Source organism: Brassica napus, chromosome A1 (genome assembly GCF_020379485.1).
Source record: "Brassica napus cultivar Da-Ae chromosome A1, Da-Ae, whole genome shotgun sequence".
NCBI lineage: Eukaryota > Viridiplantae > Streptophyta > Magnoliopsida > Brassicales > Brassicaceae > Brassica > Brassica napus.
The window spans coordinates 24,337,483-24,406,657 of NC_063434.1; the positions used below are offsets into that span (position 1 = coordinate 24,337,483).

Genomic DNA, 69,175 nt, shown 5'->3' on the forward strand with positions numbered 1-69,175 from the left:
CGTAGTTCTTGTCAAGAGCTGAGCTAGTTTTGACTGTCTCAAGCTCCTGCTCGTAGTCAAGAGCAATGCAAAAAAGCTTCACCTTTATGTCTCTGCCATTTTCACGCTTTGTTGCTGTGGTTAAAGAGTAACCATGCTCAGTTAAGATTTTCATCAATGCATCGGTAGATGGTTATGTCGTGGAACTCCAAAGGTCGACGGAAAAATAATCCAACAAACAACACGTTCTCCAGAGAGGCGCATCTCTGTCCGTAAAAAACAGAGCACGTGATCTGTCAACTCTTAAACTATCTCGTGCTCCACTTCTTCGATGCTGGATGGGTGTAGCTTCCAACCCGTCGTCTTTTTTCTAGACCATTACATCCACTACTCTCTACTAATGGTTTTATTGATGAAACACCATGTCTGATGGATGCATATTTATAGTCGAAGATTTACTCAATCGAAGTAATGGGAGATGCACTGAATGAGAGATCGTGAGAAGAGTGGACAGATGTTTTTTATGAGGGCGTTAAGGAGGAAACGGTTCGATACAGATTGATTATGTAACGTTTCCAAGTTTTGGTCGCCAGTGAGATGAAGAGATGAGGAACTTCGACGGCGATTAGGGTTGTTTGTCTTGGCGGAGTTTACAAAAGTATAAACACTTGACTTTACATATGGGTTTCAAAGATCTGAAGACAGGCCCAGTCGAAATAATACTTAGCACAAATGTCAAGCCCAGTTAAAAAATTAAGTGTGTTAAAGTTATAAAAAATTGACACGTGTCACGCCCCGGACGATCTACTTAATGACGTGTCCTCTTGAGAGGAGAGAAACATATCTTTATATATATAGAAAACTAGGATCGGCCCGCCCTACGGGCGGGATGTAAATTTTAAATAATTAAAACAGTTATATATGAAACTTTACATATTAGTTTGATGCTGTATATGTTATTGTACGTGGAGACTAAATAAACCAAGTTATTTGTATATATTATTATTGTTTGCGTAGAATTATGTATTATTTTGAATCAATGAGTAGATCGCAGGAAAAAATCTTAGGGGTTTCTTACTTTTTTATATTTTTTCTGTATATATTGTGTATTAAATCTTAGTAATGAATATAAATTAATATACATTTCGTTACATTAGAATATGGGAAGAATATATTTTAACCTAACAGTATTTTGGATGTACAAATTTGTTATTTGTTTTTTTTTAACTATCACTATTATATTTATGTGTATCTAGTTATGTTAGGATAATTAATACTATATGGAATATATTTTATGGGGCTATATATTTTGTATGAATAAGCTAGTACGAATAAAACTAATTGTGTTGATTTATTTGACATATATTTGTATTTTGTTGTATGAATAATGTAGTAGATATATTCCATGGATATACTAAATCATTCGAAACACAGTAAACATGTATTATGGACCCTGTATTTGGTAACCAATAATTTGACGTATGTGTAAGTGTTAACATGCTGTTTTTTATTAAACCGAGAAATGTAAAACTCTTAAATATGACGGAGTCGTCTATACCGAAATCTAGGTGGTATAGACTGATGATACAAATTATGACTCAAATCTATACCGAAGAACTCTCTTTTTCCTCTGCTCTTGTCACTCATGTTGGTTCAGATGGTGTTTGTCTCTCCTTTTACCTCCAGACTTCATATATATAACAAACACACAAATGCATGCAACTTTAAATCCAAAAGAAACGGGTCCGTGATTGACACCAAAAAAATTTGAAGCGGACTATATGTTAAACCATACTAAACCAAAGAAGGCTGTATCTCCCTCCAGAACATAACCCTAAATGTATGACAGGAAACTTATATTTACAGGTTAGTGATTAACTCTGTGAGAATCTCCTAGTCATGTCACGGTTTTCATGCATGTGGCAACTGGTAAACGTAAATCAAAACTTGTAAATGGTCAGCGCCTTTCCTATCGAAACTGGTGTACCACTTAAAGAAGGGCAATAGAGATGGTTAGTTGTGTACTTAAGAAAAAAAAAAAGAATATTATTGCTTAAAGATAATTTTAGACAATAGTTCAGAAAAAAATAGAAGAAGATAACTGTAAAACTTCAGTAAAAAAAAAGATAATTGTAAACCTCGATTGTGAAAGCAAAGCTCTAAGTTTTTAACGTGACGATATAAACAAACTCCTTGGTTCTTACGAAAAGATGAGAAAGGGAATTCAAGTATCAAGACGTTCCATCAACCTGAAGAATCTCAGTGTCAAGATCTTAGCCAATGACTCTCAGTAATTGAATAGCATGAAAAGTAACAGACTAAAAATGATAATGGAACTCATTACAGCAGCTATATGAAGATACAAAAACAATAAGTATGATTCCCATATAATAAAAGCTTGAGGAAACTACGAAAGGAATTCGGCTAATTATCTACTATAAGTTAACAAAAGTATAATAATACCAGTTGAAGTGAATCCTGGTTTTGGTGGTTTGCATAGGATCTAACTCTTTCTTCAAGCATAGTTGCACATCTAGTCACACCCAGCAGACTACGCTCAGCACAGATCCCACCTAATACTGAGAAGATCAACTTATTATCTCTGAAAATATCACTGCGTTAATGCGTATAAGTTGATTGTTTTTACTTTTACCTGAGATTTCAGGGATGGTAAGACATTCCAGAACCTTAAGGTCGCATCTCCTCCTTCAGTTACAATTGTCTTTCCAACAGGTGAGGCCGCAAGGTAAAACAGGTTCTAACAGTTTCAAAATTTAAAGGATCCATTTCCTTGAGCTTTTGCATGCAGCCTTTACTGTGAGCATCGAAGATACTCCAAACGAAGTTATAAACTTCAGAAAAATCAGTTATAAACTCCAATCACTAAAATAACGTCTACCATAAAATAAAAACTTAGAATCATGTCTGCAATTGTTTGAATAATTACCGTACATTTAGCAAGCTTGATTCACCGTTCTTTAACATTGGGAATCTGATGGTCTTCTGCTTGACCTTCCTAAACCAGATGCTGAAGGAAGCAATTGTTGAGAAAGCAACTCGACTGGATGAGAGATGAAGATAGAAGATGTTTCAGTTATTAATCACCTAAATACTGAGTATACTCGATGTCAAATACACCTTGGATAAGAATATTGACTCACCTTAACGTCCACCATGAGCAATCGATATCTAGATGAGTATTTTGGAGATCGCGATTCCCAGAAGAGACATACTAACATATTTATAACCGATACTGCCGACGGAAACTACGGAAATGAAGATCTCGTAGTTGGCGTCTGAATTAATGGGATTAAAGACGTAAAAAAGACGTACAGAAACGGGTAGGACACTCGACCGGCACCGTCTCCGCTAAGAACACACCTGTTCATCACCACAGATTAGGGTTTGCGCAGTAAGGTGGTAGCATGGCCGAAAACAAAGAACGAACTTAAGCCCAATCTTTAGACAAAGCCCATCTGATTTCCAAGTTAATGAATCACTGCGTTTTGATAAAACTGGACACGTGTCAACAGCACAGAACTCGAATTTGTGACATGGAATCCCATGTGGCTTCACCAGGAAAGAATCAACTCTTCTTTATATAATTAGATTAGGGGTTTGCCGGCGCTACGCGCCGGGTTTTGTACAATGATATATGTTTTAGTAGTTTAAAACCATTTTTGGTGTTTGATTAAAAAATACTCCCTCCGTTTTTTAATATAAGTCGTTTTACAGCTATGCACGTAGATTAAGAAAATCATTAATTTCTTATATTTTCTAAACAAAAACATCATTAATTATTTATCTAACCATAATTCAACCAATAGAAAAATAGAAGATATATTACTATTGGTCATACAACATTAATTATTAATAAATTTTACATAGAAAACCGAAAACGACATATAATTTGGAACAAAAAAGTTTCCCTAAAACGACTTATAATAAAAAACGGAGGGAGTATTTATCAAGCGTATAAAATATTTCAATTTTATTTCAATTGAAGAAAACCAATGAAAAGAGCGTGAGTATGAATCTTGTGATTGAAATGCAAATAACTACATAGTTTAGTGAAATCTTCAGTTTTATTTTTATCCTGTCTTTGTCAAGTGTTTCATCAGTTACCTCTGCCATCATCTCTTTCTAGGAACACTAAAAATAAAACAAACATGACACAGTTAATCTTTGTGTTAACGTCATGTCCAGTTGTGCACAAAGTTTTTGGAATTCATTGATCACTTTTGCTTGTTTAATGAATGACATTTGTTGAAAATGTGAAAAACAGAGCAATGTGAAAAACAGAGCAAAACTACCTCAATGATTTAACGGTTGAATCTTCATCGAACTCTTTGAATTCTCTGAAGATAACATTTTTCGGTAAATCTATATATAAGCAACTCTTTAATGTTTCAGAAATATCTATATTAATAAAAGTGTGACTTTTACTCAGCAATAAGAAGATTCAAGTGCCAAGTTCAGACTCTGAAATATGAAGAACATAATTGAATTGTTTCTTCAATCACAATGGACCAAAACCAAGAAGAAACATAAACAAAACTAAGAACAATCCAGAAATCAAATCAAAGAACAATGTCTACTCTTTCAAAGCACTCTATGTGAGCAAGCAAATCCTAGAGATCAATTCTTTCTGTTTGGGAGTTTTTTTCATTCTTCTTAACTGAAACCTCCGAGACATCGTCTGCATGATTTTCAAACAGATAAGAATTCAATCACTATATGCTTGCGCTCTGTCACGAACTTAGTAACTGAAAATTACCGTTAATGCAAACAAAATTTGATGGCTGAAGATGATGTAATAAAAAAGTGGCTTGAACATGATGCAAACAAAATTTGATTACCAAAAAAAAATGGCTTGAACGCCCAGCTTTAAATGAAAGAGGTTATTATGATTGGGTGGAATGAAAATGATGAAGTTTACGGGATCAAGATTCATCTATTTATACCATCAGATTCACAAACCGAAAGCAAAGTGAGATTCATTGAATGAGAAATGGTGGGAGTAGTGGGAAAATAGAATAAGGAAGAACATTAATGGCAGTGATTGAATCGAGTCGAGTTCCGTAACGTTGAGAATAAATCTAGTTGATTCGACACGTTGGCAGCTTCCAGCGGAGTTTGGTCGGAGATAGTCAACCTCCGGTAAGCCACCCAACTCCATTATCGACCCAGAAATATGGATTGTTAGCCAACTAAATAAACAATCTACTGAGCCCACCTATATCAATAACAGATAAATTTATTGGGCTTCCCTGGATAAAAAAAATATACTGGCCCAAATATAAAACACATAATAATTGAAACATCACACCCGTGAACAACATTAACATTCACGAATTTCGTTGCCGACGTGGAGAATTGAGAGAAAAGTAAGATGATGAAAGCATGGCCCATAAGGAAATACAAAGCCCATTCGAAACACAAAAAAAAAGAAGGAGAAGAACCGAGAATTCAAAACAAAAGGGAAAAAACAAAGCTCTTCCCTCTTCGACACGTGTCATTAAAAGGAATAGGGTCTGCTGACGTGGCAGCCTATGGAGTGTTTCTGTTCTACTTTATTAATATATATATATAGATGTACATTTTGTATTTAATGGTTTAGTAAGAAAATGGGAACCAGTCTTTAATACTAGTTTAATTACACGAACGGTACATGTCTGTCTGTCTCTAGAAAAGAAAAAAGCCAAAAACATTTTTTCGAAAACTAAAATAAAGAAGCTAAGAGCACCCGCAACCGTGGATTTTGATCAATCCTTAGACCAAATCCGTAGGATTAGGGTATTAAAAAAATAATATTTATGCTTAATGGAGGAAGGACTGGGCAGTCGCGACGGTTTAGACGGATCGAATCCTTAGGCACGTGTCTTCTTTTGAGTGGGTGCGTGGGCTATGCATTTGGGTGGGGTCAAAAAAAAATCATTTTTCATCGAAACCGAAAAAAAAATAAAAGTTAAGGAGAGAAAGGCGATTTACAGGCGATCTCTCTCGATCTCGCTCCCTCGGCTCCAGTTAAGGTAAATCGAAGCTTTAACTCCTAGATTTCTTGATTAAGATCACTCTTCATGTTCTCTGTTCTCTATTAAGGGTTTGGTTGTGTGGTTTCGACCGAATTTAGTTAAATTGAGAAATTAGGGTTTGAAAAAATTTTGGGGATAAATCGTTATTTCTTGTTTATGGATTGTATCGGTCTCGGATATCCTCTTTGTGTCTATACGGATTGAAACAGATTGTAGTTTCAATCGATTTGCCGTTTCTTAACTGTTTTCAATTGAAACCTTTTAAGTGATATTGTTATCTTATATGTGTTCGAATTCACTTTGTTGATATTGTTTTCGTTCCTTCTCGTTGGTTTGCTTCCTTCTCGTCAATTTGCTTTAACTCTAGTGGTTGTTTAACTCTGTCTGTTTTCAATTTCTTTTCAGGTTTACGATAATGGGACAATACAGTTACAGCCAGCCATCTTCATCATCAAACTCTCAAGACTTAAACTCCCTCCTTCAAGCCGAAGCAGAGATGTACGCGGCTGAAGCTGAGATAAGTCAGTGGAATGCAGAGGCCATTCACAACGAACCATCACCAGAGGGTGATGATGGAATCCCCAGGACATGCTACTGTGGGTCGGAGCCTGTTCACGGTTATTCCCACACTCCTAAAGATCCATACCGACGGTACATTACGTGCCCCAATGCTGATGATGGAGACTGCCACGTCTGGAAATGGTGGGACGTGGCGGTCAAGGAGGAGATGAGGGACATTCAGACGGAGCTTAGTGAGCTTAAGGGTGAAGCCAATGAGCGTGAGCAGAAGCTGCTCATCCTTGAGAAGAGAATAGGCGAGTTTACAAAGAAGAAATCAGGAGCTAAGCTAATGGTCTTTACCATAGTTTTAGTAGGGTTGGTGTTACTTATAAATGTGCTAGGTTAGTTTCTTTAATTGTTTCATCTCTTTTAGTTATCAAATTTGATAGTTTGAGAAAGTTGATTGTTTGTTCTTCTTTTTCAGGAAAAATTGGGAAGGATTCAAAGGAGTGGGGCGTACCATCTTTGTTTCTTTAACGAGGTAATTTTTTAACTTTCTGGTGTTTTAACTATTGAAAACAATTAGTGGTGTTTTAGAAACCGGAAGGAAAAATAGCTACAAAACTTAAATTGCTAGTAGCTACGGTTGCGGGTTTACTTAGTCAAAGAGTTAATGAAACTCAATTGCTTTCCACCCTATGAGCTGGTTTGATTTGATGTGCTTTTATTGGTGTAGAATAGTTAAAAAACTTAAGTTGCTAGTAGCTACCATTGTACTTTACTTAGTAGAATAGTTAATGAAACTCAACTGTTGTGGTGTGATTGCTTTTAATTAGTTAAGTGATAGAAGGCTTATTAATAAGCCCTCTGTGTCGCTAGTAGAGTGTCACAGAGAAGCAATTGAAACCATGGCTAATAACTCACAAAGTTTTACTAGCTTTCTCCTTAGTCAAAATACAGTTGACCTTGATTCACCAGAACCTTTTTGGTTCGGTAGTCAAGGTCCTGATGTGTCTGGTAGCGAGGTTCCTGTTGCGTCTCCTGTGCTGTCTGGTACCGACGTTGGTGCTAAGTCTGGTGTGAATTCTAACCCCTCTGAGAGGAGGAAATGGACTCTAGCAGAGGATAAAATCCTTATTGGTGCTTGGCTAAACACCAGTAAGGACCCTGTGGTGAGCAACGAGCAGAAAGCCGGTGCTTTCTGGTTCCGTATAGTAGAGTACTACAACGCCAGTCCCCTCCTCGCTGGGACAATACGGAGAGAACTAATGTCTTGCAAGCAGAGGTGGGCAAGGATAAACGGCGACGTTGCCAAGTTTGCTGGCTCCTATGATGCGGCTCTGAGGGAGCAGAGAAGTGGGCAAAACGATGATGATGTGATGAAAACGGCGTTAGACATTTTCTTCAAAACGGTCGGCTACAAGTTCACCATGGATCACTGCTGGAGGGAGCTGAGGCACGACCAGAAATGGTGCTCCTTATATCCGGCAAAGGAGAAGCGCAAACAAGCTGTGGAGGTGGATACAGAAGAAGAGCAGTTTGTCGATCCAGAGGTTAGACCACCCGGGGTAAAGGCTGCGAAAGCTGGTAAGAAGAAGAAGAGTGGCAGGGAGGAGGAGTTGTCGCAGCTACAGGGGGTTTTAGAAATTAAACAAAAACTGTCAAAACAGAAGCTTCTTGATCGTTTACTCGCAAAAACAGAACCTCTCTCTGAAATGGAAACCAGTCTTAAGCTCAAACTAATGTCAGAAATGTTATGATCTTTTATTAATCTTGATTTTTAGGTATTATAACTATTTTGTGTACTTGATCACTCTGTTATTTGATCGAAATTGATATTTTTAAAAATGCTTACTAACTCTTGTCACTCTGTTTTGACAGGTTGACGCATGTGGGAAGGAGTCACGGGTGCATTTGGTCTGTAGCTCTTGTGGGAAGGAGTCACGGGTGTTGCAGGAGTCACGGGTGTTGTAGGAGTCACGGATGACTCTGTTTCCTTTAGTATAAGTAGTAGTGTTGTAGTTGTCTCTGAGAGTTTGTATTAATCAACTCTCTTTGTTTTCCTCGGAGCTGTTCTTATCTACCACTGCACTGAAGTTTAGGTAATCTACTCTATTTGTTTTCAAACTTGGAAAAAAACGTGTATCCTCTATATTTGAATGATTGTCTGATCCCTTCTAGTATTTGCTTGTTCGGACCATAGCTAGTTTTCTCCATATATATGCACTGTTTTTATTTATTGATGTCCAAGCCGTGACTTGCTCAAGATAAGAGAAAATTAATGGATGTCAAACATATAATAGTTAGAAATTCAGTTGATTACGATCACGATTACGAGTTTTGGGTTGTAGTCTTACTTGAAATTATTATTTGCGTATAGCATAAATTTGATTACGAGTCAAACTAAACCAATGTTGAACTTTAATGTGGAGTAAACCAATGAAACCAATGTTGAAATTTAATGAAATTTGATTACGAGTCAAACTAAACCAATGTTGAAATTTAATTTAAAATATTTTTACTTCCCTTAAAAGTTTGGTTAAAAATATAAAAAAATATAAATTTATGTAACATTACCCTTTTGTTTAAAAAAATATTTTGGTTAAAACTATAATAAAAATGTCTATCCAATCTTATTTGTTTAAGATAATTATTTTCTAGAAATGTCATCATCTTCATCCGATGAAGTCGATGCAAGATTGGACGAAATTTGTGATGAATATGTGGAAGAAATATACAACGACATAGTGGAGACCCAAACCATACCACAAAGGACACGTCAGTATGTTGAACGACACCGCGAAGGAGGACAAGACCAATTATGGAATGACTATTTCAGCGAAGATCCGACATTCTCGACTGCAATTTTCAGACGCCGTTTCCGCATGAATAAGAATTTATTCTTGCGTCTTGTTCATGGCCTAGAAGAGTACTTTCCATTCTTTCAGCAAAGAAGAGATGCAACCGGGAGATGGAGTCTTACGGCACTACAAAAATGTACTGCTGCTATTCGCCTGCTTGCTTATGGTAATGCGGCTGACACCGTTGATGAATATCTCCGACTTGCTGAGACCACTGCACTTTCGTGTTTACATAATTTCACAGACGAAATTATACAATTATTCGGAAATGAGTATCTACGACGCCCCACACCGGAGGATCTCCAACGGCTATTAGATATTGGAGAGAAACGAGGGTTTCCTGGGATGGTCGGGAGCATTGATTGTATGCATTGGGAGTGGAAAAACTGCCCAACCGCTTGGAAAGGACAATATGCACGTGGATCGGGAAAACCGACAATTGTCTTAGAGGCGGTAGCTTCCCACGATCTTTGGATATGGCACGTCTTTTTTGGTCCTCCAGGTACCTTAAACGATATTAATGTTCTCGATCGATCTCCTGTTTTTGACGACATTTTACAAGGTCGAGCTCCGAGGGTAAAGTACATGGTCAACGGACACACGTATAAGTTGGCGTACTACCTCACAGACGGTATATATCCAAAATGGTCGACATTTATCCAATCTATCACACTCCCACAAACTCCTCAACATGAGTTATTTGCTAAAGTTCAAGAAGCAACCCGAAAAGATGTGGAGCGGACTTTTGGAGTTTTGCAATCTCGATTTGCAATTGTTAGAAATCCGGTTAAAACATTGAACAAAGAAAAGATAGGGAAGATTATGAGAGCCTGTATCATACTCCACAATATGATAGTCGAAGATGAACGGGATGGATACTCTCGTATTGATATATCTGAATTTGAAGAAGGAGACGCCTCCAGATGTTCAGAGGTGGAAACCGAGATGCCAACAACTCTGAACAATATCTTTCCCACTCGGAATGATCTTCGTGATAGGCAAACGCATGAAAGATTGAAGAATGATTTAATCCAAAATATTTGGAATAAATTTGGTGATGAAGATTAACAATTATTCTATATTTATGTAAAATTTTTGTTTTTATGTTTAATTAATGTATTTTATGTTTAATTATTGTTTTAATGTAAATTTATTGTATTTTTATGTTAAGTTATGGATTAATTAATGTATTAATTAATGTATTTTATGTTTAATTAATGTATTTTATGTTTATTTATATTTCACTAAAATAAATATTTTTTTTTTAAGGATTCTAACAAGATCACCATTGTACACACATTTTTAACAAGAGTCTTTAACTATTCAAAAAAAAAAAAAAAAAAAATTTATTACTTTAATAATCCTATGGACTCCACAATGGGTGCCACCATTGTGGATGCTCTAAGGTCCGTCGCGAGATCCATCTGTCCGCTCGCTTTCAGGGACTCCATAGATCACAACGTGCAGCGAATCTCTCTCTTCTTCCCAAACCAAACAAAAAGAAGTAGAAAACTTTCTCATTCTTTACGACATGGAATCGGTAGACGAAGCCGGCGTAAGAAGGAATCTTGAACCGTCGATTGGTGCATGGCATTTCCAGATTGCTATCTATTTCGCCTTAGGATTCTTCTTTCTGAGACTCTTCCTCGACACATTCTTCTTTCAAGTAAGTAAGCATCTCTTTTCATGATCTTTCTATATGTAATGATGATCATGTATGCCTTGATAGTTTAAAATCTTGAATCTTGTCACATTTGCTGTTTTTGAATCTTTTTTTTTTCCTAGAGGATAGCTGTATGGCTTTTGAGCACCACTTCTTCTGCGCCAATTAAGATCAATGATGCTGTTACTCGGGCGAAGATCGTCAAATGCAAGGAGTCTCTGTGGAAGTTCATGTACTACGGTGCCTGTGACGTATTCGTTCTCAAAGTTCTTTATCACGAGCCATGGGCCTACGACGTAAAACTCTTCTTTCACGCTTGGCCTCATCAAGAGTTGAAGTGAGTCAATAAATCCACAAGACAAAGAGTTCCTGCGAATAAACTCATTTTATTCGTCTTTTTTTCTTTGTAGGCTTCCAATAAAGCTTTACTATATGTGCCAGTGCGGTTTCTATGTCTATGGTGTTGCTGCCTTGCTTGCATGGGAGACCAGAAGAAAAGATTTTGCTGTTATGATGTCTCACCATGTCATTACAATCATCCTCATTGCCTACTCCTACTTAACCAGGTCATATATACTAGGATTAGTGAATTACTGAGCAAGCAATCAACCAATACGATTGTTACTAAACAGATTCTTGTTTCTTATGCAGTTTTTTCCGAATCGGAGCAATCATACTCGCACTTCATGATGCAAGTGACGTGTTTATGGAAACTGCTAAAATTTTCAAGTATTCTGACAAGGAGTTTGGAGCAAGTGTGTGTTTTGCACTTTTTGCTGTGTCTTGGCTATTGCTACGGCTGATAATACTTTCCATTTTGGATCATCAGGGCCACCAGGTATCCCGCACGCACTTTATTTTATTTTTACCTCTTTATTAGTAATATATGTAACTTTTATTTTATTGGCAATGCTTTATCTGACATTCAGACCTTTTTTTGTTAAAAGCATTGAACTCCTGGATCATTTGGATATGAGATTAGCTGAAGACACCATCATGTACTATTCCTTCAACACAATGTTACTGATGCTTCTTGTTTTCCATATATATTGGTGGTATCTCATTTGCGCCATGATTGTAAGACTTCTTAAAAACAGAGGAAAAGTTGGAGAAGACATAAGATCCGGTAAGACACTCATATATTTTTTGTTTTAAACTCGGTTTTGAATCAACTGTTCTTTCTCTATCATTAAACTTGCAAAGCCGCAAACTATTCAGATGTTCTTCCTTGTTATATATTATATTGGCAACTTTTCTTTGCATTTGGTCTTGTCACTGGCAGATTCAGAAGATGATGAATAGGGCTTTTTGCAAGCATGATAGATTCGGAACAAGTTTCCACTTCTCCAACCAAACCTTTAAGCTGCTGAAGAATTTGTTCTCAGATTCATCATTAGTCATTGCTTTACTGATTAGCGTTGGAGGCTAAAAAAAAGAAGAAATGTTATAATTTTTTGTTGCCCAGTTTTGTATTGGTCGAGTCCATTTCGACGTTAGCGTATTCTCTTTTGACAAATATAAAGAAAACAGAAACTCAGGTTTCTTGTGTTGTTCTATTCTGTATAAAACAATGTGCAAGTCAATTTGTAAATGCTATTCCTCTTTGTATGGTTTTCAATTTAGAGTTTTATCCCACAACTTGGAGATGATATCTTCTTAAAGCTTATCTATGTTCTTTTATCTCAAAGAGAAAGAAACAATAAACAAAAGTGAGAAAAACAAAGACATACTCTGACCAAAAAACGGACATACAAAACAAACAAAAACAGAAAAAAAACTGTCGTATTACATCACACCCCCATCAGATTATCAACTGCGTACAACCAAGAACCGTCCCACAACACTTAGTCATCGGAGCCACCTTCCTCCACACCGGACGATCACTCCCCACCGTCAAAACATCAACATCCGACAACGGCTTAATATCCCAATGCCTATCAGGTCCAATCACTCCTCCAACGAGCAAAACCTCACCACTCAAACTCGTCATCGCCATCCCAATCCTCAACTTAAACTCCGACGCCGAGGCAACCACCTTCCACGACGTCTCATCCTCTCCTTCCTTATACACCACTCCATGACTCAACACATAAACCACACCCTCAACAACAGCCATCGAACCCTGAGGCCAACCGTACTCCTTCACCTCCCACCCCACCTTAACGCTCTCAAGAACCTGCACCGTCGATAAACCTTTATGCAAAACGTGAACTCTCCCTCTGATCACCAAACCGGAGCAGGGAGAGTTATGAGTCCGGTTAAGATCAGGGATGGTACTCCACACATCGTTCTCAAGATCATACATCTCCGCACCAGAAACTGACTTCCTACAAGTCGTGAATCCTCCAGCGACTACAATCTTCCCGTCGAGAACGCAGCAAGCGAACATAGACCGAGGGACAAGCATCGAAGCTCGCTGACTCCATCTCCTCTCGACGAAGTCGTAGCACCAGACCTCGTCCGTCGCGAAGGTGCCGTCGTGGTCGCCGGTTAAGGGATCCACGGCGTCGCTGCCTCCGCCGAGGACGAAGAGTTTTCCGGAGGTTGTAACGGCTCCGAAGTGAGCGAGGTGGCGGATCGGGGACGGGAGGAGAGGGAGAGTGAGCCAGCGATCGCAATCGGGGCTGTAGACTTGCCACGTGTTCTCGGGGTCGAAGGAGCAAACGCAGAGGAGGGACTCTGATGATTTGAGTTCGTTGCGGACGCGGAAGAGCTCGCGGCTGCGTATCGCCGCGCGCCAGGAGCGGGAGACGAGTTCTAGGTTGGGGTGGTGGTGTAAGGGGACGTGAGCGAGGCATCGGAGAGCGACTGCTTCTGGGATTCCTTCGAGCAGCGAGGAAGACATTTGTTGATTTGATTCTTCTTCAATTCAATCGCAATTTACTAAATTGAAGAAATGGACCTGTCGATCGTGATGGGGGTGAAGCGAAGTGATGGTGATCGATTTCTTTCTCCGGTTACGACGGTCCCAAACGATTCGGCGGTTTTACGGCGGAGAGATTATCGTGTTCGACGGGAAGATTGATTTTCTTCGGCAATGGAATTGGTATCTGCGTTAAAGGAATCTAATACGTTCTGGACCTAAACTAATGGGCCTTTCATGGGCCGGACTGTTACTGTTTATTTACGCCTTTCTATATGGAGCGGAGCGAAGATCAGTATTATTTTGTGGCTAGTTGGAAGCTGCTTGGATGCTATGCTAATCTATGCTATGTTTGTAAAACGTTTCTGTAACTATCTTGTTTTTTTTAGACAAATGTTTACTTATGCTTCTTGGTCTATGGATTAAACGCTGAGTCAAGGACCAAGTGAAATTTGTTTTTTCTCTGTTGTGTTTGGTTGCATTTACAGCCTCTAACGCTCGGCCTTCGTCAACAGATGAATTGCAGGTGGTGCATACTCACCGTAACGAACGAACTGCTCGTTGCAGGCGGTCTATGTTGAAATAAATATTATTTCAAAAAGGGAAAATCACTATTACTTGATGTATTATTAATTCATGAAGAGTTATGAAACCAAGTGTGTATCACAAATTTGATTCAAAAACCACATACAAATTTGCCATACGTAAATTATCATTATTCAAACATTAAATCTGAAACAATATCTTCTCTAGTCCGCATAACTATATGATCAAATGGTAGGCAAAAACTGAAAATGTGTCTCACATGAAACAAAATCACAGTTATATAGAAAATCTGAACTTGTGTGTTTAAATGATATTTTCATAACAGACAATTCGGCTACATTTCATTATTAGTCGGAAAGTTTGCCAAACTCAAGTTAATCATTATGGTAGCCACTTTATTCTGTAGACTGTACATTTTTCCGATGCAGCTCAGATCATATGATGAAAGATATATGAAAAAAGTATCAACAATATAAGAAGTTTTTTCCTACCTTTACAATTCAACACAGACAATAAACAATGAACACTGTAGTGAACATGCTTACACATGGTGATCGGAATCTACCTCATATGTTAACTATTTACCACTGATCTGACTATTTGAATCTGAATCTATTTTAGTTTAGGCTTATTATGGTATGGGATGCTTTTGCACTGTCTTTTTTGTTGTTATTTTTGTAAAAAGAATTAAGGTCCTGATGATTTGTTTTAAAATATATATAGTATAGTCTTAATTGTCAATTTACAATAATACATACACATACAATCTGAGAGATTTTTTTTTATCAGCACAAAGCCTATAAATTGAATGAGCCGGACCTGGTTAAAAGTACTAACTGGTATATTACACAATCAGAAAATGGCATTTTGTGTGGTTGTCCTCATTTCTAATTTTTGAAATTTGTGAAGCTATGCAATTTTAAAAGTCTACTCAACATTCTATTCTGTTTTTTTTTTGTCGTCTTCAAAGAATTGATAAAACTTTGTCAAATCTCTCATTTCTCCTCTCACTTCCTGGGTTCAGTTAAAACGTAGGTTTCGAAAAAGAATATCCTAGACTAAGCGGTATGGTCGTTGTAAACATAAGAAAGATAATTAAAATAACTCATAGACAGTTCATATAAACTAGTTGCCGTAAAAAAACATTTTTGTCTAGTTAAGAAGGATAACTAAGCGGTGTACGTTGTAAACATTTAGTCATATATAATTCATATAAACTAGTTGCCGTAAAAAAACGTTTTACATATAGTTCGAGTTTCACTCTAGTTGGAACCATTAAGAAAGATAATTAAAAGAAGATGCACAGCCAAAAATAGTATTAAAGAGGGTTGGATGCATTTTGATTAAAATCACACTCTTATCCTGAAACAGAAATTGACTGTCTGAGGATATTTCCAAATTTAATATTCTTAACAAAATCCCACAAAAAAACTCATAATCCAATAACAGTGCATTTACACTAAAACTATAGGTTATACATACATTAATATACTAAAACTCATGGAAAGAAAGTAAAGTAACAAACAGAATAACTGTCTCAGGTTGAACGCGTAACAATTATTTATTTCCAATAGACCAAAAAAGTGAGAGCAGCGAGGAGAAAAACGAAGTGTGCAATCGTTTCTGATCCCATCCGCTTGCAGGACGGCAGGAGCTGTCAAATCATCAACAATGCTACAGAAAAGGAGTAAATGTGGAGAAACAGTAACCTAGACAAGCATGGGCTTCATCAAGGACTTCAAGATGGTTATAAACTTCATGCGTACGTAGGTAGGTCCAAGAGGTTCAGCTTTAATATCTTCCCATTGTCTCACAAGCTCTTCTGGCATCTTCTGTAAGCATTGGTCTTTTGGGCACTTCTGAGGTGGGATGAGAATATGAGATGATAGACCAGAGCTGTTTAGATACAAGACATCATGATGTTCTTCAAGTTCATGATGCATCATAAACAAGTCCAAAAGTGTTTTTAATGTTGCCCACGACACCATTCTTTTCACAGAACCAAGTTTATAGGGCAGAGAGAAGCTAAAGGCAGTTTAAGCAAAAAAAAAAAATAGAAGGGAGAAGCTAAATGCAGTATAATATACTTTTATTGAAAATAAATAATTAATCTAATACAATCAAAACTTGCAAGGATATATTTTTATTGTCTAATGAAAACGTACATTTGTTTTTCATATTTTTACAGACTTTTTAAATCTATGTATATAGTTACAGCACTTACAATAATTGTAGTCCACTCAATATTCAATGGGAGTAGAATTCAATATTTATGCAACTTATAAAAGATGGAACGTTAAACAAAGGCCTTAACTCTTTATATGGACAATGGACTAGTTAGTTGTAAACATGAAAATTTCGGAGATATATAGTTCACCAACCTAAACATTATTTTAAAACAAAGTTCACCAAGAAAATAAAAAAATAATTTTCTTGTTAGAATATTTTTGGAGGATAACAAGTCGAAATAATGAAAACTAGAGCTTGACCCGCGCACCCGCGCAGGTGTTAGTTTTTTTATAAATAAATATTTATTTGTATAAGTGATAATATATATTTTAAAAGTTACCCGTTTAATTTATTTTTAATATGACATTTCTAAACACAATAATTCTATAGTTTATATTGAGTAGTTTTATTTTATCATGTAAACCCTTAGTTATATCATCTATTTATTTAGAATATGACCTGTAAAGTCACACAAATGTATTTTTATTTTTTATGGATCAAAATTTTATGATTATATATAATAAAATTGTTGTATAAACTATTTTTATGGATCACAATTTTATGATTATGTATAATAAAATTTTTGTATACTATTTACTATGTATATGTGGAATTAGTAAAATAATTACCGTATAATGTATGTAATTATGAAATGTATATATGGAATTAATTATTTTCAAACACACATATGTATAATAAAAAAAAGAAAAGACAATTAATATTAAAATTTAGGTTTATTAATTATTGTTACCATGATTTTTTAGTTAGAATTTGATTTTGGAAATACATTAATTGAAGAGAAAAGACAAAAATCCTAAAAGATAGATTAATTAATAACTTCAGTGGCATGCTATTGTAAATATAGTGGAAAACTAAGGGATAATCTAATTTTGTACTCCTCTTTTAATAGATTAGATACATTTTTTTGGCTAGACGAGAACCACGTTATGTTTCTTGCAAAATCAGAACTTTCTTTTTGTCCAGACTTCAATCCATTTTTCTTTGTCGACATTTTTCAGTCCATTTATAACTATGTGTAGTAATAAAAAGATTCAGAAAATTGCCATTTATAATAATTATAAAATACAATATTTTATTTCTAAATTATTTATTATTTTGTGTGTTCGACAAGAAATGAAACAATTTTATTTTACTTTCTCCTCATCAGACATAAGATAAAAATAAAACGAGAACTCTTTGCGTTTATCATCCGACACAGTAGCAGTCTTCGCCGGGATTTTTTTTTTCATTTTCCGGTAGCTATGCTCCGAACTGTCTCTTGTTCCGCTTCTCTCAGCTCTGCTTCTCCCTTCTTTCGCTTCTTTCGCCACTTCCCTCGCTCCTCTACAGCCGCTCTCCGTGGCCCCGCTCGCAACCTTCGCCGGATTTCATCTCCTTCCGCCGCCGGAAGACGTGTCTTGCTCCGACGAGGGTTGAGGGTTTCTTCCGCCGCAGCAGGTCGTGGTGTTAATGGGCAGTTCTCTCGCCTCTCTGTTCGCGCCGTCGCCACACAACCCGCACCATCTTATCCTGGTAACAAAAAAGATTCTCACTTTATGCTCTCTTGTGTGCGAAAGTTCGAATCTTTGCATAGACCCTTCTCTTTAGTTTGGGATTCAGATTGTTTCTCATTAGTGGATGAGATTAGTTGATGATGATGATGTTGAACTTCACATTCGGAAAATGTCTTTCGTGCTTTGTCCCACTTGTGAAGTGTTTCTCCTATCTCATGCTTTGTTGTATATGCTTTTTAATCCATTGTTTTTTTTGGGATTCAGATGTAAGTCAAGATGAGGCTGAGAAGCTTGGGTTTGAGAAAGTGTCTGAAGAGTTTATCTCAGAGTGCAAATCAAAGGCGACTCTCTTCAAACACAAGAAGACTGGTTGCGAGGTTATGTCTGTGTCAAATGAGGATGAGAACAAGGTGTTCGGCATCGTTTTAAGAACTCCTCCGTAAGTTTAGTGCTTAAATTGACTTAGCTTGTTAAGTAACCATGTCCAGCTTGGCAATTAAGTACTTGTTGCTTTGTTTATTGTAGGAAGGATTCCACTGGCATTCCACACATACTGGAACATAGCGTTCTTTGTGGGTCGAGAAAGTACCCTGTAAAAGAGCCATTCGTTGAACTGCTTAAGGGAAGCTTGCATACTTTCCTTAACGCATTCACGTATCCTGATAGGACCTGTTACCCAGTTGCTTCCACAAATACAAAGGTACAACGAACTAAATATACACTATTCCTTTTGTTTTCCTCAAGGAGCTCAGCCTCCTTCTGGAATTGTTATTTAGTTTTTTGTCTGATCATGTTACATCACTATCTATGGTAGGATTTTTACAATCTCGTCGATGTGTATTTGGATGCTGTCTTCTTCCCCAAATGTGTGGAGGACGTTCACACTTTTCAGCAAGAGGGCTGGCACTATGAGCTTAATGATCCCTCTGAAGACATATCTTACAAAGGTTTTCTTTACAACTGATGCCACTTTTAGAGTTCTTGCCCTTTACTCTTTAGTGTCTTAGTATTAATGTCATCTCTTTGTTTATCTACTAACTCATATAGGCCCTCACTCTATCTCATTGTTGGATGCTTGATTTCAGGTGTTGTGTTTAATGAGATGAAAGGTGTCTATTCACAGCCTGATAATATTTTAGGGCGAATTGCTCAACAGGCAAGTTTTGAGTTTTGTTTACTATAACTAACAGTTTCTTGAGAACTCTATTTTAAGAGTAAATCTTTGCAGTGGGTTCTAGTGGATCATTACCGTTGTGTGCAGTTGCTGTTGAATTAGCTTACCAGTTGTTGTTCTTCTTGAATGTTTTCTAATCACCTAATCACATACTAATATCTGCATCGTGCATTTGTATTATATTTGATTCGAAAAATTAGTCCTATGTTGGTTTTTGACCTTATCAATCAATTAAATGATGTAGCCATTGTTGATATGAAACCTATCTTTCTTGAAAATGGCGTTTGGACACTTCTTGAAAACCTTCTTAGATAATCTATCTTCAGTATAGCTGTTCTGATGAAATCACTTACTACTCTTGATTAGGCCATATCTCCAGATAATACATATGGTGTTGACAGTGGAGGTGATCCAAAAGATATCCCTAAGCTGACATTCGAGGCATTCCAGGTTTGTGAAATGTCAAATTATTATGCTAGTAGCTAGAGGAGCATGATTATAGGGATGTATAACTTCTGATGCATATTATATACATTTCTTGGTATGGGGAAACTTTAGGAGTTCCACCGTAAGTATTATCACCCAAGCAATGCCAGAATCTGGTTCTACGGAGATGATGATCCAGTTCATCGCCTTCGTGTCTTGAGTGGTAAAGATTGACATCTCTCTCCTTTTGCGTTATTAGAATTATTCCTCTTATGACTTTAGTTGATTTTGAACTACATCTTCTCCCTCTTCCTTATATATGCAGAATACTTGGACATGTTCGAAGCAAGCCCATCTCGAGATAGTTCAAAGATTGAAACTCAAAAGCTTTTCTCCGAGCCTATCAGAATAGTTGAGAAATATCCTGCCGGTCGAGATGGTGATCTCAAAAAGAAGAACATGGTGTGCGTTAACTGGCTATTGTCCGAGAAGCCCCTGGACTTGCAAACTCAGCTCGCACTAGGTTTCTTGGATCATCTTATGCTGGGAACTCCTGCTTCACCGCTAAGGAAAATCTTGCTGGAAAGCGGTCTAGGAGAAGCTCTTGTCAGTAGTGGGATGTCGGACGAACTTTTGCAGCCCCAGTTCAGCGTTGGGATGAAAGGTGTGTCTCAAGATAACGTTCAAAAGGTTGAAGAGTTGATCATGGATACGCTGAAGAAGCTGGCAGAAGAAGGGTTTGACAGTGATGCTGTGGAGGCATCCATGAATACAATTGAGTTTTCTCTGAGGGAAAACAATACAGGATCTTTCCCTCGTGGGTTATCACTTATGCTCCAATCTATTGTAAGTTTATATGCCTTTTATGCTTGTGTGACTGTGTCTATCTATTTAGAGATCACTGCTTGTCTGATGATTGACTCTGTAGGCAAAATGGATCTACGATATGGATCCCTTTGAGCCATTAAAGTACACGGAGCCATTGAAAGCCCTGAAAGCCAGAATAGCTGAGGAGGGTTCCAAGGCTGTCTTTTCTCCACTGATAGAGCAGTTTATTTTGAACAACTCCCATCGCGTTACCATAGAGATGCAGGTATGCTTTTCATTGCTATCTAATGTCTCTTTTAGTTTTGTGCTAACGTCCAGTATTTTGTCAGCCTGATCCCGAAAAAGCTTCTCAAGAGGAAGCGGAAGAGAAGAGTATCCTGGAAAAAGTCAAAGCAGGTATGACAGAAGAGGATCTTGCAGAGCTAGCGCGTGCTACAGAGGAGCTGAGATTGAAGCAAGAGACTCCTGACCCTCCTGAAGCACTGAGATGTGTCCCGAGTTTGAACCTGAGTGACATCCCAAAAGAACCTACTTACGTTCCCACTGAGGTAATTGTTTCGCTGGCCTTTTGCTTTTGTTGTATAATCCTTACACTCCCGAGCATATGCGAATTTTACTGATACGAAATTTTGAACATCAGGTTGGAGATATAAATGGTGTGAAGGTTTTACGGCATGACCTTTTCACAAATGATATTGTCTACGCTGAAGTAGTTTTTGATATGGGTTCGCTGAAGCATGAACTTCTTCCACTAGTACCACTTTTCTGGTATGATTTTAGCTCTTTTGTGATTTTTTTTTTTGAGTTTTTACCAAGTTTACCACTTTTCTGGTGGAAACGCTAAGTGAATAATGTTTGAAGCATTTAAGATGACATATTGCTTAAACTGTTTTTTGGCAAAGAGTCTCTGTATTAGTTCTCTATTACTTACTTTCATAATTTGTGTGAAAGCTCTCTATTTAGTTTCTTTGATCAGTTGGTTTTGCTATTCCATCTGGCAAGTTTCCTTGTTCTTTGCTGTTGGGTCATGTTCCGTTTCCTTTCTTGTAGATACTGTTTATTAGATTATGTATGAGATTTCTCTTGAGAACCACTGCTTACAGAGCCTTCCAGTTTATATGATTGTTTGCATTTCTTAGTGAGCACCATGTTAAAGTCAATATCAGTCGACTTATATTCCTAATAACTTTTTCCAACGCCAATTATAACTGTTTCTGGTGTAATTTTCAAAAGCATAGAAAACTCTCCAAAGTACCTTGGTAGCTGTATTTGCGAATGTTTGGCTTTGTAATATATTGAGATTGTATCTCTGATAGAAGTTGTCTTTTGACAGTCAATCACTAATGGAGATGGGCACAAAAGATTTGAGTTTTGTGCAACTGAATCAGTTGATTGGAAGGAAAACGGGAGGACTATCAGTTTATCCTCTGACGTCATCTGTGAGGGGAAAGGCTGAACCTTGCAGCAAATTTGTTGTACGTGGAAAATCAATGGCTGGGCGTGCTGAAGACCTTTTTAACCTGGTACTTTACCTTTTAACATCCTTTACTTCTGTGTAGATCTTGTCTCTTTATCTCTTCTTCTAAATTGCGTAGACTGCCTCACTCATCTCTTTCCCAGTGTCTTCTCTGGGATGCACCTAATGTGTTTTCCTGTCTTCACTATGAGTACTTGATTATGGTAGACAACCACTTTGACTGGAAAACCTGTTTTGTCTGTTGGGATATCATACAATGTAACCTTGACACTGAAACGGATAGTATCAATAGGGTGATAGGTGAACTTTGTGATTGTATAAATCCCTTTCAGTGCATGTCCCTTATTTAATTATGATTCTGTCGAAGCTACTGGTTGGCTCTTATCTTCACTCCATTTTATCTTGCTGCAGATGAATTGCTTGTTGCAAGAAGTTCAGTTTACTGATCAGCAGCGGTTTAAACAGTTTGTCTCTCAAAGCATAGCACGGATGGAGGTAAGTAGTATAATTTTTCTCTCCATCTTTTTCATTATTTATAGAACTGAAAATTGTAGTGTAAACATCATTTCTCATTTTATACAGAACCGATTGAGGGGAAGTGGTCATGGAATCGCTGCGGCGAGGATGGATGCAATGTTGAACGTTGCTGGTTGGATGTCTGAACAGATGGGTGGTCTCAGGTTAGAACTTGATCATTCTTTATTTGACTTTTCATTTAAACCCTTTTAATCCTCTTCTCTTTTTATTGTTAAACTTGAGCATCTCTCTTTTGTAGTTACCTTGAGTTCTTGCACATTCTTGCAAAGAAGGTGGATGAAGACTGGGAAGGGATATCATCCTCACTCGAAGAGATCAGGAGATCTCTCCTCGCCAGGAACGGTTGCATAGTTAACATGACTGCAGATGGCAAGTCTCTCACCAACATCGAAAAATCCGTTGAGAAGTTTCTAAACTTACTCCCTGAAACTCCATCTGGTGGTCTCGTCACTTTGGATGGTCGACTACCTCTGAGAAACGAAGCCATTGTAATACCAACTCAGGTACCCAAAAAAAGAAGACTATTTATACAGAAAATGTGTTTTGGGTTTAGTGTTTTCTCATACTCTCACTCTTTGCAGGTGAACTATGTTGGAAAAGCTGGTAACATTTACAGCACAGGGTATGAGCTTGATGGCAGTGCATATGTTATTTCAAAGCATATTAGCAACACATGGTTATGGGATCGTGTTCGTGTGAGCGGTGGTGCCTATGGAGGTTTCTGTGATTTCGATTCACATTCAGGTTTAAAAACTTCTTTTACTTTTGCTCCTTGAATGTATTTAAAGAGTTGTCCTAAAAAAAACATATTGGATCTCTCTCTCTCTCTCTCTTTGTTTTCAGGAGTGTTTTCGTTCTTGTCTTACCGTGATCCAAACTTGTTGAAGACACTTGACATATATGATGGAACCGGAGACTTCTTGCGTGGGCTTGATGTGGATCAAGAGACGCTCACTAAAGCTATCATTGGAACCATTGGTGATGTTGATTCGTACCAGTTACCTGATGCCAAAGGTTATAGCAGTTTGATGAGGCATTTACTTGGAGTAACAGACGAAGAACGGCAAAGAAAGCGTGAAGAGATACTAACAACAAGGTTTGTTAACATACATTCTCTTAATGATTGATTGTTCCCTATAGTATATGGTTAGAAGTGTTGATATGGTTTTGATCTTCTCTCTGTTCCACAGCTTAAAGGACTTTAAGGAGTTCGCAGAAGCAATAGATGTGGTTAGAGAGAAAGGTGTTGCAGTGGCAGTGGCATCCGCAGAAGACATTGATGCGGCGAACCAAGCGCGTTCCAACTTTTTCGAGGTTAAGAAAGCTCTCTAAGTTGATAACTTTTACTGTAATAAGAAGATTGAGAATCTCTTTAGATTTGTTTCTTTGCTGCAAGTGAGAGTGTCTTGGTAAAGCCTTGATATATTGTTTACCCAACATTATGGACTTTTCACAATAAATGAAGCATTTCGTTCACTTTCAACTTATTTGCCCTGTGGAAATCTTAATATCAGAAACTTTACCAAAAATGAATATCGATGTATTAAATGTGCGTAAGAGAGCTTTGTAGAATAGACACTCAAAAATTTTGCTCGAAAGCGTACCAAAACAACTATTTGATGCAATAACTCTGCAATACGATCTTTTGGTGATTTAATAAAGAGTTATTCTTGGGTTCACCAACCGATTTCATTATTTCAAATTTAATATCTTTTAAAAAAGAAAACAAAATATTGTCAAGATATATTATGTTTTTAAATTAAAAAGTTAAAAAAAAAAAATCTTAGTTAGAGAAAAACAAATTTAAAAAAAAAATATTTTTATCATCGTCAGCAAAACACTAAATCCTAATCCATAAACCCTAAATCATAAATCCTAAACCCTTGGGCAAACTCTAAACCCTTGGATAAATCATAAACTCTAAATCAAAAACACTAAATCCTAAAACCATAAACCCTAAATCCTAAATCCTAAACCCTTGAGTGTTTAGTGTTTTTGATTTGGAGTTTAGGATTTATCTAAGGATTTAGGGTTTACCCAAGGGTTTAGGATTTAGGATTTAGGGTTTAGAGATTAGAATTTTGGGTTTAGTATTTTGCTGAGGACATTAAAAATATATTTTTTAAACTACTATTTTTTTTTAAATTTATTTCTTTTACCTTTATATTTTAAAAATATAATATAACATATAGCTTGAGAAAATATTTTGTTTTCTTTTTTAAAAGATTTCGAATATGAAATAATACAATCCTATTGGTTGGTGAACCTAGAGGTTCACCCCCTAGGGTTTAGGGTGAACCCAAGAATAAGTCTTTAAAAAACAAGGAAACGTTCTCTTTCTAAAACACGTTCTCTCTCTAAACCCTCTCCAAAAAGAATTCCCGATCTTGCCTCCGGCGGTCTCTTTCCCTTTTCACCGTCGGAGGGCGCCTCCTCCTCCCTTCCTCTCCGTTTTCCTTTGCTTCATCTTCCCCCTTAGCCGCTCTTCGATATGCGGCTTTCCCTGGAGCTCGAACGTTCGCCGGCGGAGGAGCCTAAGCCAACTCTGGCGGTCGCCTCGTTCCTCTGGTGACGCTGCAAGACTGGTGTACGACGGCGGGAAGTTGAAGTCGGTTCTTTGGATAGGGTTTCGGCTGGAGTCGATTTTCTCTTTTTAGATCTACGCGAAACTCTGCGTATGGCGGCGCGTGGCTACGGTGGGGGACTCCTCCGACCCGGATCTGTCCTTTCCTCCGGTTGTTTCTATTTTTTGTTGTCCCGGTGGAGTGGTTGTGTCGGTCTTTGTTTTGACTAGTTCGAGTTGTTGTTTAGATTTTATTTTCTTTTTCCGTTTCTTGTCGTCATTGTTCTTTTGTCAAAAACTTGAAAATTGGTAATAATATCTTTACATTTTTACCAAAAAAAAAAACTCTGCAATACAAAATAAATTTTCAAAATAATTCTGGAGTAAACTTTTCCAAAAAATCTACATTTAAATCTAAATTACTTTACCTAATAATTGTACCAAAAGTTAACAACTTGCATCTATATCAATACGTGTTTTAATTTTGAAACAAATATCCGTAATAGTTACATATTTCCTGGTTAGTATTATTTACAAAATGAAAATCTCTATAACAGAATTGGATTTAAATGGAAATTAAATTTAGGTTTAGAACTTTTTTTTAATTTAGGTTTAGATTTATATTTAGGAAAATAAATCTTAAAGTATTATATAGCCGTTGTCGAATTGCATTTAGGAAAGTGTAGTTTTCAAAAAATAAAATAAAAGATTTAATTTTCAAATTTCAAACTGTTAATGGAGTAAATTTAAAATTATCCCTTTATTTAGTATATATATATATATATATATATATCTACTTATAAATGTATATATACTATACCGGTATTCTCGCATATGTTTATCTCTATTTTCAACCATCAGTAAATTATTTTAAAAGTTGGATATCTTCATATACAAAATAGTAAAATGTACAAAATAATATAATTTAACATATACAAAAAATATGAATTTTTATTATATCTCTAATGTGATTATTCAATTTATGTTAATAATATAAAATTAAACAAAAATAATAGATGATACACAAATTGTTATCAAATCTTTCTTATTTAAATTAATTAATTATCAGATATTTTTTAGTCATATTAGATAATTCCGTAACTTTTATTTAAGAAAAAAATAGATAATTTTTTTTTGTAGATTGCTAATTAATTTTATGGTTAAATTAAGAGGATTAATAATAAATATAGTTTATGTTTATTGACCAACATATCTGTTTAAAAATTCTAAAAATTATTCTAATGATGACAATCGGCATATTTTACATATTGTAATGCTTCTCAGTTATTATATAGATATCTAACCTTATAAACAACTTTTCAAAGATCCTTTTTGTTTTTGTGTTTGTTATCAGTGTATAAAAAGCATACCACTAATAGACTCATGAGCAGATCTAGATAGAGGTTATAGAAGAAAACATAAACAACATTTGTCTCCTTCCGGGTAGACATGCAAGCACTTACCTCTTTCTTCGTCTCTCGTTCCCTCGTCCCGACCACTCCAAGGCGACCTCGAGTGCGACCACTATCAGTACCTCCCATGACCGTTTGCATTGACCAATCACGCAATGAGAAAGTGGTTGTCATCATGGGATCCACCGGGACAGGAAAGTCACGCCTCTCAGTCGATCTTGCAACTCGTTTTTCCGCCGAGATCATCAACTCTGACAAAATGCAATTCTACAAAGGCTTGGAGATCACGACGAATCAAATCACTATCCCTGAGCGATGTGGAGTTCCTCACCATCTACTCGGTGAGCTTCCTGTGGATGGCCCCGAACTAACTGCCTCGGAGTTCCGATCTTTGGCGTCAGGGTTCATCTCTGAGATGACCTCTCGTGGGAAGCTCCCTATAATAGCAGGTGGATCTAACTCCTTCATTCATGCCCTCCTTGTTGAACATTTTGACCCTGAAACAAATCCATTCTCTAAAACCTTGATACCTACCGAGTTGAGGTATGATATTTATATGTCTTGACGTTCACATTTACATATAGTAGTTAATTTGCGCCAAAAAAGTTCAAAATGAATTCAAAATCTTAAAAATGTATTAGACCATTGTGTATACTTGAAAATGAAATGTCAAACGGCAACGTAAGGAGAATCTTCTGTTTGTGTGTAACGTCTTGATAGTGTAGTTGTGGATACAAGAGATTGAATACTGATCTGCTAACAAAGAAACTTGTACTCTAAAGCCCCCAAAAAAAGTTTTAAGAAAACTTCAAAGTATATTTTGCATGTAAGGTTTCCAGAGGTGTACTTACAGTGTATTGAAAAAGACATTCGCTTTAGCCCCCTGATTAATATAAATTTTTTTAGGGCTCCAAAATTAAATAAATTTATAATCTAATAGTTTAGACTAATTTTTTAAAAACATTTTCCACATAGTAGACTAATATAGCATAAACTTATTCCTTTACAGCGTTAGATTTGTGTATTTGGTGAAAGCGATATATCATATTGCAAAATTATTTTCATTATAGTTGTAAATAAGTTTATTTTTAAAATTTGTGTTAGGCCCCTAAAACTCTTCGCACGGCACTCAACGTTTCTAACGTTGGCATTTTATAGTAACTCTTATAGAACATACAAAATGTTATATTTTTCATGTTTTAATTTATTTCACATGTATTTAACTTCATTCGTGCATCATCTATAATCATATATAGAACATTATTGTTTATGTCTTGCTTTGATCAAAAGGTACGATTGCTGCTTCCTCTGGGTGGACGTCTCAGTCTCAGTCCTGTACCACTACCTCTCAAAACGTGTCGACCAAATGATGGAATCAGGGATGTTCGAGGAGCTCGCCGATTTCTACAACTCTAGAGACTCCCGGTCCACAACCCGAACCGGGATTCACAAGTCTATAGGAGTACCGGAGTTCGACCGGTACTTCGGAGTCTACCCGCCGGAGAAAAACGACAAGGTGTGTGGGTGGGACCCAGCAAGAAAGGTTGCGTACGAGGAAGCAGTTCAGGAGATCAAAGAAAACACCTGGAGGCTTTCAAAGAAGCAGATAGATAGGATCATGAAGCTTAGAAGCAGTGGTTGGGAGATTCACAGGTTGGACGCTACGGCATCATTCAGGGCACAGTCAAGAGAGGTTTGGGACAAGAACGTTTTGGAGAAAAGCGTCAAGATAGTGAAACGCTTCGTGCTCGAAGACTAGGTGTTTCAATTTTTCTATCATTCTCCTCATATTATCAATAAATACAATTTTTACTATGTATCACTTCCTCTCTTTCAGTTTTGTTATATTTAAGAAAAATATATCTTTTCTCAAAAATAAGTGATGCTCTGAGCTCTCACAACTATATAAAATTAATGCCATTAATATATCTCTCAACTATCTTATACTACATATTAATTATCATAACAATTTAATTTAAATAAATATAAAAAGATTTAACCAATTAAAGAAACACACGTCCCCTTTTAGATGAGTTTCTCGAGTTTTCTTTCCGGTACATCTCCTATCTTTCCCTTTCTTTAAAGTAAAAAAAAAGACGGTAAATCCGTAGATATGGAGTTTTACCCTCGCGAGTTTAATTAATTCAGTTAATTTATAAACCCTACGGAAAAAATTAAATGCAAGTGGTGAAACTGCGGTGGAATCAGAGCCGTCCAAACTGGGCCCCACGTTTCGGCCACTTCCCAAAGACCCATAGATTCAGCCTTAAACCCCCCTCAAATCCACAATCTCTTTTTTTTTTTTTTTTTTTTTTTTTTTTTTCACAATCTCTCTCTCCCCCGCCTCCCTTTTTAAGACCAAACTCTCTCTCTCCTCGCTCTCTCCGCGATAACCAGAGCTCAACGAGCTCTCTCTCTCTCTATTCAAATACTTAAATCTAACTCGGAGACTCTCTCTCTATTCACGGAGATATCAGATCGGATCTTTAGAAACAATTCTTTTAAGATGCAGACGACTAACTGCTCAGATTCGTCGTTATCAACTCCCGGAGCCACGCCTCCTATCCAACAACCAACTCCTCCGCCGCCTCAGCAGTGGCAGCAGCCGCAACAGCATTGGATGACGACGGCGGCGGCTATGCAGTATCCAGGTGCGGCGGCCATGAACATGATGATGATGCAACAGCAACAGATGATGATGTATCCTCACCAATACGTTCCTTACAATCAAGGTCCTTATCACCATCCTCACTTCCAATACGCACCGTATCACCAGCACCAGCAACATCAGCACAAGCCGCCACACGAGCGTGGATCTGGAGAAGACGTCAAGACTCTATGGGTTGGTGATCTTCTTCATTGGATGGACGAGGCTTATCTCCATACCTGTTTTTCTCACACCGGCGAGGTAAAAGTGTTTTCTGAATCTGTTCAGTGAATGTTTGTTACGTGGAAGTTTTGGTGAAAAATGATTTAGGACATGTTCTTGAGTTTCTTGTGTGTTTGAGTTTGATTTGTCTCTAGGTAAGGACTTCTTTTTTTGGCAAAGTTCTTTTTTTGGATTGGACCCAATGATTATTGAATTTTGCCCTAGAGACAAATAGGGTAATGGAAGACAGCATTGCTCTGAAAAGGACAGAACACAATTTCAGATTTTCGTTAGGGTAGAAAGTACTGTTGTACATTGCCACTTTTAGATAAAAACTTTTCTTGAAAAATAAATGCATGTAAAGAGACTAATTGGGAAAGATTTGTTTAATGCAGAACCAAATGCATGTTAAAGTCTGTTGAGTTTATTTGTTTAATGCTCATTGTGTAGTGTTTATCGTATATCTGGGTCTAGTGATGGTTTGGGGGGGGCTTTCTGGTTATGCCGCCAGTTTATGTATTAAAATGTGTATTTCACTTTAGAATGAATTTTTATCGTATGGAAAACAAAAAAAGACTGATTGGGTAAGATATTCATTTTTAGTTTTTTATTTTATTTTAATGATGTCCAGGTTTCTTCTGTGAAAGTGATTCGTAACAAGCTAACATGTCAATCAGAAGGGTACGGTTTTGTTGAGTTTCTTACACGTGCTGCAGCTGAAGAGGTTCTTCAGACCTTCAGTGGTTCAGTAATGCCTAACTCTGAGCAGCTCTTTCGTCTAAACTGGGCATCTTTCAGTACTGGTGAGAAGAGAGCTGTTGAGAATGGTCCAGAGCTGTCGGTATTCGTTGGAGATTTGTCTCCGGACGTGACTGATGCTATGTTGCAAGAGTTGTTTGCTGAGAGATATCCATCTGTCAAAAGCGCCAAAGTTGTGATCGATTCCAACACCGGCCGGTCCAAAGGCTACGGTTTTGTTAGGTTTGGCGATGAAAGTGAAAGGTCAAGGGCTTTGACTGAGATGAATGGAGCTTTGTGTTCCAACAGGCAAATGAGAGTTGGTATTGCGACTCCTAAAAGAGCTGTTGCTAATCATCAACAACATTCTTCACAAGGTAACATATATATTCTTGACCTATAAGTAAGTCTTGATGCACTTGACAGAGCTTTTAAACTATTAAGTTTTTACGTTTTGATTGGAATAGCTGTGATAGTGGCTGGTGGACATGGAGCAAATGGTTCTATGGCTAATGGTTCACAAGCTGATGGTGAATCAAACAACTCAACAGTGAGTTGCTATATAGAGCCTTTCCCCTGCTTTTACTATGTAAGCTGTGTATTGCCTCTCATTTTCTCTTATTTTCTAATGCAGATATTCGTTGGTGGCCTTGACCCTGACGTTACTGATGAAGACCTCAGACAACCTTTTACAGAGTTTGGTGAGGTTGTTTCAGTGAAGATCCCAGTAGGCAAAGGATGTGGATTTGTCCAATTTGCTAACAGGTACGGTTCTTTACCTAAGACCCGAACCAACCAACCTGTAGGTGCTTAGTATATATATCAGATAATGTGTAATCTCAAAGCAACTTGCTTACTTTTCAGGAAAAGTGCTGATGATGCCATCCAGAGTTTGAACGGGACAGTCATTGGCAAGAACACTGTCAGGCTCTCATGGGGAAGAACCCCAAACAAGGTAAATCTTTTTACTTTGGAGTTGGTATTTTGATCAAGACAAACTTTGGTAATATGTTTTTTTAATATATTTTATGTTGTGATATTAGAAACGTATATGTATATAAGCTAAGTTAGTGGTTGACAATAATAGGCAATAGATCTTGGAATATATAGCACCTTCCCTAGTTTTCTCTTTTTTGACTATAGAAGTGGGAATATCTAACACATGATCTAATAGATCTTGGAATATATAGCACCTTCCCTAGTTTTCTCTTTTTTGACTATAGAAGTGGGAATATCTAACACATGATCTCCAAACCCAACATGTCACTTCCCTTAACATGGTCACACATGTTTTATAAATCCAATAGATCTCTCTCCAATAATCTTAATGTGTTGTTTGGCAGTGGAGAGGAGACTCAGGGCAGCAATGGAATGGAGGATACTCACGAGGGCAAGGTTACAACAACGGAGGATATGCTAACCACCAGGACTCCAACACCTATCCTGCCGAGACTTGAAGAGAAGAGACTCAAGTGATCATGATCACAACACAATCAATCAATGCTAAACTTGTAGTAGGAAAGGAGAATTTTGTTAGATGGATTTGGTTTCGTTAGACTTATGTTGTTGTTTGGAGATTCAAAGATTTTGGTTACTACTGGTTTTGTCCTAGACAAATAGTTATGGTTGTGCTTGTTGGATCATGTTTGCTTTAAAACCGTCACCTTCTTACAACATCTCCCTTTTTTTTTGAACTGCAATTTCATTACTTTTAAAACTAGAGAAAGTCAGAAGCGTACAATGCCTGCTTCGCAATGGAATCAGCTACAGAGTTTTCCCCACGGGGGATAAAGCTACACGAGATGTTGCTCCTGTGGCGAGATAGAAACATCTCCCTAAGCTTCCGTCTCTCTCTTCTTTTTTTCAGTACTTGTAGTTTCTTATTCTCCTAAGAGAGTCAAAGATGGAAGAATGGCGATGCTCTTCACCTACTTCATCTCCAAGACTCTCTAGACCCATTTGAGAAACAGATGTTTCAAGTGTTTAGATATAAAACATTAGGAAAGAAAGTGTTTGGTCTTAAACATTATCTCATTACAACTTTTTAAACCTGTCTGATATATTTAGTACTCTTTCTTTATCAGAACTTTGATTTCCTTAGACACTATAAAATAATTGTTCTTGACATCCATTAGCTGTGGTATGTTCGTCCTCTTTCACCTCTGTTATAACCTCAAGTTACCACCTTCTTCACCTGAGTTTTAGCTAAAGGTTGATGGGTAGATACACCGTGCAACAATTTGACAAAACCTAAGAAGCTCAGCTTCCCATCACTGTGCCTTATCCAATCATGTAGAATGGTGTGGACTGGGATTTGATGATCCAACGCCGAGCTCCTACAAAACATTTGTGATGATCCCTTTAATTAGTACAAGAGAATGTGAAAATAAAAAGTCTAAGCGACAGAAGACAGTGGATTTGTCCAATTAGCTATAATTTTAAATGTGGTTTTATATATAATTTTATTAAATATTTAAAATTATAATTATAAAGCAAATAATACAGTGGATTTGTCCAATTAGCTAACAGGGGCAGTCGTGTCAATCATATAAGACTTAGCCAAAGCAATCTGCAGAAAGTGGGTGATCTCAAAGCTACTTGTTGCCTTTGGTTTGGACAGGAAGAGTGCTGATGATGCCATCCAGAGTTTGAATGGGACAGTCATTGGCAAGAACACTGTCAGACTATCTTGGGGTAGAGCTCCAAACAAGCAGGTAAAAGTATTTACTTTTGGAGTTGGTGGTGCATGCTATCTGCATTCTATATTTAGTAATATGTATGATTAGGTTAAACTTTGGTAATAGCGTTTTTTCAAATCCATGTTGTGATATTAGAAACGTATAAAGTTAGTGGTTGACAATAAATAATAGGCAATAGATGTTGGAATATATAGCACCTTCCCTCGTTTTTTACTTTTTGACTATACAAGTTGGAATATCTAACACATGATCTCCAAGCCCAACTTGTCACTCCCCTTAGTATGGTCACACATGTTTGATAAATGCAATAGATCTCTCTCCAAAATTCTTAATGTGTTGTTGTCTACTTTTTGTGGCAGTGGAGAGGAGACTCAGGGCAGCAGTGGAATGGAGGATACTCACGAGGATATGCTAACCACCATAACTCCAACACTTCTGTCTCTACCTCTTCTTTCTTCAGTACTTGCAAGTTCATTCTTCTCCTGAGAGTCAAAGATGGAAGGATGCTCTTGCACCTGCTTTCATTTCCAAACATCTAGACCTATATGAGACCATACATTGTTGGAGAGTGGTGTTACCATCTTCTCTCTTTCCTCATGACACCCTTTTCCCCCAAATGGATCTGGCTTGCTGCCGGGAATCTATTCAACGGGATGCTGATGAAAGGGAGGTCAGTAGTTTTGGAAGCCATTGGGTTGCTCAAGGCTCGTGGAAGATTCTTCAGAGTTTGAATGTTGGAGTACACCATGCTCCCCACACTATTGGGGAATTTTTTTTGATAGAAAACTATTGGGGATTGTTGTGTGTTGCCATAATCCATGTCTAATTGCTATAGAACCGGACCCAGAGATATGCAAGGATCAGGTGTTTTCAAGTGTTTAGATATAAAACATTAGAGAAGAAAGTGTTTGGTCTTAAACACATTACAACTTTTCAGGCATGTCTGATATTTTGAAACTATTTTCCTTTATAGGAACTTTAGATTTCCCTATTTTGACACTATAAAATTGTTCTTGACATCCATTAGCTGTGGTATGTTCATCCTCTTTCACCTCTGTTACCTTCTTCACCGAGTTTTAGCTAAAGGCTGTCGAGTAGATACACCGTGCAACAATTTGACAAAACCTAAGAAGCTCAGCTTCCCATCACTGTGCCTTATCCAATCATGTAGAATGGTGTGGACTGGAACTGATGATCCAACGCCGAGCTCCTACAAAACATTTGTGATGATCCCTTTTAATTAGTACAAAAGAATGTGAAAATAAAAAGTCTTAAGTAAAAGAAGACAAAACTTACAGAAGCAAGTTCTTCAATGACAATAACCCTGTTCCCATTCATCTCAAAAAGCTCATAAGCATGGCGAACGCTCTGCTCCCAACAATCAAGAGACTCATGCTGATGAACACTAATGGAAGCTGCACAAAACTCTTCAAAATCCATTCCTTTGTACTGTAGTCCATTTAACTGTTCATAGTTCCCAACACCAAATCTTTTGTTAAAAAACCATACAGCAAAAGAACGAGAACAAAAGACAACAGGAGAATCAATACCAATGCAAGAAAGTCTGGGATGCGTGACTCTTTCATTGCTTCTGTTGCATTTGTAGCAAGTGCCTGTCCAACAAATAAATCGAAGCTAGCTTTTGAGCTGTTTGTTCTCTAACCATAGACAGAGAGAGATAGAAGTAAGGTGCATATACCGTTCTGATGTTATCCAAAGTGATGAGACCATTTTTGTTGGGTGCTAAGATTGCAAACTGTGCTTTCAGATAAAGAAGCTCATCTGTAATCAATGTCTTGGACAGAGCCTGGAGAGAGTATAAGAGTTAGGATCAACACTAACAATGTGGAACAAAGGTTGGCAGAAAAAATGTACCATCAAAGCAGCTTTGCGCAGAGAAGAAGATTTCAAGTATGCTTTGATCTGCCTGAAGATGAGAATATCAAATGGGATATTCATCTTCTTACTACCAGAGATCCAAGGATGCACTGTAAAAAACAAAAGAAGTCTTAAGTTAAATTGATTTGTATTCAAAGGTTGTGGATAGTTTTAGAGTTACTGACTCAAAGCTTGAGAGGCTGTCATTCTTTTCCGAGGGTCTTTGTACAACAGCCGCTTAACAAAATCTTTAGCTTCCAAGGACAGTGAAGGCCAAGGAGGCTCATCAAAACTAGGATCAGCTTTAAGAACTGCTCTGAAGATTCCTGATTCAGTTCTTGCCCAAAAGGGACGGCTTCCACATAGGAGAATGTAAGCTATTACTCCTATGCTCCATACATCTGCTTCCGTGGTGTAAGATCTGTGTAGAACCTCAGGGGCTACGTAGTATGCACTACCAACTATATCGTTTAGTCTTTCGTCTGGTCTGACAAAGTCTGATAAACCAAAGTCTATGACTTTCAACTGAGAGTTCTCCTCCTTGGAAGTGTACAAGAAGTTCTGGTACATGAAAAAGTATTTCAGATTGGTGTTAAAATAGGGAGAAATTTTAAAATAAGGACGAGAAATGAGGTTCACCTCTGGTTTAAGATCTCGATGAACAACTCCTTGGAGATGACAGAAAGCTACAACGTTCAGGATCTGTATAAGCACTGCTTTTGCATCATCTTCAGTGTATTTTCCTCCCCTAAAATAGAATATAGAAATAGTTAGTCTAAGTTAAACAAATTTTATAGCAATGAATCTCTTTTTTGATAGACAGACCTTGCTAGTATTCTGTCAAGGAGTTCACCACCTCCACATAACCTGAGAGTTGGAAGAAAGCAAATATTAATTTACACAGCTGAATATTTTTGAAGTCAAGAAACAAGAATTTGATATGCTCCCCTAGTTGATTTATTTTCCTGAATTTATAATTATCATCCAGTCAAATTCAAACATTGTATGTAGTGTGCTAGCACGGTTCTCTTACTCCATAACAATGTAGACGTTGGCATTGTCCTCGAAAGCATCGTAGAATTGAACCAGATTGTTATGTCCTGACAACGCCCGGAGGATTTTAACTTCTCTTCTCACGTCCTCTATAGATATTGCAGTTGTCATCTGCCAAACAAAAATACTAATGAGCAACAGTCTATTATGAATTAAGCCAACACTCATAACTTGATATTATGATACAAAATTTCATTTCCTTAATGACACAAGCAGCACAAAAAAGTATATGGTTCTAGCTTATTGACCAATTTTAAAACGTGTAGAACTTTTCACCAACAAAAGAAGTCAGCAAAACTTACATTTGTTGCCATTGAAAATCTTGGCCTTTGACAAACATATATGAAATATTGAAACGTTAAACCTCATATGTATTCATACATACTCGATTTTATATTAATTAATAAGCATAAAAGTCCACACGCCATTTATTTTTCCAAAGAGATGGCTCAAACAAGAGGGACAGTAAATTGATGGAGAAGAAAATAAACATCAAGAGGACCTATGACTATGAATGGTTTCTTCTCCCTTCTAAGTTTCTTCTACTTGCAGCCATAAGCTATTTTATTAACTTTAAAGTTCAAACAGAGTAACATCTAATAACTTTGCTCAAAAAAAAAAGTAACATCTAATAACAAGCAAGAAACCAACTAGTACACTGAAGCATCAAGACTAGAGCATAAAAACTCAAAATCCAATTGAAGCATAAGATTAATAAAAGTTAGAACACTGACCTTAGATTTAGGGATGACTTTAACAGCAACCTCATGATCCTTGAACTCTCCTTTCTTGAACTTAGCAGAGCAAGTGTACCCAAAATGCCCTCTCCCAATCTCTTCCCCTAGCTCCATCCTACTCTGAAACTCCTTGGAGAATCCGAACCTCTTGTCCAGCCCCACCTCCTCTCTCTCCTCCTCCTCTTGCTGCCTCGCCGCCGGTGAAGTAGCCTCCTTCTTCTTCTCCTTCCTCCGCCGCAGAACATCCCGTATGTGTTTCGCCGGGGAAGGAGGGTGGAAAGCACGCGCGAGCTGACGTAGCGGAGTGCCGGTGACGCTCTTGCTCTCTCCTCCGCCTCCGTCGCGGTGGCTCTTGTTGCGGCGGTGCCTGGCGGGGCTGGGAGTGTAGAAGGGGAAGAAAGGAGAAGCCTTTACGGCGGTGGAGGTGCGAGCAGGGGTAGAATCGTCATTTTGAGGAAGGGAGTCTTTGGGTGCGTAAGGATTAGGTTTCACGGAGGGGGAGGAGGGCTTGGAGGTACAACCTCCCATACTCTTCTTCTTCTTCTCCGGTTGCAGCACAATTAAAAAAAATCAATTTTTATTTTGAAAAATTAAATCAAAAAGACAGAGGAAGAAGGATTCGGACACTCGACTTTATTAGAATCACAGCAGGTCTGGTTTTTAGAGAGAGAAGGGAAGTGAGCTGTAGAGGAGAGAGAAGCCACATGGCAGGATCTGCGGGGTGTGTGTTTAAAAATTGGAACACAAAATTGGGTTTTGATCTGATGAAGGTAGATATGGGATTGGTTGAAATTAGTTTCTTTTTGCCACGTCTTTTTTTTTTTTTTTTTTTTACACATGTGTTTTTTCGTTAATTCTTTTCTAAGCAATATATAGTTGTTTTACTTTATGTATTTTTTTAATCATTATCATTTGTCTTTTTTTTTTTGTGGGGACTAATATATTTTGTCTTTTGTAGTTTTCATATGTATTTGAGGAATATAAAACCAATCAAAGTTTAACATAAGTTACATTACTTGGTGACTTGTGAAAATCTCAATTTATGGAAAACAAAAATCTTACAGAGATGATTAGATTATAAAAAACGGTATTTCAATCTAGTAATAAATACTACAACTTAAGATGAGATTAATATATTTTGTAAATATGGTTTATAATTATTTAGTAAGAACAAATTAGCTAATTTATTAATCCATATATTTCTTTTTAAAATAAAATATAATCTATATTGGAATTACATTATGTGCATATTGTCTTCTATAAGTTTGAGTTGTTGAACTGTATTTCTTAAGAAACAACCCCACAAATGAAATCTTAAACTCATAAACGACGACATCTCACTCAATTTAAATTAGGGTAATTCTCATAAATATATCATTTTCAAGTTTTGGTCACAAAAATAGACTATAAGAAGAAAAATGACCAAAATATTTTATTTAATAGGTAAAATGATACTAATACCTTAGATATATAAAAAATATAAAACAATAAAAAAATAATAAAAAATATTTTTTTATAGTTTTAGATTATATGTTTTCAAATTTGCACTTTTTTATAACTTTTTATAATTTTTTTTTATTTTTTTTTTAATTTTCTTTTTGTAATTCAAAAATATTTTTTGAAACTATTTTTAAAATTTTTATTTTCAAAATTTTAATATTTATTTTCTATTTTATAAAATTTTAAACATCAAATTCAAATCCCACCTATTAACTCTAAATCCTAAAGTTTGAATTAGTTAACTATATGAGTATAAGTATATATTTACCTCTTTAATAAAATATTTTGGTCATTTTGATTTTTAGAGTCTATATTTGTGATAGAAATTATTTTAGTTCTATCCTATGATATTTCCTTTTAAATTACCGCAAGTAAGTACATGCGTTTGTGTATCTGTAAATAAATAGTTTTGTTTAATCTTTGAGCATGGAAACAAAAAGTGGTCCATTCTAACACACTTTTACAATTGGAACAACTGCATGTCATCGGTGGTGGTAATAATTTTGTAGAGCTTTTACTTAAATGATCTATCAACCATGAACCATTTTATTTACAAAAATATGAATCATGTAGTAGCTTTTTTCATATTAGTTGTTGTTTACTCTATTTTCTCTAGTAGAAACTAAATGGTTAGCGAAGAAGCTAAATTGGAATCTTTTACTAATTAACGACAGTCAGCCAATTTCTCCCTCGAAATCAGAATTACGTTACATATATCAATCGATTGTATACACGTATCTACTTGTTCTTGAGACATGATATCTGTAATCCAACAACTTCGTTGTATCTGGACAGGATGGATATCAATTTTTAATAGTTTAATTGATCTCATCATCTTCAAGAAAAATAAATGGTTCACATCTCTAGACTTTATTCTCACTAACTCTTTGATTTGATGATCACTCTTAAGCATATTTTACAAGATCGGAGAAGTTACTTAAATTGTTATTTTCATTCTCCCATTTAGTACATAATCTTATTATAGACTAAGTTGGTCGTTTGATTTTTGATCATTCATCTATTCATATATTCAAAACATTAAAAATTGGGACAGCATGATTAATGATTAGTTTTCTACTACTAATATTCGAGTCACATAACTAGTACAAGTGAATTAAAAAAAAAGCTGAAGTTTGAGAATGATACATTACAATCCCAATTAATCTCTCAAAAACAAATCAAAACATACAAAAGAAATTTCCCAAATGAGAATATGACAAAAAAAATGTATAAAGAGAAAACCCTCTAAAACTTAACCATGCCTCCGTAGTTCATATACTATACCTTCCTCATCTAGTCATGCAAGGGCGAAGCCAAGTACAACACTATGGAGGCATGTGCACCCGTATATTAAAGTTTTTGAGTAAAAGAACATTAAAATCCTGTTAGAACAGATTGAAAAGAGTTGCTTGTGCACCCATAAGGTTCTGAGTTCGAGACCACATTTTGACCATTTCCCTTTTATTATGAAATAGTGCACCCAGTTAATAAACATCCTGGATTCACCCCTGTAGTCATGCCCTTGCTTCTGTGAACACATCTTACAAAACCAAGTCACATTTATTGTTTGGTTAATTCTATAGTTTTAGAATTAGAGATTGGTAGGTGAGAGTGAGATTGAAGGTTTGCCAGTTGCCACGTCTCATGGTGAAGCCTCTGGCTCCTCAGGCATTCTTGGTCTCTTTGTTGCTGTTTTTAGCCGTGTTCGTTTCATCATCGCCGAACGCAGCGGCGTCATGCTGGAAAAAGCAGGGGTTTCGGCCGGTTTTACCTACTATTGGATTTGAACCAATGACTCTCGACAAAGAAATGCACTTCGACTGAGACAAAAAACAACACAATCGAAAGTTAAAATAGATCCAGTGGTTATCGCAGATACAAAAAAAACGGAACGCAGTGCCACCATTATTTTCAGTGTTCCTTTTATTCACTATTAATGGCCGCCAGTGGCGGAGCTAGGAAAATTTGTCAAGTGGATCAAATTCATAATTAATGTATACCATAGGGATCAATTTACTAAATCTTACGTTATTTTTCCAGTTTTCCAAAAAGATATACATATAATTTTTTTTATTCATAAATTCACATGGGTCAATTGACCCACATGGTAACAAGGTAGTTCCGCCACTGATGGCCGCTGCGACTGAAAACGAGTTAAAAATGTTTTACTGGTGCCATGCTTTATCGCGATGAAAGACTTAATTTTTTATCGCAGCCGCTAGATGTGGCGATCATGAAACGAACAGGTATATTGGAAACAAAAAGTCGTGTAGGCTAAGGCTCGGTGACATTGGACTGAGGCTGAGTCCAAGCACGATCCCGGAGTTACGTCCTCCTCCTCCTACCGCATAGCTTCTTGGACATCGTCCTTGTCCTTTTCCTCCAAGATTGTTGTCATCACCCTAAAGTGCAGGTGCAGACCAAGAAATGGTGTTTCCTTAAAGTTGTACAGAGATTCAGCTGCTGCTGCTCGGTTAAATGGAGACGTGGGGAGTCTTCTCTAGATTCATAACGAGTTTCGTCATCAATGAGGATGCCATCAAAGTTTCTTCTGTTCTTGAGGACTTATTTGGGCTGTAAAAGACAATATAACGCAAATTAACAGCAGAAGGTTTTTGAGTGTTCATTGATAAATATATGAGTGTTTATAGGTGGGCGTTCGGGTACCTATTCGGGTTCGGTTCGGATCTATTTGGATTTCGGGTTTCGATTTTAAAGATTTCAGTCCATTCGGGTATTTCTAAATTTCGGTTCGGTTCGGATTCGGATAACCCATTTAAATTATTTTAAAATTTTTAATATTCATTATATGCTTAAAATTTCTCAAAATCTATAAAACAAAATAATATATTACATATAAATTTGTATAATATATGTCAAATACCTAAACTTTACATATAAAATTGGTTTGATTTGAATATTTGGATAGAAAATCAATAGATATTTCAAGTATTTTGGTGTTTTGAATATATTTTAACTATTTTAGACATTTACTTTTGACTATTTATGTATATTTTCAAGTATTTTAGACAACTTAAAAGTATCTTATATATTTTGGATGTTTTTAATATATATTAAATCTAAAAATAAGTAATATATTTAGGTATATAAATCTATTTCGCTTACATTCGGGTATCCGAAATATTTCGGTTCAGATCGGATTCGGTTTTTTAGATACCAAAATGTTGAACCCGTTCAGATATTTAATCAATTTTGGTTCGGGTTCGGTACTACTTTTTTGGATGGAGTTTGGTTCGGTTCTTCGGATCCGGGTTTTTTGTCCATCCCTATGGGTGTTATTGACTTACGGAGCCTCTAAAAAGGAGCCTCACACGAAGTCCTTTCCTCCAATTTATTTCATCGTTCAGCTTCTCCTGCTGGTATGGATCACATTTGGTATATTTAGAAACTAATATATAGAGTTTTGGATTTGACCCCAAAAAAACCAAAAAAAAAAAATATATATATATATATAGTTTTGGATTTAAAGATGAACGTGTGAGAGAAAATATTCACTCACAGCTTTATCCGCGACATTAGTTTTACCATACTCATTAAGTGCGTGAATCTTTGGATTAAAACACCAAGAATGTTAAGCTCTTTAAGTCCATGAAAAGCTCAAGAACGGAGGAAATGATTAGAAACAGAACTTAGTACTTACTTTGTTGCTCATCAAGCAATCTCCTTTTGGACGAGAAGAGTTTAATTCTGGACGATGACAAATTCGAATGGCTTTAACGCTGAAACAAATCCATACTTGTTGTCTGTGAATATTTTTAGAAAAAAATCCATGCTAAATGAAAGTGTGAAGTAGAGTTTTAAAGTTTTTGTCAAAAAAAAAGAAGTAGAGTTTTAAAGCCTTCCAGTTACAAAAAAAAAAAAAGAGTTTTAAAGCCTTTTTACTTTCCAACAACTACAAATATCTTCTCAACGTTCTGTTAAGAGTGATCATCTGGCAAATTCTCTGCGACACCAGTCCGCCCGTGTAGAAACAATAAACAGGAAAAATAAATAATTGATATTGTTGCAATGGATGTAAGGATTGCGGAAAACAGATGACAAAATAAATGAAACAGAGAATTAACGTGGTACCATATTGGCAACATTCACATGCAAGTTTTACCAAAAAAAAACATTCACATGCAAGGAGATATATTATTATTATTGGATTGGAGGCAATTTCAGCATATAAACCAAGTTGGTTTGGTCTAGTGGTATAGGAGCTCCAGCTGGAATGCCCGCCCTTGGATTCGAGTCTTGGCCACTGCGGAATTTACATATGGGTTGCAGCATCCGAGACCGAAGATCGTTATACGTTGAGCCACATAGTGATGTCCTGGCAGCGTCCATGCTCACTTCGTTTTCTAGTCTGTACCACCTCGGTGGGGCCAGAATACTCTTAGCAAAACAAAAAAAAATTTCAGCATATAACAAAGGTTAAAAGAACACAAGAAATATATAAGAATATATGCAGATTTACGCCCAATACAAGTGACTAAACAGAATACTGTAGTTCATATAAAAATGATTATTTACTATTTGGTCGAGATCCACATGTTGTCTAATGCTACAGGTCACAGACCAGATTCAGGACACATCAACATATATATAGTTGATTAAAAATACGAGGAAGGTTAAAATGAAGGCTTTCATGATAATTAGTTACCTGTAAATCCTCTGTCTCTGTCAGTAAATGGAACTTTACGCTTAACTCTCTTGTTTCAACCTAAATTTATCACAAAATATCTCAGTATAACTCGAGATCTCATTATAGCTTGAGAATAAAGAAAGAAGCTAAGAAGATCATGGTTGAGGCTTATTGGTTGTCAAAGCTTACAAGCTTCGCCAATATTACCAGTGAAGAACAGGAAGACGCTCGTAAGCTTCTTGGTTGAACCGCCAAAAAATTACACATCTACCAGATCTTTAGGTTTTCACGCTTCCTTGCGTAACGAATAACCCAAATGCGATCTTATATATGAACAAGATTAATGAGCCCTGTTAATGAGACCCAAAAAAAAAAACAATTACACAGGCATAAGAGTACCCATTATCATATCAGTCACATATAGATACTATCGTGGCAAAGACTTTGGCATACTGTCTTATGAGGATTATCTAATATGAATATTATCTACTTTTACATGTTTATATTTAAGCATTCAACAGATAATATCGCTACTGAGTTATTTAACTACTGTATGAGAAATATCAGAGATATTAAATTGAATGCTTATCAAAATAAGAATATAATTAGTTTAGACTTTAACTAAGAACCGTTTGGCAAATCACTAATTGGAAATGAAAATACAGGTTATCCTTTATCAAAAAAAAATGACAACGGTAGCGCCTGCAAATTAGGGCAATTTCCTGCATCCGAAAAACGAGGTTAAATCAACCGGTCATGTGGTACGCTTCAACGGTTGAGAACAGCTATTGGTAATCTATGAATGGTAGAACTAGTAAGCGGAACGCGCTGGATCGGCGGTTGAACTTGATATGATGCATATTATGTAATATTTTGACTTTAGATCATTTTGGTTGATGCTCTTTTGGGTTTTTATATATTTTTTAAAAAAGTTAGGGCAATTCCAACAAGAATACCAATATAATATTGAGTTTATTACATTGAAAGACAGTTTTGAGTTTTTTATAACATAATAAGACAGTTTCTTCTACTAAGGTAGTTTATCCTAACAGTTTCTTTTTTGTCTAACAAACTAGTCTTCTTGCAACTAACATGCTGACTAACTAAACCATTGTTTTAGCGGAAATTAACCTCCACCACTCATCTATTCACCATCTCAACGGTCTAGATTAATTTTGAGATCTGTGACAAGACTTATATCTGTCTTATATCTCAACCATCAGATCTTCTTTTGTACATTTTACATGGACGACCCTGATTAACTGGTTTGGATAAAGTCACGTCTTCATCTTCTTCTTTTTTTTTCACGGTTCTTCTGTTTTTTTTTTCACGGTTCTGCTTATGTCGGAATTAAACTGATAAAAAGGATGTTTGTTTTCTAACCCCATCCTATCAATCTTGCTTATTCTATAAAGGGTGACAAACAACACCGAGCCAAGTTGGTGAGAAACCACAACCTTTCTCAACACGTAACCAACCTATAAAGCCTAACTTCAACTCCATTTGCCCCCTTCAACCTCTTCCTCCAAAATTCTGATTTTCTCCCATTTCGATGAAATTGAACTCCTACAAGACATGCCCCTCTACCCTCCTAATGAGAGCATCCCCTTACATTCTTCTATGACATGTCAACCATGTACACATGTACACATATCGTATGAACATCATCATTATAAATGTACACGCCTACGTACAAACCATGTACACATGTACACAAACTCAACATGTACACATATCGTATGAACATCATCACAATAAATGTACATGCCTATGTACACAACCATGTACACATGTACACAAAATTAACATGTACACATATCGTATGAACATCATCAGTACCAAGATGTACTACGCTAATAGGTACACAACACTTCTCGTGTACATGTTCGCTTCCTTATCTAAATTACCATTAACTTTGCTCCTTCGTTATCGAACCCATCTACAATGTACACATATTCAGTGTACATCCCAACTCTGAGAGAATCGTACATTATAAAATAATAATCTTGTAAAATATAAGGTCCACATGCCTTACAAAAAACATTTTGCAATGTACACATATTGCAAAATAGGTCCACATGCCTCAATATATAATAAACTACCAACGTTTTACATACAAATACATAATACCATACCAAAATAGATCCACACGCCTTATCAAAACCTACTAAAATTTACTCCACACCCACCGTCAACATAAATACAGAGGGACAACCAAACTCTTGTAGATATCAATCGCATAGTGCTTCCTCAATATGTCCACCAAATCATCAGTTAACCTAGTTACTTATGTTCCCAGCTCTTCTACATGTGCCCCCATCGCAGCGTATTTCTCCGCATCCACAAAACTACCCCTATTAAAATAACTGCTTACCGTCTCTGTTTCAGAACTGACCTTTCTCTGCTACCACACACACCCATTCCCTTGCCCTCCGCTTCTTCGCCGCGTCAATCTCAGAATGCACATATAGTGGACACTCAGCATCACCTCCACCCTAGTGAGAATTGCTGAATACATGTCATTCCTTAACCAGCTTCACTATGTACTCCACTTTTTAATCATATTTTTCTTCATCCACTATATACTCCACCTCTCCTTATGTGTCCCACTAATCTCTAGAAATGGTTGTACAACAACCTGCACCATGTACACCCAATTAGCATGCATTTGTATAAATGTGTACATCATTATAACTAAACAAACTCGTACATAAACAAACTTGTACACATGTACACATCTCGAATGGTCTATTTATAATAATGAACTCAAGCTAAATACAAACATAGATACAACTAGCTGCAACATGTACACCCAATTAGCCCAATTGTATACATGTGTACATCATTGCAAATAAACAAACTCGTACACAAATGATCTTTTGCACATGTACATCCCAAAAAACGGACTATTTCTATCTTTCGTACACATGTACAACATATAAGCTTGAGCTAAATACAAACAGAGATACATACCCCTGACTCGTGTTCACCCATCTCCGACGTGTCGTTAAGTGCGTCTCTCACCGCCAAAAGAAGATCTACGGTGGAGTACATGTTCACTCTCTCGCTTGGAAACCGGTCGGTCGCAAAGAGCCTCTCCGATAGCCCTTCTTTCAGATCCTCAACCTCTGTCGTTTCTGTTCCTACAAAAAAAAACCTAAAAATCAGATACATAATCCCTTAAGATCTACAAAAAAAAGTGACACTCACCGCCGTCCTTCTCTTTCCTATGCCGGCTACATCTCCTCAACATCTTTCTCTAAACAATTTATTGATATTCTCGTTCGCCTGAATTTCCATCCTCTGGCTTTTTCTCTCTAACTTTCTTAGTTTCTTTATTTTTTTCCCGGTAACAGTTACGAAAAAGAAAAAGAAACCGCATCCGTCTTTAGTCAAAGAAAAATGAAAGCTGATTAACTCTCACCTCGGGCCCACCATTAATTTTCAAATTTCAAAAGAGAAGACAATTAAAGCTCATCTAACTAAATCTCAAATCAGTAGTTACGCTTTATGAAGGTCAAGTTGAGTCTTTTCACTCAAAAACTGCCCTAGTAGCTGTAACTGTCTCATTTTGTAAAAAAAACTCAGAAACTGCCATGCAGTATAAATAACTCTATAATATTGCGAAATTCTATATTACACCATAGGGCAGTTTTAAGTTTTTTATAACACTATAAGACACTTCTTGCTACTAGAGCAGTTTTTTCTAACCAAAACCCACTTTCTACCTATATACTAATTGAATAAGCTAACTAACTATAAAGTTAACCAATTAAGCATTTAAAAGGCACGTGGGTTCTAGCATCTTTCTCTCTCCCTTTTTGATTTTACTCTGACATTTTCTTTTTTAAATCTCATACGAGATGCTGTTTATTTTTTCAAGTAGCTTCACATTTATATCACTAATCGACAACCCAACAGCGGGGTTCGATTATGCGAAATGACAATGAACAATACTAAGATGCGTACAATTTGCAGGGAAAAAATCCAAGAAAAATAAGAGCAAATTGTTGTCGAAGACACGTACATTGATGAATTTGAGTTTTGGATTCAAGAACTGTGAAACCCTAGATGATGAAAGCTAAAGAAAAATTGATTCTTTTGGTGTTTGTAGTTGACAGGTCAAAAACGAGTTACAGTCCAAAAGCTCCAATTCTCCTCCTCTTCTATGTCCTCAGCTCCTCCGTTCAAGATGCCAATGAGCTAAAAATTCTCAATTTCTGCAAAATTCGTAACCCTAAGGAACTTGGGAAGAAAATGACATAATTACGATTATGCCATTAATGAATTAATTATTTTTAAAATCGCGTACACGTAGAGATGTGTACATATGTACATTCTAAGTGTACATATTTATTAATTAAGTGTACATGTTGATGTTTGTGAAAACCATTAAAATCACCAATATATTATGTACACCACTTTCATCTTTTGTGTTTCCTGATATTTTTTGTTTTGATTTTACACATCTGAAATATAATGTGTATAATCATGTTGCATTTGTACATTCCAATTCCAAACCATATATACAAAATTGCATTTTTTTGGAGAAAATCAACATTTATTTTTGGTAAACGATGTATTGTGATTTTGCATAGTTTTATGTATTAAGATTGTCTGAAGTTGTACACCTTGATTTGGAACTAGTTATCTTGAATCATTTATCTACCACCCATGGGTTCTGCTTTGTCATATTATATAAATCTTTCAGTTACTGTCTTGTTTCATATTGTTACATGTTACCAACAAATAACCAATTGATTGCATTTAGATTGAGCTAAATGACATGTATTCTTAGTTCTTGAAATCCTCTAGAGTTTGGATTGACACCTTAAGTACTACAACTACTAAAGAATTAAACTTATCCCACATCATTAATATTACAACAACTCTCAAAAATATATTTTACGTTATGCAAATGTACATTTCTTTAATAATATGTACACGACATGTATGTACATGACATGAATGTACAAAATCGACAAGTGCATACGTGTACAATATACATCAATTATCTTTTAACGGATATTTACATGTACACATATGTTTGAGACACATGTTACATGTTCAATATGTTGTAAAATTGTGTACATTTGTTAGTGTACATGTGTAAATTAAAGGTTAGTGGCGTACATGTGTCCAACAAATGTGGTAGTGTACACGACATGGGTGTACAAAATCACAATGTGCATTTAGACTTTGCTTTGAATTCTCATGTGACATTAATTTTGTGTACATATGAACATACATTGTTGAAACTTGTAAATCTATTTTACAGATTCGTAAATGTCTAATTGAATTTATTGTTGAGCTACTTGTAATATTTCAAAATAGTGTACATATGGATTGTTGTACATGTGGATAATGTAATTGTATGTACAGCATATCATGTACATATGAATCATTTTTTTCTACGTTTTTTAATTAGTGGCATTTTCGTAATTTTAACTTCATCCTCCCCAAAATCGTTTAGGGTTTTCTGCAATTTCTCTCTATAGCCGCCAGCCATTATTCTCACCTGAATCATCAGTTTTTTTTCATTTTTTTTGCTTATTATACCTTTAAACCTGTAGAAATATGGTTTAAGACACTATTTCAAGCTCAAAATTACTTTGTTCCTAAAACGTAAATTTTGCTTTTTTTTTATTATTGTCACTCCGCGAGGCGGATGAGTTACAGAGCACGGCGTGAAAGAAGAAGCTTGGTCGTGCTGTTTCATGGCGAAGAAACAGAGGAACCACAATCGTGTTCTTCATCTTGTTTCCGGTGGCAGATATGAAGAGATCGTTTCATTTTGTTTTCCAGATTTTTTCGTTTCTCAGAATTTTTCATTTTGTTCTTCAACATCTTGTTCTTATTACGATCTATCAACTTCTTTATTTTATTACTTTTAGAATTATTTATCTATTAGAGAAAGAGAAAAAAAATGAGATTAAGAATAGTGGGACCCATTTAGTTGCAAGAATAAATTTAGTTAGCTTCTAGTTGTAAAAAATTACCTTGGGAGCAATAACTGCTCTATCTTGTAATAAAAAACTTGAAACTGCCTAGGATGAAAATAACTCAAATTCTAGTACAGTAGTTAGCAATATATATTATTTTTTTGTGGTTAGCAATATTATTATTAAAAGATAAATAGCTACAGGGTTTTATTTGTTGAGAGATAATAAGAAGAAGACAATAGAGAGAAGATAGATCTCTTCGTCAAGATGGTGCACAGGCATTATACATTTGAAATCCGTCAAATCCGTTCACATTTACTCCTAGTTCGTCACCCTCGTCCAACAAACCTGCGATACTTGAAGAAGATGTATTTTAAAATGTGGTTTTCATTTTTGATTTAAAACCCTTTTTTAATCTCCCTTAGTCATTCACTCTCGTTCAAATCTCCAGGAAGGATTCCGGTGAGTTCATGGTAGAAATCTCAAACCTCCAGTCAGTTTCGGAAATGATATCAAGAATTGAAAAACGTATGATAGAACTCGGAGAGGACAACATGAAAATTAAAAAAGGTATCTTTAAATCTCTGTTTGATCGATTATCTCTCTAATTGATTCTCTTTTTATTTATAAGTATGTGTATTTCGTATTCCTATAGCCATGGCCTTAGCCGCCGAACGTAAGGCGGAGAGTCATTGAAGCAATAAAAAAGTAAGCGTAACAATGATTTACATAACTATGGTCATGGTTTATAGGTATTAACAGATTAATTTACGATTACTTTTACTATAATAGTTTAAAGGATACTCTACTCAGGAAGATTGATGCAGCATAGACCGACGTCCTCTTCCTTGTCGGATTAGTATTCGAGTTTTCCTTTTTTCATATGTCGGCTTTCTTTTATTTTTAGGTTACACATATATCCTTTTCTTGTTTAAAAAGGAATATGTGATTCATATATATATAGGCATCGCTAGCTTGTATGAGATACAATTGATTTTATAAGATATTGAGTTTCTTTAAGAGCTTTAACTAGCACTGCGAAGAGTATTCGCAACCCCTAAGAGCTTTAAACAAGCACTGCGAAGAGTATTCGCATCCCTACCATTGTTATCGAAGCTACCTTCGTTAACAAGTTACTTAAGTCAAGATCTAAACCCTAGACCTTCAACTTACACGGCTTCCGCACTCTATCAGTTGGTATCAGAATCAGTACGTTTCGGGAAAAGAACTTCTTGTTTTAATGACTAAGAAAACAGGAGGCGCTGGTGGTGACATTCGGGACCAACACCCGGAGGGAGCCATGCCGGAAATAATTGAGCTTAAAACCTTACTACTCGAGATGCAGTCCGCAACACAGGTGTCCACACAGGTGACACAAACATCTATACAACAACTCAGCGACACAGTGGGAACATTAGCAACCCGCCTTGACGCCTTAACGACAGCATTAACGGCGCGTTTGGACCAACAAGTCCAACCCATCGCCCATGCTCCATTACCGCCAGCTCAACTACAGCAACATAACCCTCACCATCGACAACAGCTCCCACCATTCCCACCCCTGCAACAACAGCAACAAAACCTACCTCGCAATCAACACCAGCAACACTTTCGTCGCCCACAACAACTCGGTGACGCACGAGCTCATGACATAGACGAAGACGAAGCTGACGAGCATCGACGTGTCTATTATGACGATCTACGACATCAACACGTCGTCAATAACCGTTGGGAACAAAGCTTTAAAGTGGATATCCCTGAATTCCATGGTGGCCTTAAAGGAGATGATCTCGTTGACTGGTTGATTTCAGTCGAAGAAATCCTCGAATTTAAACAGGTTCCAGCCACCAGACGAGTTTCACTCGTGGCAACGCGTTTTCGCGGACATGCAACAACTTGGTGGAAACAACTCAAAACCACTCGGTCTCGCACTGGTAAAACTCCGATCCAATCATGGGAGAAGTTAACTAAACATCTTCGGCAAACCTTTTTACCACATAACTATGAACGTACCATGTACACAAGATTACAAAATCTTCGTCAAGGTAGTCGTACTGTGGATGAATATGCAGAAGAATTTGCTTTGCTGTTAACCCGCAACAAGATTAATGACAGCCAAGTCCAGGTCGTCTCCCGCTTTATTGGAGGGTTACGCGCACAACTTCAGACTGCAATGGCACAATTTGACCCTTCCACGATTGGAGAGGCACAGCGGCGCGCAGCATCTCTCGAGAAACAGTCACGAACGTCTAACTGGAATCAGTCCACTTCACGGACGCGTATTCAAGACTCAGCTAGCAGCAACACGCCATCGACGGCCACAAAGGAAACCAGCGATGCGGCAGCTTCGTCGACTAAACCCGTGACACCAGAAGAACAACAATTACGGCGTTCAACACGTCCTAATGCATTATGTTGTTACTCTTGTGGTGAACTAGGTCATCGACAAACAGCCTGTCCACACGCCACACGTAGAGGGCTACTGATCGATGAAACAATCGACGAGCAAGAAGTGTACGATTCACAAGACGAGGATGACTGTGGCAACGACGAGACAACGCACCCCACTACAGGGGATCACGGTCGGTTACTTGTTCTACGTCGGGCATGTTTGACACCACAGCGGCCAGATGATCAGTGGTTACGAACCAATATTTTTCGTTCCACCTGTACAATTAAAGACCGCATATGCAGTTTTGTCATCGATTCGGGCAGTTGTCGCAATGTCGTCTCCGAAGAAGCCATCACCAAACTTGGCATCACCCGGGAGAAGCATCCGTCACCTTACAATCTTGGTTGGCTCAACGACACTGCAATCATTCGTATCACAGAACGTGCGATCGTTCCGTTTTCCGTTGGCTTACACTACAAGGATCGTATGTACTTTGACATCGCTCCGATTGATTTTTGTCATCTTCTTCTTGGACGTCTTTGGGAGTTTGATCGAAAGATTATTCATGATGGAGCTAAAAATACCTACAGCTTTCTCTGGAACGCTCAGAACATCATCCTCCTTCCATCCAAGGAAACAGCCGCGACACCACCAACTCTCACGCCATCACCGGCCCCACCAACAGCGACGCCGTCCCCACCACCACAACAATCTTCGTCACCAACTACATTACTCTGTTCCTATGCAAAGTTTGTGTCTGAATTCCGCTCGGAGGGTTTTGCTTTGGCTCTCTTTCCAACCAGCGAACAAAGTCAACTTAATGCACCTCTACCGCCAGCTCTGAGCAGCGTTCTAACCGAGTTCGCTGATGTCTTTCCTGATGAACTTCCAGAAGGTCTGCCGCCACTTCGAGATATCCAACATCAAATTGATTTGGTTCCAGGTGCAACGTTGCCAAATCGGCCACATTACCGTATGAGTCCATCAGAACACGAGGAGCTTCGTCGACAGGTCGAAGATCTTCTCCGCAAAGGCCACATCAAAGAAAGTCTAAGTCCATGTGCAGTCCCAGCTCTTTTGATACCAAAGAAAGATGGATCGTGGCGCATGTGCGTCGACAGCCGCGCAATCAACAAGATTACCATTCGGTATCGTTTTCCTATTCCGCGCTTGGATGATCTTTTGGATCAAATTGGTTCAGCCAAATTTTTCTCCAAGATCGACTTAAAATGTGGCTATCATCAAATCCGTATCCGACCTGGAGATGAGTGGAAAACAGCTTTCAAAACGAGAGAAGGTCTTTTTGAATAGTTAGTGATGTCTTTCGGTCTCTCTAATGCACCAAGTACTTTCATGCGTATCATGAACCAAGCATTACGACCGTTCATTGGACGTTTCGTCGTAGTATATTTCGATGATATACTTATCTTCAGCTCATCATTATCCGACCATAAAGAACATCTCCGCAAAGTTTTGTGTGTGTTACGCGAGGAGAAGTTGTTTGCAGCCAAGCAGAAGTGTGAGTTTGGTGTCTCCAAGGTCCTTTTTCTCGGGTATGTGGTTTCTGATCAGGGTCTCGCCGTTGATCACTCTAAGGTCGAAGCGATCCGTTCGTGGCCTATACCCAAGCCAGTTTCTGAGGTTAGAAGCTTCCATGGCCTCGCATCATTCTATCGGAGATTTGTAGACCACTTCAGCACAATTATGGCACCGATTACAAACTGTATGAAAGAAGGCAAGTTCGAGTGGACAGGGGATGCATCACTAGCTTTTGACTTGATCAAGGAGAAGCTCACTACGGCTCCCATTCTCGTCCTCCCAGACTTCTTTTTACCTTTCGAATTGCACTGTGACGCATCTAAACTTGGCATTGGTGGCGTTTTAAGTCAAAATAAACGACCTGTGGCCTTCTATAGTGAAAAACTCGCAGGAGCACGGGGGCGATATAGTACGTACGATGTTGAGTTCTATGCTATCGTACAAGCTATCAAGCATTGGCGTCACTACTTAGTTCATCGGGAATTTATTTTTTATACTGACCATGATGCATTACGCCACTTGGACAGTCAAGCTAAAGTCTCTGCCCGTCATGCCTCCTGGATTTCTTATTTACAACAATTTACTTTTGTTATTAAGCATCAATCCGGGAAGAGCAATCGTGTGGCTGATGCGCTGAGCCGTCGCCATAGTTTATTAACTACCATGCATTCCACTGTGCCGGGTTTTGCTTCCTTTGCCGATATGTATCCTACGGATCATTTCTTTTCTCGCATTCTTGGTGAAGCAGAACAGGATATGCGTAGCGACTATACTGTCCAGGATGGATATCTTTTTAAGGGCTTACGTCTTTGCGTTCCAGATTGCAGTCTCCGCATGAAGATAATAAGCGAGATCCATAATGAGGGACACGTGGGAAGAGATAGGACGCTACAGCTGGTTGTGGAGTCGTATTTTTGGCCTACTTTGCGGCGTGACGTCGAGAGGTTCGTTGAACGTTGCCGTATATGTCAGATCGCGAAGGGTAAAGCTTCCAACGCGGGGTTGTATCTGCCCCTTCCCATCCCGACGCAACCTTGGTCTGATGTTAGCATGGATTTCGTTTTGGGACTTCCTCGGACGCAGAGGGGCCATGATTCTATATTTGTCGTCGTTGACCGCTTTTCGAAGATGGTTCACTTTATAGCTTGTAAGAAGACGACTGATGCCGTGAGTGTTGCAAGTCTGTTCTTTCGTGAAATATATAGATTTCATGGTCTTCCCACATTTATCGTTTCTGATCGAGACACACGGTTTCTCAGCCATTTTTGGAGGTCCTTATGGAAATTATTAGGTACTTCTCTTGACATGAGTTCCGCGTATCATCCTCAAACTGATGGCCAAACTGAGGTCGTTAACCGTTCCCTTGGAAATTTACTACGTTGCCTTGTGGGTGATAACATTAAGACTTGGGACACTAAGCTTTGTCAGGCTGAATTTGCTCATAATCATGCTGCAAATCGCAGTATGGGTTTCTCTCCGTTTCATGTGGTCTTTGGTCTGGTTCCTCGTGGGCCTTTAGACCTCTCTACTACGCCAGATTTGACTCGCCATCATGGAGAGGCTGTTGATTTTATAACTGACCTTCAAGGTATCCATAAACTCACTCAGGCTCGTTTGGAAACAGTGACTTCAAAGTATAAAGTTGCAGCTGACACTAAGAGACGGGAACTGATTTTTGAACCCGGTGATCTTGTGTGGGTTTCTGTTACAAAAGAACGGCTTCCTCTTCGTGACTACAACAAATTGAAATCTAAGAAATTGGGTTCGGTCGAGATTGTGGAGCGTATCAACCCAAATGTCTATCGCGTTAAGTTGCCTTCTCACCTTCGTACGTCGGACGTCTTCAACATTAAGCACCTCTCACCTTTCAAAGGCGACAATGATCCTCCTGATTCGTGGACGAATCCTTCTCAACCGGAGGGACCTGATGCAGCATAGACCGACGTCCTCTTCCTTGTCGGATTAGTATTCGAGTTTCCCTTTTTTCATATGTCGGCTTTCTTTTATTTTTAGGTTACACATATATCCTTTTCTTGTTTAAAAAGGAATATGTGATTCATATATATATAGGCATCGCTAGCTTGTATGAGATACAATTGATTTTATAAGATATTGAGTTTCTTTAAGAGCTTTAACTAGCACTGCGAAGAGTATTCGCAACCCGTAAGAGCTTTAAACAAGCACTGCGAAGAGTATTCGCATCCCTACCACTGTTATCGAAGCTACCTTCGTTAACAAGTTACTTAAGTCAAGATCTAAACCCTAGACCTTCGACTTACACGGCTTCCGCACTCTATCAAAGATGAACTCTGAAGATCAAAGAGGGTCTTAAGTTTTAAGTATTGATAGTTTTACGTACTGATGAAATAAAATTCAATTTGAGATAAACCAGATTCAGGATATTGATCTTTCTTTTTGATTGAAAAATCAATTGACAGGAATTATTAAATATTTTTTCAATAACGGTAATTAGATAGAATATATTTAATTTATTAAAGATACTTGTGTAATTAACAATAAAAAAATTTAACCGAATGCGACAAAAAATGATTTCTCAAATAATATTATAGATAGATAATGTTTTGCCAATTATCCCATATTTTATTCACCTGCTAAATGCTTTTAGCGGGATGTTGAAAAAGCAAAAAAGGTTACGTGATTATCTGGTCATCTGGTGTTTAATGTTTTCGATGGTTTAAAACGAAACAATGGAATCCACCAGAATAGCATGTCATTTTATTATTGGTGACTTAAATTGCTGATTTTTTTTTTACATCTTAAGTTTTTTCATATCAATTATATAACAAATTAGTTAATTAATTTAAGTATTATTAATTTCTTAAGTTTTTTCATATCAATATATAACAAATTAATTAATTAATTTTAGTATTATAGATAAAAGTTTATTATGTATGTTTTATAAGCAAAGACTTTTTTCATTTAGTTTGGGTACACAACTTTTGTTAAAAAGTTGAATATAAGATTTTATGTGTATTAAGTATTAGGTAAAAGAACTAGATAATGATGTGGATTGTTAGAAAGTAAAACTAGTTTGTTAAATAAAAAATCATTGTACATGTTTTAGTTACTCCTTTTTCCACCAATCAAGTAAAAATGGTTTTCAATTCATTTACTCCAAAAGTAACAAATGTAAATTAATATTTTCTTTTCAGTTTACTCTTCGTTTCACTTTTTGGATGTACTCAACTAAGAGTTTGAAATGATATGATTTTAATGAGTATTTAAATGATTTTATGTGAATTAGAAAATTTATTATAATTTTTTTTAAACAATTCTAAAATTTCATCTAAAAATATATAAATATTTTTTAAAACTTTATAACTAAAAATTGTATCTAAACACTCTAAATTCACTTGAAAACTTTCAAAATTCATAACTTAATCTATTTTTTAAATAACAGTGTATTTTAGAATATTTTATTAAATTTCAAGTTTAATAATGGTTGATTTAAATCAATTTTTAAAATAGATATTTGAGTAACAGTAAATTTATTATTTAATTTAATACAAATAAATTCAAGCTCTCCTTTGAATACATCCACTATTTTCTACCTTTCTTTTTGCACTTTTTAACTCAAATTAATACCAATCAGAGCCATAAATTAATGAAGCAATATAAAATTCAAAGTCAAACTGTAACATGTAACTCAAGGTTAATCAATATTAAATTTAAATTTGAGCGGTCAGAGAAACACTAAAGTGTTAAGAGGATGCATGCAATGTAGACATAAGTAGGAGCAAAATAATTCGAACCATGCATGTAAGAGGAGACAGAGGGATTGATCAACACAGCAGCGAAATGAGAAGACGATATTAGTGATGGGCCTAACTCACACCCAAAAGCTAGCTCAAGAGTGGAGGTTTACCCATACACTTATATATTGCCCAAGGACCATCATCCCACACGATGTGGGATTCTAATAGCCCCTCTCGAGATGTGGATGGGAAACGGTCCAATCGGAAACAGCCCAAGTCCAACATCTCGGACATACCACAGCAAGATGGGCCATTTGTACAGGCTACATAAGTAGGAAACTGTTTATATGGGAAATCATCTGCTGGGCTTTTACCATGGGCTCTGATACCATATTAGTGATGGGCCTAACTCACATCCAAAAGCTAGCTCAAGAGTGGAGGTTTACCCATACACTTATATATTGCCCAAGGACCATCATCCCACACGATGTGGGACTCTAATAGACGAAAGTTGGAAGATGCAAGAGAGAGTGGAGGATGGATCCTTTGTCTTCACTGTCTATTTGAGTAGGTATTGTCTTACACTAGGTGACCTCTGCTGGATCGCAAGAAGTAACAAATAAGTTGTTCACAATTGCCGACATTGATATCTTCGGGTAACTTGTGCGTTCCTAAGAAATGATATTCTCATGCTAGTAAGTAGCAATGACAAGTTTAAACGCAGCGATATAAGTTGGTGAAAGTTACCACAACATCCGGGTTGGCAGAGAGGCTGAAGCTCTGTACCGTTCTTCAAAGACCTGAACTCTTCTTCACCATTCTTTTAGATATTAGAAGCGCTTTGAAACTAAGAGATTAGAGACCTTGAAGACTTAACATGAACGAAAAAAATTCAACATTATGTGTGCATGCATGAAGCAAGGTGGTTAGCATTTGTTGTAAAGAAGAAGAATAAACTTAACCACATCATAGCATGCATAACGCTTTAGATATAAAAGATTGTAAATTTAAGCTTTCTTCATACCCAATTCATCGATCGAACGAGATAAAATCTGAGTATATTATCTATGTACTGGTAAAACAATACTTCTTTTATGATTCCAAATATTCCACCAGCCGGACAACAACATTAAAACCTAATGTCGAACTCGGTAATCAATACTTGAATTAATTCCTTGTCCTTGGTGAGGATTGACTGGAGTCTGTGTGCAAATTGAACTTTTTAATTGATTATCTGCATGGAACTTCTTCTCCGAGGATCAACAAAATCAGACAATTGATAAGCTTACTCATGTATATGTCAAGAAGAAACAGAGTGGCGGAAAGAAGTTGCAAGATAATTGAAGAAGAGAAGATTTGAAAATAACAGACTCTAGTTCATTGAGAAGGTTTTACTTTCTGTATGTGAGTATAGATAATGTGGCCGTTGAGTTGGATAGATTTTGGATTTAGTTGAGTCTGTTGACTTGAGGAGCTACGTCTGGGTTTAGGCCAGCGTTGTTCAATAGCGTTTCCATAATCAAATACATTGGATTGAGTTGATTTGTATGCGGAGGAGAAATACAAAAGTAACTCTAATGTTAATTGGAGATGTTGAAACAGCTTTCTCAATTGGTTTGGTTTGGTTTGATTTGGATCGGTTAATAACATTAATTCCGGTTGAGAACTAGACCCGGAAAATACTAAAATTTTTATCGGGTCGGGTTGTAATCCTTTATAAATAAACGCCTCATACGATCTATCGAGCCCGCTAATTTGATCCCCCTTGCGATTGGGTTTTCCTCCGATTCGAGCATTGCTGCCTCGGAGCTCCTCTTCGCCACCGTGCGCCGTCTCTTCCAATCTCTCAATCGGCTTGATTCTCCGTCTCCGGTTTAAAGGTTTTCTATACTCTCAATCTCAATTAGGGTTCCAAGGTTGATTCGTGATTCTAAGAAGCGAACTTTGCAGGGCGCTTTACTGGATTCGAGATGGCTGAACGCAACGAGGGTTCTTCAGGTAATATATCGTTGCAATTTAGGCTATTTTAGCTATGTTTATAGGGTATAGTTTCATTAGATAGAGTCTAAGAATTATTATGTAAAATCAAATGCCTGATTATAACAAACATGTTTATTGAAAACTTTTGATTGATTTGCAGAGGACGATGAAGAGTATGCGGACAGAAGCAGGGGACTGGAGTTTATCTTTGGAAACGTTGATAACTCTGGTGATTTGGATGCTGATTACCTTAATGAGGTGATTGTTTTATAGCTTTTACTCTTTCTCTGTGTCTTCATAAGTTATGATTGTGTATGCTTGCGTTAACGATGGTTTTCAGGACGCCAAGGAACATCTTTCTGCATTGGCTTCGTCTCTTCCAGACATAATGGTGACATTCTGACTCTTTTCTAGTCTTGTTTCTTTAAATTTATAGCGAGAGTGAAGTGTGAGTCTTTTAAGTGATGTTTCTTGTACCAAAACTGGTGTTTCTAAACTCAACAGCTGATGGCAAGTTCAGGATGTACAACAAGTGATCCAGCTGAACAAGGTGATGTTGTCCGCTTGTCTCCTGCAGTTTTTTTATAACTTTTCTGTTAGTTACCTTTAGGCTTTAGTTTCCAACGTTTAGTTTTCATTTTACCCTGCTACAGATTTCTACCTTCCAATGAAACGTTCCCATCATCATGATCTTGCATTCTCTTAGTTTGGCCTTGGTCATAGTCTATTTTTAGCTTACATAAGTTGTATACATCAAATTTTAACAAGGTTAGGTGTGAGATTTTTAAATCTGCAACAAGCCCTGCCTTCTATGTTACCAAAGCCTGGTTATCAGTTTGACTAACTGGGATGGTACATCATGTAGATTACAACGAAAAAGCTGCGGATGCTGTTGATTATGGGGATATTGATGAAGAGTATGACGGGCCTGAGGTTCAAGTAGTTACTGAGGAAGATCATCTACTGCCAGAAAGAGAGTATTTTTCGTCTGCAGCTGCCTCGGGTAGTTTATATTCCAAAGCTTCTGTATTTGATGATGACGATTATGATGAGGAAGAAGAACAAGAGGTGGAGCACATGCCATTTGAAGAAACTTTTGATTCTGAAGATAGTGAATCAGGTTTGCTGTTGAAATTGCCGTTCGTGAACAAAAAGATTAGCAGATTAAGTTCTGTACTTTTGGTGTGTCATTTAAGTTCTTAGATGTCTCGGGACCTACTGACTGTGAGACATAAACAATATTGCTTTGCAGTTGTCTTAAAGGAAGACAACGCGTTGGAGTATGAAGAGGAGGCTTCCATCTTGGGAAATGAGGAACGATTGGACACAAATGAGAAAAATGCAACGTCACTGCCTACCCTGTATGTTGAAGATGGTATGGTCGTCTTACAATTCTCTGAGATATTTGCTATTCATAAGCCACCACAGAAACGAGCAAAAAGAGAAAATAGATATATCACTTACAGAGGTACGTGATCTGGAACGGTCTTCTTATGTTTGTTTCTTCTCAAATCCTATTGAGTTCTTTTGTTCTGGACATGAGTTTCTTAAAATCTGCAACAACAATAAAATTTCTGTAGATTTTCAGCATTTCCTCTTAAAATCTTAAGGCCATTAGGTGTTGAAAGCATGCGAACTTTTGTTTCTCAGTCTCTTCATGATATGTGTGTGTATTTGGTGCCTCAAAATGATGTGCTGCGTCCTTTTTGTCTTTATTTTCTCTCTTTTTGTCTCTGCATTCTTGTTTTCTGTTTATAATTCATCTCTTCTTATGGGACTTTTGTACAGATAGATACAAATCTATGGAGCTTGTTGAAGATGATGAGGGGTTACTTCTTAAGAGCCATGGTAGGGTCGACACTCATGTGAAACAAGCTGATCTGATTCAGCTGGATGTTCCGTTACCAATAAGAGGGGATTTACAGCTGGTAAAAGCTGGCACATTCGGAAGCATCATACCAGAATCGAGAGAATTTACCAAGCCAGGACGGGATTCATGCACCATGGGTGAACTGTTGAAGCAGGACTTACAAGACGATAAATCATCTCTGTGCCAGTCACAATCATCAATGGAAGTTTTTCCTCTTGACCAGCAAGAATGGGAAAATCGAATTATTTGGGAAAATTCTCCTGGAGTTAGTGGTAATTCTTGTGAAAGCTTCGAATCTGGAATTGAGTCAGAAAGCCTGCTTATTCAAGGAACAAACTCAGAGACTGAACAAGAAAGCTTAAACGTGGTGAATTCTGGAGAGCAAGCTCAAGCTGAAAATAATAAGCATGTATCTTTTTTTGTCAGTGGCTTGGAGTCTCTTGGTTCACACACTACTAGTGAGTCCACTAACAAAAGTAGACGTCATCCGCAACTCCTTAGGTTAGAATCTCAGTGGGATGAGGATCATCCTAGTGAAAATGACAATACTGGAGGGAAGAATTTAAAGCAGCTTAAAAGGGACACTGTTGGACGCTTTAGCAGACTTGGATTGCAAGAGAGGGATATGGGGGATGACCCATGGTTAGATAGCATAATTTGGGAGTCAGATAAAGAGTTGACCAGGTCTAAACTAATATTTGACCTTCAAGATGAGCAAATGGTCTTTGAAATCCCGGATAACGGGGAAAGCAAAGATCTTCAACTTCATGCTGGATCTATGATTCTATCCCGGTCTTCAAAGCCCAAGGATAAAAGATTTCAGGAAGGCTGTGGCTCAAATTATGGGTTCCAGTTCAATATTTCTAATGACAAGTTCTATATGAATGGGAAAAGCTGTCAGCAACTGCAAGCAAATGCTAATCAATTCGGCATACACAGTTTGAGAGTTCTTCATTCAGCGTCAGCGATTAAATTACAGACAATGAAGAACAAATTGAGCAAGTAAGTGGGTCACTCGTATTTACATTGTTTTCTGTCTGCACACTTCAGATTGCTATCACACTGGATATAGTTCTTTTGACATCCATCTTTTGGTTGTATCTGTTATAATGTTTTGTGTTAACTCGTTGCAGTAAAGACATAGCAAATTTTCACCGGCCCAAAGCTTTATGGTATCCACATGACAATGAGCTAGCGATCAAGCAGCAAGGAAAGTTACCAACCCAAGGATCCATGCAAATTGTAGTAAAGAGTCTGGGGGGTAAAGGAAGCAGGATACACGTTGGCATAGAGGAATCTGTCTCTTCTTTAAAAGCCAAGGCTTCTAGGAAGCTAGGTTGGTTATTTTTCCTTTCACTTTCTGTTTAGACGCGGATTCTATTTGGAGAACTTGAGGTACTATTGATTTCACTGAAAATTGTTTTGCAGATTTTAAGGAAACTGAAGCAGTGAAGATTTTTTATATGGGAAAGGAGCTTGAGGATGAAAAGTCTCTTGCTGAACAAAATGTTCATCCAAATTCTTTGGTCCATATTTTACGCACCAAGGTACATCTGTTGCCATGGGCACAAAAGCTTCCTGGCGAACATAAATCTTTGAGACCTCCTGGGGCATTCAAGAAGAAGTCAGACCTATCTACTAAAGATGGCCATGTTTTCTTAATGGAGTAAGACAAAATCTTATACAAGACTTACCTGTCAAACTGGGAACTTTTACTTTCTTTTTCTTAACCTGCATACTACTTTGTGTCTATTTTGTTCTATGTCCATTTAGTCACCACTACTTTTCATCAATCTGTGTTAGGTATTGTGAAGAGAGGCCCTTGATGCTCAGCAATGCAGGAATGGGTGCAAATTTGTGCATGTATTATCAGAAGTTATCCCCAGCGGATCAGCATGGAAACCTGCTGCGCGATAAAAATGACACTTCAGGGAATGTGATGATTCTAGAACCTGGGGAGAAATCTCCTTTCCTTGGGGAAATACAGGGTGGCTGCAGTCAGTCATCTATTGAAACAAACATGTACAAAGCACCTGTTTTTCCTCATAAGTTGCAATCAACGGATTATCTGTTGGTCCGGTCTTCTAAAGGAAAGCTCTCTCTAAGGCGTATTGACAAGACATTTGCTGTTGGACAACAGGTTTGCCTTTTGAAAGATTTATATCTTTGTTTTGGTTTCATGTTTAAAGTCGGAGTCCTGAGATTGTATCTTCTTAGGAACCTCGAATGGAAGTAATGTCTCCTGCATCAAAGAATCTGCAGACTTATTTGGTGAACAGGATGTTGGTCTATGTGGACCGAGAATTTAAGCATCGCCGCCGTATTCCTGCAGATGAGCTGTCTTTCTTATTTTCTAGCTTATCCGATGCAGTAGTCAAGAAGACCATGAGAATTCATGGTATTTTTCTTGAGGTAATTGTCAGATTCTTGCGCATAAGCGGCATCATGCAAGTTTCTGTTATACATTATCACGCTGACCTCTTTCATGGACTCAAAATTGCAGAGGGATAAAAATGGCCATATTTTCTGGTACAAGAAACATAGGTTTGACAAGATTCCACATGAGATTGAGTTGAAAAATCTTGTGGCACCAGAGGATGTAAGTCTCGCTTTTGTGTTCGTTGCATGTATCATGTTAGTGAGCTTTGAGAGCTATTTCTGGAAATATATATTTAAAGATGCATTCTATGTTTTGTTGCCCTAGGTGTGTTCCTATGAGAGTATGCTAGCTGGGCTGTACCGGCTCAAACATTTAGGGATCACCCAGTTTACATTGCCTGCCAGCATATCAACTGCATTGGCTCAGCTCCCAGATGAAGCCATTGCTCTTGCCGCTGCTTCACATATTGAGAGGGAGCTGCAGATTACTCCGTGGAATTTGAGTAGTAACTATGTTGCTTGTACAACTCAGGTGAGTATCACTTATCTATACTGAGAAGTTTTATATGCAGTGAGTTCTTATCTTTACATTGTATCCCTAATCCATTAAAGGCATGGTCATTCATCCGTTCTCACTGCTCGAGCGAAACATTACTAGTACTTTGCAATAATGACTAGAATCTATTTCAGCTCTATCATCTCTAGTTTTGTTAAGAGGTTTTCTTTCTCCCGTCTCTGGAAGTGGAGTTGATGTGTATTCTTTTGTTGCTTGGCCGGTTCGATTCTCATTTACCTGATTTTCAACTTTTTGTTTGAGTAGGACAGAGCAAATATAGAGCGTTTGGAAATTACTGGAGTTGGCGATCCCTCTGGACGAGGTCTAGGATTCAGCTACGTCCGAGCTGCGCCAAAAGTGCCAGCTGCAGCTGGTCGTATGAAGAAAAAGGAAGCAGCGTGTTGCGGAGCCCCAACTGTAACTGGTACAGATGCTGATCTTCGCAGATTAAGCAGGGAAGCAGCTCGAGAGGTTCGTTTCTTTATTTTAAATGTCTAGGAACCTAAAGGGACACATATTCTCTTCTATTTTGCTAGTTTCCCGTTTCTTCTAGACTTGTATAAAACGTAAAGCTCATCGAAATTTTTTTGACCAAGTGAGATATGGTTGGCTGGATCTCTTTATAGGTTCTTCGCAAGTTCAATGTTCCTGATGAGAAAATGGCCAAGCAAAATCGATGGCACCTGATAGCTATGATACGCAAGCTATCGAGTGAGCAGGCTGCATCTGGTGTACTTAAGGTTGATCCTACGACAATAGGTAAGTATGCCCGTGGCCAGAGAATGTCTTTCCTACAGTTACAACAGCAGGCCCGGGAAAAGTGTCAGGAGATTTGGGATAGGCAACTTCTGTCCCTTTCAGCTTGTGATGACGATGAGTCTGAGAGTGAAAATGACATGGACTCCTTTGTCGGAGATCTGGAAAATCTACTCGATGCTGAGGAGTGGGAAGAATCTAATACGTCTAAAAATGACAAGTTTGATGGAGTCAACGGATTCAAAATGAGACGGCGGCCATATCAAGTTGTGACAGACGAAGATGTTGAAGATGAAGCTGCTGAATATGCCGAGTTACGCCGATTGCTGATGAAAGGTACGTGCTTTTAACTAAAGCATTAGCGCTATTCATTTAAGATTGTTTCGGTAATGAATCACTGACCGGTGGTGTTTATCTAGATGACGAAAAAAGGAATATGAATGCTGAATTTGTCAGAAAGGACAGTGTCAGTGCCAAGAAACATATTGCCTCCCGTCCTGATGCATCTTTCTTAGTTACTAAGAGCAGCTTTTCCAAAAACACAACAAACGTCAGTGTAAGTTCGGAATATTTTAAACCCTTTCCCTCTTTTTTTTTTATTGCTTACTGTGTCAACTTATCAGGTCCTGCATTAGACATAATATGATCATTCTGAGGTGATGTCTGCTCTATCTGTCTTAACCAGGTATTCAAAGAAAGAAAACCAGTGAGAGATAACTTCTTCTGTGGAGCCTGTGGTCAGGTATAATTACTTGTCTAGATTATGAATCTAACATTGAATCATAGAAAAAAACAACGCTTGACTATTATGTTCATGACCAGCCTGGACACATGAAAACCAATAAGCACTGCCCAAAATACAGATCAACTACAGAACCACAGCCCGAAGGTATATATGTGAAGAAGTCTTCTGGGACACCGAGTTCTTCGGATCTATCAGGCCAGGTCAAGCTGGAACCTATCAAAAGCAAAAAGACCGCGCCAAAAAGTCCAACAAAAGTTTCTGTAGATGAAGCTCCGAAGGGAGATAATCCAACTTCCAAAACCGGAGGTCTTACCCTGAGGTTTAAATGTGCTATACCCGCTGGAGGGATGTTAGATAAACCCGGTTCTGAAACTCCAAGACGCTCTATGGAAGAACCTGATAGACCTTTACCTTCATTGATGCCTGCATTTATCAGAGAGAGAGGGGAGAGCGAGTCTCACAGGCCTTCTGTTTCTGGACAATCATTTTCTAATACAGAGAGAAATCAGGCTGCATCAAGCAGGCTTACTATGTCAACCACGCAGCCATCATTACGCATGGATAAAGAACTTGTGATACAGCGGCCGAATGAAAGGGAACAGCCCCAGAAGAAACTTGTTATAAAACGTTCGAAAGTGATAACTGATAGCCTTACACTGAGTTCACAGTTTGAGTCCAGGAAGACAATGAGAATGGCAGAACCAGAAGGTTTTCAGAGTCAGCAGAGATTCAGATTGTCAGAGAACTCACTACACCGGGGACAAAAAGAGGGTAGAGTATGGCAAGAAGAACGGGAGATAAGTACGGAAAGGAACAGGGAAGCAAGGGTGAGAAGGGATTATGCTGATATGACTAAATTTGAAAAAGCCAGTGAGATAGGGAGTGAAAGGGAGGAAAAGGAACGGCAAAAGAAGCTGCAGCCGGAAGTAATAGAGAGATATCTAGAAGGTTATCCTCGTCGAAGAAACGATAGAAAATTGTTAGAAAGAGTTCAGAAAGTCAGAAGCCAGTATGTCTCTGACTTTGAAAGGAACGTGGCACAGTACGCACCTCAACCAAAACGACGCAAAAAGGGAGAGGTACAATTCTCTTTCACTTTATCTCATTCCTCTGTAACCACGTTGCATGCTTTCACTGTGATACATGATCCTATGAGAATTCATCTTTGTTTTCTCTTCTCTGTTTACTTACCAACAGGTTGGCCTAGCAAACATCTTGGAAGTCATAGTGGACACACTAAGAGCCAAAGAAGTAAACGTGTCGTACCTCTTCTTGAAACCTGTTTCGAAGAAGGAGGCTCCGGACTATCATGACGTTGTGCAACGCCCCATGGATCTCTCGACAATCAGGGATAAGGTACGGAGGGTAGAGTACAGAGACAGAGAGCAGTTTAGAAATGATGTCTGGCAGATCAAGTACAATGCTCATCTTTACAACGATGGGCGTAACCCGATGATACCGCCCTTGGCAGATGAGCTGCTGGTGAAATGTGATGGCTTGTTGGAGAGATATAGAGATGAGTTAACAGAAGCAGAGAAAGGTATAGTAAATCTCATTGACTGATTGAGAAGGGAAGCTGTATCCTATTTTAGATGGGATGGTATCAAGTTTCCAGGTTTCAAATAAATTTCGACACTTCCTAATATGAGTAGTGAAGGGTATATGGAAGTAATTACAAAAGTAGTGCAGTGTAAATGAGAATAGCAACAACAAGAATTCTGTTTATATAAATTGAAAGGGAAATTAACAAATGTTTTTGTCGCCAATTTTTAGTAGCCCATGTAGGTAGGCTGACTTGAACACAGGAACTGACTGGTCAGAGTCCTCTGAAGCACTATTGGACAACAAAGGTTTTCAATTGGTGTGGTTAGGTTTAATTCAAAATATAGAAGTAAAACAATATAAAATATTCATACAATTTTAAAGTATTTATTCAATATATTCTAAATTAGATTTATCTAAACATACTCCAGAATTATATTTATTTTCATGTCTTTGTGGTAACAAAATGAGAATCTAATTGTCACACACGAATAGTTTGACGACTAAATCCACTGGAAATAAATTTAAAACTTTAAGTAATTATCCAATTTTCTTGATGAAGTTGTCATGTGTAGGTATTAAAATCTGGAAATGAGATTCTCTAGACTGTCTATTGGTTACTTTTAAAAAATGTTTTCTTATGGGTGTTAATTTTCTAAGATAAAACTACCAATAGCTTAGACACAACATTAAACAACTACGACTGAAACACGTGGCATGTGTCTCATGGGATCGTAGAACATATGGTTAGCTAATTTTAATGCTTAGTTTAATGAAGGTTTGAAGCAATGAAGCTTGAAGCTTAAGAAACAATAGTTTTGATGCTCCTTGCAAGTCGCAACAATCTTCACTCATATTTTTTTCGGACTTGAGCATCTTTAGTGTTTGTTGCTACGTCCCATTAACTACTCTACTGATCTTATTCTCAACCTCAGGGATTAAGTTGATTTACTTAATTCACCCCTATCTTTGATTTATATTTAAAACCCCTAAGACCATCTTTATCGCTAGGTCCTAAGTGAATTTTTAAACAAAATAGTCCATTTATTTAAATCAAAACAAGATAAAAATGGGCTTACCGATCCTTAACTAAGGTTTTCTGGAACCGGTTTTGAAGTGAGTTTTTCCACCACGTGTCAGCAAAAAAAGACACAAGATGTTTTTTTTCTTTTTTCTTTTCTTTTCTCTTTTGTTTCCTCGTCTTCTCCGTCGAAACTTCTCAACTCTTCCCATACAGAAGACGAGGAAGTTGGCTGGAGCTAGCTCTTTCAAGACGTTGAAGGAGATCGAGATCTCGTGGATGTTTTGTTGTGGGGTTATGGTGAAGGTCGCGTAGTGGACGATGGCTTGGAGCTGGATCGGTGTCGCTGAGTAATCAGCCGCTGCGGCCACCGATCGGCTTTTGGCGCTTGCGATGGAGCAGATGAAAAAACGCGTCGTCGGCTTCACCAATTCTTAAAGGTAACATTTTAAACTGAAATATCTAAGAACTGATTCAGGTATTTGATTGGTTTAGGTGCATATGATATGTTTGGAAGTGTCCCTGCTAAAGTAAAATGTAGACATATATATATATATATATATATATAACTTTACGTACTCATGGCTGAGAACCTTGAAGTTGCTAGAACATTCCGTATATGATTTTATATGCAGAGAAATTGAAGCTTAAAGCAGCAAGTGAATACAATTATTTGAACCAGAGCAACTGCTTAACAATTGATCGCATTGATGATTCTCAGAAATTTCACAAATTGATGGTAGAGATGGCTTTGTTATTGTAGGAAGCTTTCAACACTGTTCAGATTCCTCAAGAATATCAAGAACGTGCATTAGCACTGCTTGCAGCTGTATTATGGCTAGGGAATGTATCTTTTGAAGTCATTGACAATGAAAACCATGTGGACGTGGTAGCAGATGAAGGTAGAATACATTGTCTTGTCCTCTATCATTTTGAATTACTGGACTAATGATGCTTATTATTTTCCTCTTGCTTATTGCAGCTGTCACTAACGTAGCTAGCTATGTTAATGGGATGCGACTGAAAAGAGCTTATGGTGGTTTTGTCTACATGCAAGCTCCAAGCTGGTAGAGATTGCATTGTTAAAAGACTGACACTGCCACAGGCGACTGATATGAGGGATTCCCTAGCAAAATCATCTATGCTAGCCTCTTCAACTGGCTTGTTGAGCAAATAAACACTTCACTAGCTGTGAGTTGTCCATCTTTCCATCTACCATCTGCGTTGACTTGCTTGTAAGTTGCTCCTTCTGATCACCACTTAACCTTGTTGGAAACAGCTGATTAGTCAGTCTCAATAGTTTTGGTAAAAGCTTTTTTGTTGAGATATCAACTTTCTTCGGGTTATTGATGTTTATTGTATTGTAGCAAGGTGAAGTTAATCACAAATAGATCGATATAATCAAATAGTATAATCAGTTGACCAAAACACTTCTCTTCATTCTTGAATCATTCCCCTTTAATGTGTTTTTCTTTCTCTAATTCTATTTTTATTTTTTTTTAAAAACCCTTTATTAAGAAACTTCCATTGGAGCAAGAAAATTAGGTGACTCTTAGCTAAATTCCTTAACTAAAATTTAATATTTAAATAGTCATTAAGAAACTTAATGGGTTTCTAGGGATAATCATGCTCTAATTCTCTTGTTACGCGTCGATTTGCTTTGATTAGTCGATAGCTAACTCATTTTATATCACCTAGAATTATTCTCCCACTGTCCCACCATACATAATATATCGTTGATTGGAACAAATTAAAGTTTCAGAAGTATATGCTTCTAATCATATCGTTTCTAACTATACTTTGGATTTTATGACAATTTCTTCAATTTGAGTAAGTTTTGTTTCAGATTATACTTGAATATGAATTAGGATCATATTGTTTTAGCAACATGCCATGTTGTTATTTGCAAATATCGCAAAGTTAATGATACAGATTCCACTTTATGTAATAAACAACTACCAATCATTCGAGATAAATAAATGAGTAATAATCATATCTTATGCACTT

The 69,175-nt window shown here is 37.3% G+C and overlaps 9 protein-coding genes, 1 long non-coding RNA gene and 1 pseudogene across 16 annotated transcripts; 7 read left to right on the forward strand and 4 right to left on the reverse strand.

Moving 5' to 3' along the window:
- Positions 1-2,250: 2,250 nt before the first annotated feature.
- LOC125577157 lies at positions 2,251-3,557 on the reverse strand. Of its 3 annotated transcripts, XR_007315476.1 has the most exons (4): positions 3,141-3,557; positions 2,932-3,040; positions 2,633-2,831; positions 2,251-2,558 (listed from the first exon to the last, which is right to left on the reverse strand). It is a non-coding gene; the product is annotated as an uncharacterized LOC125577157 (long non-coding RNA). The 3 variants fall into 3 exon arrangements; XR_007315475.1 differs by having other exon boundaries at positions 2,251-2,552; positions 2,633-3,040; positions 3,141-3,553; XR_007315474.1 differs by having other exon boundaries at positions 2,633-3,040; positions 3,141-3,551.
- Positions 3,558-5,629: 2,072 nt separating this feature from the next.
- LOC106368080 (uncharacterized protein At4g04775-like) lies at positions 5,630-10,699 on the forward strand. Of its 3 annotated transcripts, none has more exons than XM_048738105.1 (4): positions 5,630-6,011; positions 6,420-6,916; positions 7,000-7,056; positions 8,397-10,699. In XM_048738105.1, the coding sequence occupies exon 4, from the start codon at positions 9,179-9,181 to the stop codon at positions 10,442-10,444; it is 1,266 nt and encodes a 421-aa protein (XP_048594062.1). In that variant the 5' UTR covers positions 5,630-6,011; positions 6,420-6,916; positions 7,000-7,056; positions 8,397-9,178; the 3' UTR covers positions 10,445-10,699. The 3 variants fall into 3 exon arrangements, with proteins under 3 accessions (XP_048594062.1, XP_048594070.1, XP_048594064.1); XM_048738113.1 differs by having other exon boundaries at positions 8,397-8,715; XM_048738107.1 differs by lacking the exon at positions 5,630-6,011 and having other exon boundaries at positions 6,020-6,916.
- A 16-nt stretch (positions 10,700-10,715) lies between these two features.
- LOC106379803 (ceramide synthase LOH2) lies at positions 10,716-12,674 on the forward strand. Its single transcript, XM_048738119.1, is given in 7 exon segments — positions 10,716-11,042; positions 11,162-11,376; positions 11,450-11,605; positions 11,691-11,844; positions 11,846-11,877; positions 11,987-12,165; positions 12,322-12,674. Coding segments are annotated over 7 exon segments (891 nt in total). The 5' UTR covers positions 10,716-10,907; the 3' UTR covers positions 12,342-12,674.
- Positions 12,675-12,690: 16 nt separating this feature from the next.
- Positions 12,691-14,095, reverse strand: LOC106346693 (F-box/kelch-repeat protein SKIP30). Its single transcript, XM_022687316.2, has one exon. It carries the CDS (start codon positions 13,882-13,884, stop codon positions 12,841-12,843), a length of 1,044 nt encoding a protein of 347 aa, XP_022543037.2. The 5' UTR covers positions 13,885-14,095; the 3' UTR covers positions 12,691-12,840.
- A 3,724-nt stretch (positions 14,096-17,819) lies between these two features.
- Positions 17,820-24,116, forward strand: LOC106366605 (presequence protease 1, chloroplastic/mitochondrial). The gene is made up of 18 exons (XM_048738103.1): positions 17,820-18,210; positions 18,456-18,630; positions 18,717-18,891; positions 19,006-19,138; positions 19,277-19,347; positions 19,732-19,815; positions 19,924-20,014; positions 20,117-20,637; positions 20,720-20,884; positions 20,949-21,167; positions 21,260-21,387; positions 21,953-22,142; positions 22,508-22,591; positions 22,679-22,776; positions 22,872-23,136; positions 23,215-23,377; positions 23,477-23,729; positions 23,824-24,116. The coding sequence occupies exons 1-18, from the start codon at positions 17,940-17,942 to the stop codon at positions 23,963-23,965; spliced, it is 3,228 nt and encodes a 1,075-aa protein (XP_048594060.1). The 5' UTR covers positions 17,820-17,939; the 3' UTR covers positions 23,966-24,116.
- Positions 24,117-26,110: 1,994 nt separating this feature from the next.
- LOC106379815 (adenylate isopentenyltransferase 8, chloroplastic) lies at positions 26,111-28,697 on the forward strand. Its single transcript, XM_013819685.3, has 2 exons — positions 26,111-27,151; positions 27,899-28,697. The coding sequence occupies exons 1-2, from the start codon at positions 26,646-26,648 to the stop codon at positions 28,365-28,367; spliced, it is 975 nt and encodes a 324-aa protein (XP_013675139.2). The 5' UTR covers positions 26,111-26,645; the 3' UTR covers positions 28,368-28,697.
- Positions 28,698-28,926: 229 nt separating this feature from the next.
- LOC106346699 (polyadenylate-binding protein RBP47B-like) lies at positions 28,927-31,891 on the forward strand. Its single transcript, XM_048738126.1, has 6 exons — positions 28,927-29,516; positions 30,109-30,592; positions 30,683-30,765; positions 30,850-30,980; positions 31,080-31,170; positions 31,559-31,891. The coding sequence occupies exons 1-6, from the start codon at positions 29,115-29,117 to the stop codon at positions 31,670-31,672; spliced, it is 1,305 nt and encodes a 434-aa protein (XP_048594083.1). The 5' UTR covers positions 28,927-29,114; the 3' UTR covers positions 31,673-31,891.
- Positions 31,892-33,779: 1,888 nt separating this feature from the next.
- On the reverse strand, positions 33,780-37,321 carry LOC106433036 (CDPK-related kinase 2). 2 transcript variants are annotated; one of them, XM_048738123.1, is made up of 10 exons: positions 36,610-37,321; positions 35,826-35,956; positions 35,618-35,659; positions 35,432-35,540; positions 34,978-35,353; positions 34,790-34,902; positions 34,614-34,721; positions 34,465-34,527; positions 34,211-34,378; positions 33,780-34,124 (listed from the first exon to the last, which is right to left on the reverse strand). In XM_048738123.1, the coding sequence occupies exons 1-10, from the start codon at positions 37,108-37,110 to the stop codon at positions 33,981-33,983; spliced, it is 1,755 nt and encodes a 584-aa protein (XP_048594080.1). In that variant the 5' UTR covers positions 37,111-37,321; the 3' UTR covers positions 33,780-33,980. The 2 variants fall into 2 exon arrangements, with proteins under 2 accessions (XP_048594080.1, XP_013729337.2); XM_013873883.3 differs by having other exon boundaries at positions 36,580-37,321.
- Positions 37,322-39,659: 2,338 nt separating this feature from the next.
- Positions 39,660-44,721, reverse strand: LOC106433017 (annotated as a pseudogene).
- Positions 44,722-47,190: 2,469 nt separating this feature from the next.
- LOC106433007 lies at positions 47,191-52,375 on the forward strand. 2 transcript variants are annotated; one of them, XM_013873852.3, is made up of 4 exons: positions 47,191-49,040; positions 49,124-49,242; positions 49,328-49,380; positions 49,465-52,375. In XM_013873852.3, the coding sequence occupies exon 4, from the start codon at positions 49,913-49,915 to the stop codon at positions 52,373-52,375; it is 2,463 nt and encodes an 820-aa protein (XP_013729306.2). In that variant the 5' UTR covers positions 47,191-49,040; positions 49,124-49,242; positions 49,328-49,380; positions 49,465-49,912. The 2 variants fall into 2 exon arrangements, with proteins under 2 accessions (XP_013729306.2, XP_048594096.1); XM_048738139.1 differs by having other exon boundaries at positions 49,328-52,375.
- A 3,694-nt stretch (positions 52,376-56,069) lies between these two features.
- LOC125577165 (transcription initiation factor TFIID subunit 1-like) lies at positions 56,070-66,373 on the forward strand. Its single transcript, XM_048738135.1, has 20 exons — positions 56,070-58,199; positions 58,270-58,317; positions 58,460-58,557; positions 58,640-58,690; positions 58,804-58,849; positions 59,165-59,419; positions 59,552-59,767; positions 60,088-61,171; positions 61,303-61,505; positions 61,598-61,835; positions 61,973-62,309; positions 62,387-62,581; positions 62,673-62,768; positions 62,874-63,080; positions 63,369-63,575; positions 63,731-64,196; positions 64,280-64,416; positions 64,546-64,602; positions 64,683-65,684; positions 65,803-66,373. The coding sequence occupies exons 2-20, from the start codon at positions 58,290-58,292 to the stop codon at positions 66,166-66,168; spliced, it is 5,289 nt and encodes a 1,762-aa protein (XP_048594092.1). The 5' UTR covers positions 56,070-58,199; positions 58,270-58,289; the 3' UTR covers positions 66,169-66,373.
- The last annotated feature ends 2,802 nt before the right edge of the window (positions 66,374-69,175 follow it).

Coding starts and splice junctions, on each gene's coding strand:
- LOC106346693 (XM_022687316.2), bottom strand. CDS start 13,884: ATGTCTTCCTCGCTGCTCGAAGGAATCCCAGAAGCAGTCGCTCTCCGA.
- LOC106379815 (XM_013819685.3), top strand. CDS start 26,646: ATGCAAGCACTTACCTCTTTCTTCGTCTCTCGTTCCCTCGTCCCGACC. Junction 27,152..27,898: donor TTGATACCTACCGAGTTGAG/GTATGATATTTA, acceptor TTTGATCAAAAG/GTACGATTGCTGCTTCCTCT.
- LOC106433007 (XM_048738139.1), top strand. CDS start 49,913: ATGACTAAGAAAACAGGAGGCGCTGGTGGTGACATTCGGGACCAACAC.
- LOC125577165 (XM_048738135.1), top strand. CDS start 58,290: ATGGCTGAACGCAACGAGGGTTCTTCAG. Junction 61,172..61,302: donor ATGAAGAACAAATTGAGCAA/GTAAGTGGGTCA, acceptor AACTCGTTGCAG/TAAAGACATAGCAAATTTTC. Junction 61,506..61,597: donor CAAGGCTTCTAGGAAGCTAG/GTTGGTTATTTT, acceptor ATTGTTTTGCAG/ATTTTAAGGAAACTGAAGCA.
- LOC106346699 (XM_048738126.1), top strand. CDS start 29,115: ATGCAGACGACTAACTGCTCAGATTCGTCGTTATCAACTCCCGGAGCC. Junction 30,766..30,849: donor GTGAATCAAACAACTCAACA/GTGAGTTGCTAT, acceptor TTTCTAATGCAG/ATATTCGTTGGTGGCCTTGA. Junction 31,171..31,558: donor GGGGAAGAACCCCAAACAAG/GTAAATCTTTTT, acceptor GTTGTTTGGCAG/TGGAGAGGAGACTCAGGGCA.
- LOC106366605 (XM_048738103.1), top strand. CDS start 17,940: ATGCTCCGAACTGTCTCTTGTTCCGCTTCTCTCAGCTCTGCTTCTCCC. Junction 21,168..21,259: donor CTACTTACGTTCCCACTGAG/GTAATTGTTTCG, acceptor TTTGAACATCAG/GTTGGAGATATAAATGGTGT. Junction 22,592..22,678: donor AAAGCATAGCACGGATGGAG/GTAAGTAGTATA, acceptor CATTTTATACAG/AACCGATTGAGGGGAAGTGG.
- LOC106433036 (XM_013873883.3), bottom strand. CDS start 37,110: ATGGGAGGTTGTACCTCCAAGCCCTCCTCCCCCTCCGTGAAACCTAAT. Junction 34,903..34,977: donor GACAGCCTCTCAAGCTTTGA/GTCAGTAACTCT, acceptor TGTTTTTTACAG/TGCATCCTTGGATCTCTGGT. Junction 34,528..34,613: donor CTTTGGATAACATCAGAACG/GTATATGCACCT, acceptor TTTGTTGGACAG/GCACTTGCTACAAATGCAAC.
- LOC106368080 (XM_048738105.1), top strand. CDS start 9,179: ATGTCATCATCTTCATCCGATGAAGTCGATGCAAGATTGGACGAAATT.